The following is a 72089-nucleotide window of genomic DNA, read 5'->3' as shown; positions in this document are numbered from 1 at the left end:
CTGCCTTACCTGTCAATGTGTGACTTCCCCTTTGGGTAGAATCATAGAATCATAGAGTTTAAAGGGGCCATACAGGCCATCTAGTCCAACCCCCTGCTTAATGCAGGGTCAGCCTAGAGCAACCCTGAGAAGATCCTAGAGCATCCCTGAGGAGAAAATGGCCACTTTGGCAATTGGACTGTATGGCATTGAAGTACCTCCCCTCTCCAAATCCTGCCCTCCTAGGGTCCAACCCCAAAATCTCCAGTTATTTCCCAACCCTGAGCTGACAACCCAATGGGTCCAGCATTCTAGTCACTCCAGTACCAGCTTTTTATGAGGTACATGTGCACTCTAGAAAAGGGGTGCTGAACTCAATTGTTACAAGGGCTGGATATGACATAAATGTTATTTGACCATGCCTCGCCAGCCCAGATAAAGTGTAGGGGGGAGTGGCTGCCTCAGCTGGCTCATGGGCCAGAGATAGGGTTGCCAACCTTCAGGTACTAGCTGGAGATCTCCTGCTATTACAATGGATCTCCAGCCAATAGAGATCAGTTCACCTGGAGAAAATGGCCGCTTTGGCAATTGGACTCTATAGCATTGAAGTCCCTCCCCTCCCCAAACTCCGCTCTCCTCAGACTCCACCCCAAAAACCTCCCGTTGGTGGCAAAGAGGGACCTGGCAACCCTAGCAGGAGAAGAGCTCTCAAGGGGCTGGATCCGGCCCATGTGCCTTATGTTTGACACTCCTGCTCTAGAATATGACCCTCTGCAAGTGGGAGAGGTTCTGTAGCAAACAAGTCAATGTGCAAAGTGTTCCCTGAAGGTCAGGTGTTCAAAAACCTTCAATGCTGCATTGTTTTGAAATGGGTATTGTTGTGAAATGTATTTGGGACTAAACTGTATAAGTAAGGTAAAGGTCCCCTGTGCAAGCACCGGGTCATTCCTGACCCATGGGGTGACGTCATATCTCTACGTTTACTAGGCAGACTCTGTTTACGGGGTGGTTTGCCAGTGCCTTCCCCAGTAGGAATTATATTTACTTAAATTGGATGATAATCTGACTTTCATCTAAAACTATGATCTGAACATTTCTCAAAAGGGGGGAAAACATACCAAATGCCTGCTGCTTTCAGTAGAGGCCTTTTTTAGGCAAAAGCAAGATCACCTTGATTATTTTGCCAGAATAATCTGAGGTTTATCTCTTCCAAGACCATTATTATGCTGTCTGTTAAAAACATCAAACATTCCTTTCATTGTCAAAGTTATTTGATGTTCTCCCATGACATTCAGAAAATTGAAAGAGCTACAATGCAGGGTTATCCGCGTGCTGGAATGTTGAAAGAAGAAGGTGGTGTGTTTGGGGGAGGGAGGAGGGAGATATTTGACAGAGTCAGCACAGAAAGGAAGGAACTGCAGAAAAATTTCTCTGCTGGAAGCCGTTAATTAATGAAGCTGTGCAAACCATCTTTAATTAATATGTTTCACATTTTTAAAAAAGCAGTTTACCTTTTCCAGTGGACCATGCCCATCCCCATTTGCCTCCAGTTTTACTGTCCAGAAACCTTAACAGGCAGCAGATTTATAGTTTGTTGGGAAAGCACAATATTAATCTTCAGCAGTAAACCTTTTTTGAAAAAGAGCTCATGTGCTTGGACTGCCAAGTGCATTTAAATAGGCCTCTGGCAGTGGGAGGAAATGGTTTCTATGCATCGCCAGTGTGAGTGGTCTCTAAGTGTAGACTGTGACACAACTAAAAAAAACTCTTCTGTGTATGATGAGCACATTACACATACTGTAATGTGCTGCAATTGTCATCTTGGCATCTACTGAAAAGCCCTTCTTAAAAGAGCACTGGCAATTGGTAAAGAAAGATTTGCTGGAACTGAAAGGTGAAGAAGAAGAAAAAGAAGAAGAAGAAGAAGAGGAGGAGGAGGAGGAGGAGTTGGTTTTATATGCCGATTTTCTCGACCCCTTAAGACAGAATCAAACCGCCTTACAATCACCTTCCCTTCCCACAACAGACACCCTGTGAGGTAGGTGGGACTGAGAGAGCTGTGTGTAGCCCAAGGTCACCCAGCTGGCTTCATGTGGAGGAGTGGGGAAACCAACTCAGTTCACTAGATTAGCATCCACCGCTCATGTAAAGGAGTGGGGGATCAAACCCGGTTCTCCAGATCAGACTCCGCCGCTCCAAACCACTGCTCTTAACCACTACACCATGCTGGTTCTATATATGTGGGTGTAAAGTGCCGTCAAGTCACAGCCGACTTATGGCGACCCCTTTTTGGGGTTTTCATGGCAAGAGACTAACAGAGGTGGTTTGCCAGTGCCTTCCTCTGCGCAGCAACCCCGGTATTCCTTGGTGGTCTCCCATCCAAATACTAACCAGGGCTGACCCTGCTTAGCTTCTGAGATCTGACAAGATCAGGCTAGCCTGGGCCATCCAGGTCAGGGCGGTTCTATATATACTGCTATTATATACTGCTATATATCTTGGCTCTGTATACTGCTTCAGTACTTAAACAACTTTAATAGAGATGATTCCCCCCTCTCAGGCCTCAGAGAAGATTTCTGAAAATAAAAGCTTTTGCAGCATGGATGAGTTCTCTCCAAATCGGGACATTTTTGTCTTTACAGAAGGCACCATTGTTCTGTTCCACATTCAACAGTTTGTTAGGAAGCCAATAAATAAAACAAATTAAAAGATCATCTTGAAAGCCATTAAAACCAACACACAAATACATCATTAAAACAATTAAACCCAGAGCTTAAAAGAAATACAAAAATAGCAGAACATTAAGAAGGAAAGAGCGATTGCTGAGGAAATGCCAAACGAAACAGAAAAGTCTTCATCCACAGTTGGCAACAGGAAAGAATAGGCAATAGGGCTGTTGATTCGGTTCAGCCCGAACTGAAAATCAGCCGAATTTCCCCTGATTCGGTGGTTTTTAGTTCGGGAGGAACCGAACTCAAAACTGGCGGGCAACCGGGGGGCCGAATTCAGCGAGTTCGGGAGTTCGCGAATAAATTCGGCAAATTCGGGGCCGTCAGTAAGCAGCATAACCATCAGTAAGCAGCATTCTCCTCCCCCGGCCAATCGGTGGCCAAGCTGGGTCTTCTTCTGGCCAATCAGTCAGGATTGAGTACTGGAGGAATCAGCTGATGTGCGGCCTGGCCAGGGAGAGAGAGAGAGAGAGCGAAATCCTCGTGTGTGTGTGGGGGTGCTTGTGCACATTCGCTCCTTTCTGTGGCTGCAGGGGCGTATTTTTTGGGGTACAGACACAAAACTTTCACTGGAGCTTCAGATGAAGCTTCTTAAGATACCCCCCAAGTTTTGTAAACATTGGGTCAGGGGGTCCCGAGATATGGGCTCCCCCCTTTTTCTTTCCATGGCTGCAGGGGGCGCATTTTTGGGGGTACAGATCCAAAACTTTGAGCGGAGTTTCAGACCAGTGTTCTTAAGATACCCCCCAAGTTTTGTAAACATTGGGTCAGGGGGTCTCGAGATATGGGCTCTCCCCCTTTTCCCTCCCCCCCTTTTCCCATTTATGTGGCTGCAGGGGGCGCTTTTTGGGGGATATAGCCCCCAAACTTTTAGCATAGCTTCAGTCAATTATTCTTAAGATACTACCCAAGTTTTGTAAAGATGGGTTCAGTGGGGGCAGAAATATCGCCTCCCCCCTTTTCTCTTTCCATGGCTGCAGGGGGCGCTTTTTTGGGGTGCAGATCCCAAACTTTGAGCGGAGTTTCAGACCAGTATTCTTAAGATACCCCCCAAGTTTTGTGAACATTGGGTCAGGGGTTCCCGAGATATGGGCTTTCCCCTTTCCCCTTTTCCCTTTCCCCTTTCCCCTTTTCCCTTTCCCCTTTCCCCTTTTCCCTATTGGGATGAATGGATCAGTCGATCCTGTGCATCTTCTCCAGAGAAAACCTCCCGTGCCTAATTGGAATCATCTTGGATTACAAGTCCTCTTCAGCCCCTCTTGATGGAACAGAAGACAGCCACAGTAAGACCCCTTTGGGGGCTTTAATCTATAATTTTTCTCCTGTGTATGTGTGTGTGTGTGGGGGAAAGCAGAGTCTGTGTGTGTGTGGGGAGGGAGCAGTTTCTGTGGGTGGGGGGGAAGCCAAAGGGGGCTTTCGTCGGTTCTGCCTGGGGTGTGTGTTCCCCCTCGAGTCTCTCGCTCCCTGGTTTGAGGGGGGAGGTTTCAGTTGTGTGTTGCAAAGGTGTTGTTTAACAAGGTTGTGTTGTTTTGTAGTTGTTTTGCAGTTGCTTTGCAAATTTCTCAGCTGTTGTCGGGGCTGGGAGCTTTGTGCGTGGGCGGCAAGCTCTGCTGAGAGATGCACATTAAGGGTGGGGGACCCCTTTCAGGGCCCATATCTCAGCCCCCCCTGACCCAATCTTTACAAAACTTGGGGAGTCTTTCAATAAACGTCCTTTGAAGCTCTGCTGAAAGTTTGGGACCTCTAACCCCAAAAATGCCCCCCCCAGAGCCGCGGAAACACGCGGTTGTGTTTTTAATGGCTTTATTCGGCCGAATTTTTTTTCCGAACTTTGAATTCCCGCCGAATTGAACGGATCCGAAGTGGGGGAGTTCGGACTTCGGCATATCCTGAATCTAAACGGGCTGAATTCGGCCGAATCCGAAGTATACCGAATTTTTTAAAATTCAACAGCCCTAATAGGCAAATCTCCCCGGGGAGAGAGTTCCAGAGTTTTGGTGCCACTACTGAGAAGGCCCTTCGAACACTACGGTTGCCAATTTGCAACCTGGAGAGATAGATTTAACATCTTGATAACTGATGGAACCAGATGGAACCAGAAGAATTCCAGCATGTATGCACTGTACACTAACAACACCATGTATGAAAGACATTTCTAAAATAGGAATCAAAACTGGAATAATAATTGATCTAGGACAGGATTTTTTTAAAATGGATTACTCCTAGTCAATAATGTAGCAGAGTCTGTTGCTATAGTCTGGCATGTAAAAAACTATTCAGTAACAAACAAACAAACAAAAAAACCTCAAGTAAATGGAGACTTTACAAATATGGCTTTGGTAATTAAAATATCTCAGTTTTGCATTTCCTTGCATTTTAATCTTAAATTTAAGCTCCTATGTGTTTTAAATTGTTGTTTAATCTTTGTTCTCTCCCTTTTCTATTCCCTTAGTACCATGGGTGTGTGGGTGGCAGTGATAGAAGAAGAAGGAGGAAGAGGAGGAGGAGGTGGAGGAGGTGGTGGAGGAGATGGGTTTTATATGCTGACTTTCTCAACCATTTAAGGAAGAATCAAACCGGCTTACAATCACCTTCCCTTCCCCTCCCCACAACAGACACCCTATGAGGCAGGAGGGAAGGTGATTGTAAGCCGGTTTGATTCTTCCTTAAATGGTTGAGAAAGTCAGCATATAAAACCCAACAACAACTCCTCCTCTTTTGTTACGAGGGAAGGATATGACCTAAATGTCACTTGGTCGGGCCATGCCATGCCTCGCTAGCGCAGACTGAGGTGGAGGTGGCTGCCTCAGCTGGCTCGCGGGCCAGATAAAAACTCTCAAGGGGCCGGATCCGGCCTTCAGGCCTTATGTTTGACACCCCTGCTCTAGATCTACCCAGCTTGCTACGGACCCAGGTGCTACAGGTTGCCTGGAAGGAACCGTATCTTATCACACAGATAGTTTCCTTTTTTTTTTAAATCACACAAACTTCCTTTTATGTCACAAGTTGAAAGCATTTTTTGGGGGAGGGAACTTAGGTGGGGTAAAACAGTGCTGTAGGCGTGGCCATGCTATCAGATTCCGCAGACTGTTCTTCATGAGTGGCACCAGCACGAATTTCCAGGGAGTGCAAATTCTTTCCTTTATCATTCAAAAACAAAGCAACAGCACCTGTTCATTAGGACGATGGGGTCCTCATTCTGTCATGTGCAGAATCTGGGCCGAGTAGCACCTTATTCTAGGCACAGTCAGGCAGAAATCAAAGGCAAGGCTCTCTTTACTTGAAATTAAATATGGCGAGCAGTAAAGAGCAGCCTTGAGTCATAAATTATCTACATCACAATATCCTATGGAGTTGTAACAAAAAGTATAAAAACAGAACCAGTATACTCTCACAACTCCCTGTTGTGATGCAGGCACATAGTTACCCAGTCAGCAGGCCTTTTAATGTTTTTCGTAGTATCAAATATAGAGTAGGAGATAATATGTTTTTCAAATCAATAGCAAGCACTAACTTGAAATGATTTCGTAACTCCTTTGCTCCTTTGGCCTGGACAGTGCAGATTGTATATTTGACCATGTATTGTCTGCAGACTGAGTTGTTTACAGTCTTTGCACAAGCTTTTTGGATTTTACATCAGTAACTTGTCCTCCTTAGCCCTCACATCATGGAAACAATAAATTCAGAGATAAGATATGCAAGAGAGTAGGAATATAACGCTTCTCCAGGTTGGCCTTCTTGGTCATTTGCTGGATGCATGAGCTTAATAATTTGAGCAGCCCTCGGTCTTGGAGTCAGCAGAGTGGAACATAACTCAATGGACGGAAGAAAGATTCTTGCTACAGATGAACCCTTTCCCAGTCCTTGCTCACCCCTTTACAGCACATTATTATCACATCACTATTATGTTCTTACTGGGGATTGAACCTGGTACCATGACAGATGCTCTACCACTGAGCCACAGCTGTCCCCATGCTGGAGAGGTGAATTGTCAATGGCATGATTCAGTGTAAGGCAGCTTCTTTAGATGTTCGTATGATGCCACTTTCAGGATGCTTCCCTTTCAAGTTGGTGTCAAAGGCATGGGATAGGAGTCTGTGGCCTTTTATGCATGGCTGTTTCCCTCGCAGTCACCCCTACGATGACTTCGGGTCTTTGTTTTGATTATGCATCCTGTTTCCGACTGTCAGAGGTCGCCTCGCTCTCCCCATACGTTTCCCCGCTTTTTGCCCTTGTCCTCAAATTTGAGATAAAACAGGTCTCTAAAAATGCAGGAAAAATGCGGGGAAATGCAGGGGGAGAGCGAGGAGACCTCTGACGGTCGGAAACGACATGCATAAGCATGCTGACTGCAAAACCCCAGTTGCTTGGAATGCAGTCCATATTTGCAATTCCATTTTCCAATAACAGATGACAGAAAAATCTTGCAAAATCTTTGGCTGACAGTACAAAGCTTCCAATCAAACACCACCTCAACAAGCAACATATGTATTATTAAAACAGTAATAATTAGCTTCTGTAAATGATCAAAGGCAGACACAAATATGTTACTTTAGCAAATTTAGAAAGGCTTGCCAATTAATTTGCCTTAATCTAAGCAATTAATTGTACATTGGAACTGGACCCATGATTCATCACTGAGTACTGAGTGATGCAAAAGTATTTTCCCAAGTAAAATTAGCCAAATCCATGTTGACACCCTACTACCAGGGACAAACAGTTTGAGTACATGGTCAGGGAACAGAAAACATGGGGGGGACTGTTTTCAGCAATGTAAGTAGTTGTTTTAAATTAGTCACTCCACATGTCAAATCAATGAACTGGCAACAGATATAGGTGCCCATGAGGAATAATTATATGTGGCATGCAAGTCTGCTCACAGTGCCCACTGCTGGAGTTGGCACTGGGACTTGCCATGCAATTGGGCGGCTGCTGCTGCTAAAGAGTCTGCCAAACATTACAAGTCTCCATGTGGACTACCAGTATGCAGACATGGTTTCCAGGGATCTCCGTGTGAGGTCTGCAATAAATAAAGACCCCCGTTGTGTCCTCGGTGAAGCTAAACTGGCTGAAATCGACTTAGCTGTTTATATATAGTGTTGTCCCTTCCAGAGAACCCCAGCTCTGCTTTCTTTGTTGTTTGATTCTTTATTCCTGGAACAATGCATAGACTTCCCTTGGCAGGGCTTATTGGACTATAAACAGGAATATGAAACAAAAGAAAAGCACCGTTTTATGTAGTAATGTCTGGCCCTACTTTACTGCACTTCTACTGAGGCCAAGAATTACTGTAAAAGCATAATTATGAAGGGGTAAAAAGATACATTTCCATTATCAGGGCTTTGTCTGTAATTGACTCCATTTGTACTGGGATGGTTTCTAACCTGTCCAAAAGTTCCTTTCTCCCTTTCCCAACAAGCTTTCATAAATCAATTTAAAGCAGACAGGAGATGGTTAGCAGTGTATTGCACCTTTTTTGAATATTACAAATCAAGAGTGTCCGTAGAAATCATTTTAAGGTAGTGGGGTGAAGGCTCAGTGTGTTTGAATTCTTCCTAGGAGGCATTGGCCTGATTCTTTGGTCTTCACACTACTGTTCCTAAACCTCCTCACTCTTACAAGGGGCAACAGGGCTTAAAAAAACAAAACACCAGTATAACATTTGCTCAGCAAGAATCACAAGGCCCCAGGAACCTGGACTGTCCATGTATAATGTGTGTTTTGGAAGCTTATATTGTAGGATACATTTCAACTTATATTGTAGGATACTGGACTGGAGCTTTTACTGAAAAGTCTTCCTTCTTTCCCCTGATCTGTGTTATCAATGGGCTCTCTTACAGACTGTAAGATGTGCTGTCATATCCCTACAAATTTAAAGATTTTAGTGAGCAGAGAAACACAACCAATGACCAGCACAGCTCCTTTACAATTACTTGGATGTTTATGGGAATGGTATACATAAAGCCAAGGGCTCCCATTGTCCCGTTGTCCTCCAGATTTGGGGTACCACTAGTCACTAGTGTAACAGGGTAATGACTTTGATCATGATGAGTAGCCATGTTAGTCCATCTGTAGCAGAAGAAAAGAGCAAGAGTCCAGTAGCACCTTAAAGACTAACAAAATTTCTGGCAGCATATGAACTTTTTTGAGTCACAGCTCACTTCTTCAGATACAGCTAGAATGACTTATATCCAACGAACCACTAGTGGCATTTTACTTGCGGAACATGGTTTTCCCACTTCCCTTTTCACAAGGGGAGCAAAGGACCCGCTGCAGTCCTTGGCATCCCCAAAAGCAAGTCCTGAGTACTGTAGTAATCTCAAGAACACTATAGAATGTGTCCCCCAATTTTTGAGCTCAAGAACAGGACCACCATGTGTGATGCAAATCAGCCCTCCTATCAGCACAGTCCTCTCAGTTCCCTTCTTGGTTATGAAATGGCAGATTGGAAAATGCCGCAGGTATACCATCTTATTATTTTATTATCTGCTAATATAATAATTATCATGGGATGTCATATGATTGAAAATGTTGAGCCCAAGGTTGAAATGCCCTGTCGTGGATTTCCCAGGCTAGCCCAATCTCATCAGATTTCAGAAGCTATGCAGGGTTGGCCATGGTCAGTATTTGGAAGGGAGACCACCAAGGAATACCAGGGTCATGACATGGAGCCAGACAATGGCAAACCACCTATGAATGTCTCTTGCCTTGAAAACTCCACAGGATTGCTATAAGTCAAATTTGACTAGATAGCAAAAAAAGAAGAAGTCAAAATGTACTGCCATATATGGGCATTTATTGTGTTTTCCAGGACTTTAGACCATTTTAAACCAAACCTTTTGACACCTTGACATTCTGTATCCAAGAAAGAATACAATTTTGAAAACAATTGCATTCCATCTTCCACCAACAACTTTTCTGAATTTGTAAGTCCTTTATGTAACCTACCCTGCTGTAGAGTAGACACCAAGAAGATTTTAACTTCTAGATCCAGGAAGATTGTGATTTGATTACTACAATTTGCAGCCCCTTCAGAAGATATTACTTCATTGTTTCTTATTAAGTCTTTACATCGACCCAACCCACATTCTTCTCAGAGTTTAACATTTATTGCATTTAATGGTAGCCTAATCCTTTTACTGTGGGAGCCAGAGTTAATGTGGGTGGGGAATGATCTCATATAGTCAATAATTTTTCAGTCATCACAATATTGTGGGCATACAAGAGGTCTGGCTTTTTAAAAAACCCACAGTCATAATCCTACTGGTGTTTCATTTTCATTCATCTCTTACCTCCTTTCTTGCCTCCCTTTGTGCTCTTCCTCACTGTCACAGACGATAAGTTTCTCATGACAGGAACCTTCCATCCCCCTTTTTGCTGATGTCACTCTGCAATGCATAGGGTACCCTGGTGGCATAATAATTGTCAAATAAAAGTACTGGTAATAAGGGGTTAGTTCCAAAAGTGTCCTTGCGTCAGTGAAAAGGTCTTTAAATATGTATTTAAAATATTTATATTGGCCTTATCTCCTCATTCACTGTTACTTATTCAGGGGATGGAGTATGATTTCCATGAGTTTTCAGAAGAAGAAGAAGAAGAAGAAGAAGAAGAAGAAGAAGAAGAAGAAGAAGAAGAAGAAGAAGAAGAAGAAGGAGAAGACTTAAAGGAAAGGATGAAGCTCAGTCCAGGCAAGACTGAGGTGCTGTTGGGCAATGGATACACTGCTCGGAGCTTGTGGAGTCAGAGCACAATTAAAAGTGTTGGTTCTCTTACCTTTAAGGCCCTCAACAGCTTGGGACCACTGTGCTTGAAGGAACATGTCCTCCCATACTCTCCAGCCCACCAGTTAAGACTGGATTCTCAAGCTTGTTTTCTGTGCCTTCACCTTCAGAGGTGAAGTGGGTGGCAACTAGATACTTGCCTTTGGAATGCCCTCCCCATTGAAGGTCACCTGGCATCTACTTTATGTTCTTTTAGGTACCATGTTAAAACGCTTCTTTTAACCCAGGCTTTTAATTAGGAGTTTTATCTGTTCAGCTTTTAATGGTCTACTTCTAACTTTGTAGACAGTTTTTAAGCTGTTTTTGTCTAACAGCTCGTATTTTAAATTATTTTTTCAACATCTTTGTTATACTGCGTGAACCCATTGGTGGGAGAAAATGCTTGCTGAATTGGACCCGATGCAACTGCAGAGTGTCTGATCTAACGGGCAAACTCGCTTGATTGGTTGACTCCCCTGCTTAACAACATACCTGATTGGTCAAGTTACACAACCTACATACAATTTATGGTCAACTAGAATCATGCCAATGCAGATAATTGGGCATAAAGGAAAGATCTTTCATTCAGGTTTCACCTTTTGTCTGTATTACATCTACCTTTGGGAAACTATTTGATTCTGGTTGGCCATGCTGGCTGGAGCTCTTGTCTTGGACTTTGAAATCCTGTTGGACTTTGTTTTGCTGAATAAAATCTGGACCTTGAGCCAATGCTTGTAAATGTACTTAGCTTAGATATTTAGCTTTATTATGTTATCCTCACTGTTCACTGCTCTTTTATTGTATATTCCTGCACAATCTTATAATAAATCACTTTAATTATATTTTGTAGTATTCTTGGGTTTTGGGGCTTCAATCTGAATCCAGTACTTTAGCCCATATTGGCTACAGATACCAGAATAACTGTTTTCTGGAACTCACCTTGTAAGCGTCCTACCTTGCAGGGTTGATTTTCTTGTTCTTAGACCTGGGAGGGCTAGAGGCTTAGTTCCTTTGTCTCTGACTGACTGGGTAGTAAGGGGACTGGTGGTAGCATTACCTTGGGGTGTGAGGATTCACACTTCAGCATTTTGGTTTTGTCTTGCTCAAACTGCCCCTTAAACAGGACTTTGGCTTTAAGGTCGCTCAACACACAGTTTGCTCACAGGATCCATTCTGAAGGTGCATTATTTGTGTTTATAAATAAATTGAAGTGATAGTCTGAGGCTTTGAAAATCAGGCTGAAATTTCCCAAAGACAAACTTAAGTAGAAAACATTCAGACAGTATTCAGCATCAAAATTCACAATTTAGCTTAAATGTTTCAAGTTTTATTTTTAAGTTCATACCAAATGCATTTATACTGGTTGCTTTCCTTTGCTTTCCTTTCCTTTCAAGTGACCTCCTCTTTTTCCTTCTCATCTGGGAAAGGAGCCCAAGAATAGACCTCTTGTTACCATCTGCCAGATCTCTAGAATAATAGTGTAGACACTAATGTTTCAAATGTTGTCACTTCATGTGCTAATGTGTTTTATTTGCATGCACATGGTGGATTGCAAACCCATGAGTTGTCATTTGTATCAGCCTCATCTTCCTGACAATGTTCATTATGTATCTGATTTGGCATGCAAGGGAAAGAAGAATTGTTTGTTATATTTCAGAGGCTGGAGCATGTCACTGTCTTTATTCAATGTACATAGCATCAATCATGCAGTCATATGGCCATTGACATCAGCCATTCAGAGGAGAAATTTATGGAACTATAATTCTCTATAATGTGATTAAGCATTTGGTTTCTTTGTACTAATGGAACAAATGTTGCTTTATGATCTAAGCCTCAGATTCTAAACATAGTGATATTGTTGGTTTATTGTCCATCCATTAAAAGATGCTTAAATTAGAGCTATGGGTACTTCAGAAATGAAAATAATAGGTTGGATCCAAGTTCCGACTTGTATAGAATGGAGGGTCCCCATTTATTTTGTTTCTTTCTATACCTGCAGCCTCACCCCATGTGGTATCCCATGCAGTTCCTGGTGGTTTCTTAACCCTTTGGGGCAGCTTTTGAGGGGTTGGAGTACAGAAGACTGCAAAAGGAAGGAGGAGGAGAAGGAGAAGAAGAGTTGGTTTTTATATGCTGATTTTCTCTACCATTTAAGGAAGAATCAATCACCTTCCCTTCTCCTCCCCACAACAGACATCTTGTGAGGTAAGTGGGGCTGAGAGAGCTCTAAGAGAGCCGTGACTAGCCCAAGGTCACCCAGCTGGCTTCATGTGTAGGAGTGGGGAAACCATCCTGGTTCACCAGATTAGTACCCGCCACTCATGTGGAGGAGTGGGGAATCAAACCCAGTTCTCCAGAGTCCACCACTACAAAGCACCGCCCTTAACCACTACACCACGCTGGTAGGAGATCTCTGTTTTGTCAACTGGAATTTTGCTCATGGTTCTCTGGATTCTGACTAATATATTTAGGATATATGTGATCTGTATAGATGCCCATATGGGAAACAATGAAGGATCTACTGCAACTGGACATGCTGAGGGTTGCTATGGGGTCCACAGTATCAGAATATTGGAAGCAAAAGCACTGTACTTAGGATTGGTTCTAGAGTTGCACAAACCACCTTGTTGATGTGGCGATAAGCAGGAAGAATGCCCAGTAAGGGTGTCAATCAAGGTTTTGACTCCAGTGGAAGATTATCATAGAATAGTATTTGAATTTCTTGTGGATGAAAATGCAACTAAGCCACATTGGTCAGCAGTTATATTTGATGTCTCATGGGTCTCTTCTGCTTCCAATATCACATGAAGAATATTTACAAGTGATCCACTGAAAAAACTGAACAAATGTGCAACCTCTGTTTGTTTCACTAGGGTTTGTACAGCGGAAATTCCAGTGGGACTTTGTTTATGGTGATTTAAAGGGAGGCCAAGGCAAGCGGGTGAGGAAGAGACACTGACTGCAATGCTGCCTGAATAGATTGAGATTGCCCCTTGCTAAGAGTTAGTTACTATGGTCTTTTATGCATGGGAGTTTTACCTGGGGTTCGGGCTCTCTTGACCCACACTGTTCTGTTCCAAATCCTAAAAATGCTATGCATGTTGTTGTTTGCTCTGGAGAAAGTCCTGGGGTTTTTGGAGTACTGCAGAATCACCAGCTCAAATCCGGAAGAGTCTGAGTCTCCGCCCCTTGAAAACACTGCTTTGTAATTGGCTGTAGTGCTTACTGTGAGAAAAATGCCCCCCCCCACTCCCCTTTCCCATGCTTTGGCTTATGCATGGAAATGGGGATGATTTGACCTGGGATGATTTCAGTGAAGAATTGCGTTACAACAGGATTTGGAAGACCCGGACATTGTGTGGGCTGGGAAAACTCTAAGGGAGGGAAAACTCATGCATAACCCCAATGAAAACCTGAGTCAGACCAGCGGAGAAAGTAAGTCAAAGTGCCCATGCATAAAAGACCTAAGATAGTGCACTGTGAGGTCCCTGGTTAAAATCTTCTCTTTATCATGGCTTCAGTTGGTAGCTTTAGGAAAGACTCTCTCAAAACTCTACTCCCACCTGCAATAAGGGAAGAATAAAACTGACCTATTATTACTCAAAGGATTGCTCAGATAGTGTGCGTGAAGCATTTTGAATACATTCTAAATGGCAAGTATTATTATCAGCATCAGAGGGATGCCAAATATTATATTCTGTGAACTCTTTTATGTACTCAGATAAATGAGACGCCCCCCCCCCATATATTTAAAAACCAGACAATTGAGTACGCAGCGCTGTATTTAGCCCTCTGAATTCCACAGGGCTTATTTTAAGAAAGGTGACTTTGCACTGAAAGATGGAATCAGAATGCTTCCATGCTATAATGTAAACATTGCTTCTGTGCCATGATTAGGAGCATTTAAAACCCAGTCACATCAACAAATATGACAGCCATGTACAGAGTGTGCAGAATTGCTCTGGGATTTATATCATCATTTGGTGGCTTGATCTACAACTAACTGCTTCAGCATTCATAAAACACACATTGTGTTAGACTGGTGGACATATCCATCCAAATAAAAAGCACATTCACATCACATTAAAATGGAATAGGCATAATATTTTAGCGAAGGCTCTTAGAAGCCTTTTTGTACTTTTACATAATGACTTATTTTTTTTTTAAAAAAAAAGCTAGGAAAACCCTGATCGCATTTGATTTCCCTTGAACGTGCTTGCATTTAAATGAGTTACAGTGCCCATTTGACAAGTGTGTAAATAAAGCCCCTTGATCCCCCATGTTCACACTCCTCTTCATACTTGCATGCTGCATGGTGATGTGGGAGAAAGATAGAAACAGCTAAGGCCTGGAGAAAGAGGAGGCAATCGAATGCTACTTTAAGGAGATTTAGCAAATCCCTCCTTTTCTGATAGCCCAGTTGCATCATGGGATTGTGTATAGTGACAGAGGGATAAAAAATCTGATACCCAGTGTTGTTTCTCCCCCATCATATATTTAAGTGCACCATGGACAATTTTTTAAACTTAATTAATGAAGGAGGTACATGTTCACCAATTGTTTATTGCAGTTCGTGAATGAATGAGTTTATTTGCATGTAGCCACAGGCCATTACAAACATGTCAGCAATAACCTCTGCTTTATTTATTGCAGTTAATACAGTGAATGCAGCAGTTTTTGTAGACTCTGTGGAGTATCCAAAATCCATTCTCAGGTAAATTTGATGGTATTCAGGTTTCAGGATTTACACAATGTAGTTTTTGGATTGATGGACCTCAGCTCTCAAGATGTATGGAGAAGCTCCCTGCAGGACCGTTTGAATCCAAGTCCTCATCTTTTACTTCTGCAAATCAGTTTTATCTATAATTTTATATGCAAAAAGGGGAATTAAAAGAATATTTCCCATTAAGCTCAAGAAATAATTACACTTTTGCTGGCTGTCACCATAAGCAGCGTAAACCTCTGGGTTGCTAAACTTAAACTATTCATGATACAGTACATTTCAGAAACCGTATAATGCCAGGGAAAAATAGTAAAGCAGAAGAAAAATGGTCACAGAATAATTTTGTGGACATGTCCGTTATTCAATGTATAAATGCAAGTGAAGCAAATTCAGAATCAAGCCTAAATCATATATCTGTAAAAATGTTTGTGTTTGTGTTTAATCACGTGAACAATGCTTTGGTTCAAAGCAATGGAACAGATGGTCATTTCTATTTTAATTCCGGATCTGATCTGCTGCATGCTAGTAAATCTCTGAATTTCATTTGCTTTATGCAAATCCTTTGGCTGTTTCAGGACATATCTACCCTATACAACTATACTGAACTTAGGCCTACTTATATTTCAATTAATATCTAGATCCCGATATATAGGTATATGTGTGTGTATATATATATATGTGTGTGTATATGTACCCATTTATTAATTTCTTCCCAAAAGGCTCCACAAGTTGATGAGTTTGGGAGATATATATCTCCCAAACTCATCTAATTATGGAGGCTTTTGTGAAGAAATTAATAAATGGGTACACTTACTGTAGTAAAAAATATCACCAATGAAATATGCAGAAAGCATGTCTATTCTGATTGTTTGCCAGACACATATTGCAATCTGTAATCTAGTTAAACCTAAATACATTTTAAAGACATTAAGGTTGCAAGCCTAAGATCCCTTTTCATTTAACCGGAGTAGGATTCTGAATAGACCTACTTAGTATCGCTGTCTAAATATAATAGATTTTAATGGAAAGAATGGATTTACCAACAAATATGGCATGTCCCTGTGTAGATTTCTTCTGCCCTTTCTCCCACCGGTCACTGAGGATTATGACCTCTTATTATCCATTTGTAATTGGCTATTGGTGATATAATATGTTCTGTAATACCGATGGAGACATGTGGTATGCTGAAGACCCAAACGGGGAAAGTGATTATGGCAGAAGGGAGAGAACCTGACGAGACATCATTTGGCCAAAGTCTCATATTGTGGGTAATATGCAGTTCCATAGTTAGAAACCATCAACTCTCACTGCTAGAAGTATTGCTGCTGTTTTCCCATGGCATCTACCACACCATGTTTGGATGAGGCATGTGGCTAAGACCATATGAATATGAGAAAAGTCCAGCTGGAGTACACCAGTGGCCCATCTAGCCCAGCATCCTGGCTCACATGGTAGCTAACCGGTTACTCTGAAGGGCCAACAACAGGGCCCAGAGAATCTGGCACTGGTATCCAGCGGTTCACTGCCTCTGAATGTGGAGGTTCCCGCTAGTCACCATGCCTTGTAGCCACTGATAGACCTATCCTCCACAAATTTATCTAATCCCTTTGAAAGTTGTCTATGCCTGCGGCCATCTCTACATCATCTGACAGTGATTTTCAACCCTTTCCTAATAATCCCCCCAGCACAGAGTTTGTATTTTTCATTTTTTGACATTTTCATTGAGCTATCCACTATGAACCCAAGTTCTCTTTCCTTCTCAGTCTCAGCAAGTTCAGACTCCATTACCATGTATTTAAAGTTGGGGTGTTTCCTTTGCTCTAATATTCATCACCTTACACTTACCTACACTGACCATTTTTTTTGCCACATTGTTAATCACTCACCCAAATTTAGCTCTTTACAGTCAGACTCAGTTTTTACCATCGTGAACAATTTTGTGTCATCTGCAGACTTGACCACTACACTGCTCATCTCCAGGTCCAGATCATTTATCAACACGTTAAATAACACTGGCCCCTTTACTGAGTCATCTCCGCTTACTTCTCTCCATTGAGAGAACTGTCCATTTATACCATTTTTTGTGGTTTCTTCTCATCTTATTGTCCCTTGACCAGAAAGCATGATGATGATTGGTTGAGAAAGAACCACACAAGAAAGATCCATGTGCTCTTATTCTTGCCCTTTCAAAAGCTGCCACATGGGAGTAAGATACCTCTAAGTATGAATACAACTACATTCACTTATTGAAAATTTAGGTGGTTTATGGATTCTTACCCCCCCCCCAAAAAAAACCCTGAACCAAAGACTAATTAGTCCAGCTGTTAATTATTTCAGCTTTTAGGCAGTAAAGCAGCATTTAGGTCAGTGGGTCTGATTTCCATGACAATACTCTACAGGTCTTATTTCAAAATAGTTCCACTGACTTTGGTGGTACTATTTCAGATTACCTGGTAAAAAAAAAATAGACCTGTTCTAGACTTATATTAAACAGTATTCAGTAACTGGCCAGTCTCATTTGAAAACTACGAATGCTGCACAGTATCAGCACTTGTTACAATTTGAACCTCCTGCCCAATTCAACGTGCACTGCTATATTTCCCCATTGACATTTAAGACTAATCTATGTAGCCATTTGTATATGACAAAATTACTTACTTGGTTAAAACTGGGATGTGGCCTGATATAGCCTAAATAAAATAATGGGTAAAACTGCACTAGGCATTGCTGGTGCTGAGTCTCCATTCAGTAAAGAAAGTTATGCCAGACAGCATGCAAAAGAAAACAATAATCTCAATCAATTGTTGCTCAGTTCACTGCAGGAAACAAATTTATTATTCAGTTTATGAATCTGGAGGTTGGATCCAAACACCTTTTTCTGATAACAGAAGGCACCTTCATTAGCGGAAGGGGCATTTTGCCTCTCCCTCCTTCCCTGCAACCCATAGACCTCTCCAAAATGGTTCATTTAGGGAACATAGGTCTTTTAGCTGCTTTCAGCATGTGAATTGGGGGTCGTCATTGTTGCCCCTTCTTTGGAAAGATTCCATGTGCCATATCACAAACTGCTTGTTCACCTTAGAAATAGTTTAAGATAATTCTGACAACACCTGTCCTGTTTACTGATTCAACTGTTAGCAAGAGAGAGGGGGGGCTGTAAAAGCTTATATCTCACCTGTTCACTATATCTTCCTGTGTGACACCTGCATTTTCACTTTATGTTTAATTTTATGCATGTTTCCTTTGATGGAAATTTATTAGGCTGATTATTTGATGGAGGGGGAGAATAAATAGATAACTTGTTTATTTTTGCAAATATTCCATGGTTAACTGTAAAGGAAGGGGAAAACCAATTAACTTATGACTGCGGTTAATCTTCATATTTTATATCAAAGTACACTTTTTTAAAGGGAAAATACAAGGCTGAATCTTTCCCACTGGGCTGAGAAATCCCATAATGGGATGTTTCCCAAAGCATTAATACAAGTACTTCTGCATTTCATTGAACTCACTGTGTATGTTTTCATATCCTACCTGAAACAACCTTTGGAGTCCCTAAGCATGACTGAGGAAAAGGTGAGATGAAGCTGGGGAGGTAACACTTTCAGAGGGCCTTATTATGTAGGAACAAGGCAAGATGTGGTTAAGTGCTGGCTACATCAAACTAATTCCAGGCTCATTGTTGCTACTTCTATTTGCTTCCCACTATGAGTGCTGCCCATGTGCTATTCAGGATTAAAGACAGCTGTGCTGAAACAAATTCAGTGGAAAAGATTTACCGTAGAGGGTTTCTTTTTTCCTCAGACAGATTAGAATAAACAGAACTAACTGAATAACAGTATCTTAACAAAAATAAATCCGAATTCTTCTGCGCATATATTGTAATACTTTGTATGTAACACTTTGTGTTAGAATGCCAAATTATGCATTGTACTGATCATAACTGGTAAACAGAGCATTGTAGACACACGTTATCTCTTGGCACGCAGTAGCCAGGGTGCTTCTCTCTCCCTCTCCCTCTCTCCCTCTCTCCCTCTCTCCCCCTCTCCCTCCCCCTCCCCTCCCCCTCCCTCTCCCTCTCCCTCTCCCTCTCCCTCTCCCTCTCCTCCTTCTCCTTCTCCTTCTCCTTCTCCTTCTCCTTCTCCTTCTCCTTCTTCTTCTTCTTCTTCTTCTTCTCCTCAATGCACTCTCAAGCCCCAATCCAGTGAAGTGAGAAAACTCACTCTAAACCAATCCCCAGTCCACCAATTCAAGGTTGGCAGTAGCATTAAAAGTATCTTGTAGGTTTGAAAATAACGAGGAAAAATATAAGATTTTTAAAATGAGCACAGTGCTAAAAAGGTTCTTTGCTCATCCATCTTCACTGAAGGCCATGATAAAAAAAGAGCTTTTTTATCCAGAAAGTCGGGCAAAGATTCTGACTAGCTCTACAGTTGGACAGCAGCCAATGACAAACCTTCTTTGTGTACACACACTGTTCATGTTTGGTATATTGGACAACATTACCCAAAGGCCACCTACAGAAAGCTCGTGACTGGGTGTGTGTGTGATATTTTATGAGGCAATCTTATGAGAGGCCTTTGGGTAAGATCCAAGAGGATGCTTGACAACTGGCATTGTTTTTCAGAGTCCGCTATTCAAGATTTGGGGGGGGGGCGATGCCCAAATTGTCGTAATGCTCAACTTACCATTGAGCAGCTCCTTCGAAGAGCAGTTATGGGATTTGACTTGAGAGCCTGAGAGAATTGCTGTTGCAAACTACTGATTTCCAGGGATTTTTTTGAAAAGAACAGTGGGAATTCTCTGGGAGTAGCTTCTGAAAAGATAATTCGGAAGTATGGTGTGTGCCTCTTCAAGATGCATAACTGTATTGCAACCTAAGATATTCCAGAATGAACAGAGCTCCATTTGTTCCACATGTTTTCATCTCCCGTTGCCTGCATGGGTTGTGTAACTGTACAGAAACATGGGCTAAACTTAAAACAAATTCACAATTTGCTCTCCTTCTAAGCATCGTAAGATCAACCACAAAGCATGCACATAGATATTTTATTGCAATACAGATACAATATCCATGTGTGGATTAGAAAGGACACTTTTTTAAAAAAGTAATGTACGAAATCTGGTCCAGAGAATCCAAAGCTGTGATCCTGTGCCACTTAACTGAGATCAAATCCCTTTGAACTGAGTGGAAGTAACTTCTAAGTAAATCAGTGTAGGATTGCTCTGTGGAATCATTCTTAAGGGCCTTTGAAATCAATGGGTAGGCTAACCATCATGGAGTATAACAAATGTCCTCTGGACTGAAGCCGTGGAAGTGGTAAACAAGAAAGGTCTGGGCCCCTCATTGACAATCCCTATCAAAACATCACATCAACATTAAAAAACAATTAATGGTTTCTTAGTTTCATCTATCCATGAGCTTCGATATTGCCATATTTTAGTCTTATCTTCATTCCAGTAGTCCCACTCCACCCCTCCCCCAAGCAACGTATGCCGACTGCTGTGTGCCTGCCACCCCTGAAATTAGACACTATGGGGAGACCAAAGGCCAGCAAGCCCATTGGTCTGAGCAACCCCCACTCACCAGACTTGCAACAGATAGCATACAGATAGCATCCGAGCGCTACTCTGTCAACAGGGATCTCAAACGTTAGAACTCCCTCTTTCAGTTTACTACCATGCCTTTACTGAAATCGTGCCCTTGCCGGGCAGGTTTTCCAGCACCATGGAGAGCGAAGCAAGGAGTACTCTTGAAAGTGATGGCAACCCAGGAGCGATCGCCACCCGCTGTACGTGGCTCCTGTAAACACGTCCATTCATAAAATCGGAGGCTGTATCCCACACCTGGCTGGGGGGGGGGGAGGCAGGGCATGGGCGATTAGACCCATCTACGGAAAGCGTGCGTGCACCCTATACGATCTAGAGAACGCCCGGGATTAAATAGGGAATTGCTATGTCTTATTGGCTACCTGATGGTATTATTCTGCCGGGCTGTGACAGATGCAGCCTTGAACCGGCCATGTCATTGAAAGGGTGCTTGGCAGGGAAGAGACTTTAAAAAAAAAAATCCCAAGTGATATTAAAGAATCGCTTTTCTGCACCATTTGGCAAAGCCGTCCATTCAGAAACAGAACCGGCGCTCGTCGGGATGAAGCGAAACCGTCCAAAGGTGGCATAAGAGCCCACCCTCCCCCTCCCCCCCAAAAGCCGGCCTCGCCTTGTCGTGAATGTAGAAAAGATCGCTCCAGACAAAATATGTCGCTTCCCCATTCTTGGTGGAGAAAACAAGGCTTGGGTGGGTTCAGGTGGTCCCTTCCTTCAGCTTCAGCTACCAATACGATGCCTCCCCTCGACCCAACAGAATATCTATACACACGTCCCCTTCAATATTTCCCAGCCTCCCTTCATTCATATTGATAAGCCGACTGAATATTTGATCCAAAGATTGAAGAAAAAGGGAAGGGGGGGGGTTGGGAGGTTGTGAGGGAGAGAAGATGGTGGTTTTGTTTACCCCCACCCCATCCTTCCGAATGGCTCGTTTGGTCAATTGCATCTGTCAATTCCATCTGTCCGAAGAGCGTGAGCTTCCCCCCCCCCCGGGTCTTCAAAACATCCCCTCCCCAAATAAAAATCCTCCTCATCCGCAGATTGTGGAAAGGGTTTGAACGTGCAGCAGCCGGAGAGAGGGGAGGAAAAAAAAAAAGGATTAGGGGCGAGAGCGCTGGAAGTTCAATTGTGCTGCATATTTAAAAAAAAGAAAGAAAAAATGGGCGGATTGGTCTCTAGATGAGAGCTTGGGACCACCTTCCTTTCTAAAATAAAATCTCCCTGGCATGAAGTCACAGCCTATTTCACATCCGGTTTACCCCGGGACGTACTACTACTGTCTCGGCAAAGAGCAAAGCCCCCCCCTTTTTTTTTCTTTCGGGTGGGGGGAGAGGGGGAGAGGGAGAGAGGGGGAGAGAGGCAGAGCCGCGATCTGAATCCCAGGCGAAGCCGATCTGGGTGTTAAAAATCGAAGGGAAGCGGCGGCGGCAGCAACAGCAGAGTCCATCATGGCTGAGAGCGACTGAGTGAGCGAGGAGAGCAGGAGGCGCCCCTTTCCCCTGCCAGCCAGCCAGCCGCTTCTTAGGCGGCTCTCGCAGGCAGGGCTCGCCCAGAGCATCGAGGAGCCGGCGGCTGGAGGGTCTCTAGGTAACGGCCCCTTTCTTCCCTGCTCCAGCATCTGCCGGGGAGTCTCCTCTCCCTCTCCCTCTCCGTCTCCCTCTCTCGCCCAGGGAAGAGCCTTCGTGGATGGCAGGCTCCCATTTCGCTGGCTTCTCCCATCGCAGGTACAGGGTCGACCGAGATTGGTTCCTTCCCCCCCTCCCCAACGCCCCCCCCCACCGCATCCCCCTCCCCAGCTTGCAAACCCGCAGCCATCGATTGGCGATTGACCAGGGGGAGGGGGGAAAAACGGGGCGAAGGGATCCGGGGGGGGGGGACGATTCAGGATCGAACCCTTCGGGGCGGGGGCGAAAAGAGTGGGGGGGGGGAGGCTGGGGGGGGGAGACTTCCAGAGGGAGAGGAGAGCATGCAAAGTTGCAAAAAAAGGCAAGTCTCCCTTCTCCTCCTCGGAAGCAGGCGACGCTTTTCTCCACCTGGCTCCGGCAAGGCAGCTTGCTTTTTTCGGGGGGGGGGGGGGGTCTGGTTGGTTGGTTGGTTTGCAGCCTAGCATGGGAGAGGCGTGCGGGTCTCTCCTCTCGGGCGGGGTCTTTCACGGGGGGAGCTGTTCAAAATAGGGGGATGGGGTGGGTGGGAATAGGGTCGCGCTCCCCTTGAAGTGCCGGTTTTTTTGGGGGGGGGATTCGCTATGTGTGTGCGTGTGCGCGTTTTCTACAGGCTGCTTCCCAGCCTGTATGATGCTTTGGTGATATCTGTGTGTGTGCGTGTGTGTGTATTCGTTTATTTCGCCCCCCTCCCCAAGGGTGGAGTGAGAGCTGAGTGGTGGTGGTGGGGAGCTGGTGGCATTTGATGGCTGTTTGGCTGAGGAGCGGTGCAAAAGTTGGTCGTGTAAAAGGGTGCCTGGGCTTTGCTTTGCAACTGGAGATGCAACACTCCCTTTGCAGGGAAGCAAAGCGATGCAACTCACACCCAGGAGGATCTCTCTCTCTCCCTCTGCCTTTCCCCTACAGCCCGTAAGGAGAAACCCCTCTCTCTTTCGCTCACCATTGCTCAGTCTTTTTGCTTCCAAGGCTTCTACTCCGAACACATCTGTCCTCTTACACAGCCTCCGCTCTCCCCGGTGTTTTACAGCCTTGTCTGATAGTCTGCTTCCTTGTTTTTGTTGCCTTTTTTTTTAATGGCTTTGTTGCTGCTGAGGTTGGTTTTTAAGGTTTTCCAAACGTCTCCTTGCCAGGAGGAAAACCATGCCTATTTTCGCATTCTTGGGCAGAGCGAGGCAACTGGAGTGGATTCCAGCACTTGCCTGAGCAAGCAAAGTGGATTGTTGAGATTGCTTCCAGAAAAAACCCATCTAAGTTTGAGGCTGGGGGTGGAGAAAAGAAGAGGGGTAGACTTTCTCCCACCCTCTCTTTCCCTTTCTCTCTTTTGAATCGAAATTAAAATGGGTCTGGGCTCTCTCCCAAAAGTGTGAAAGAAAATGGAGTCTTTGTAGCAGGGGTGTCCTCACAGCAGGCTTGGGAGCGGGGCTCCGGATTTCGGGGAGGGCAATCTGCATGCAATTATCTGCACGCATGATTCGATTATGATGTCTGCTCTTGAAATTGATGGAAGCCTCAGTGTATGGTCGACAGCAATCCTGAATGAGGCTCGTAAATGATGGGATATTGGGCTGCTTCTTCTCGTGTAATGGCTTGGTGACCTAGAGGACAACCATGGAGATCTCTCCAGAAGAAAGTTCTTTTCATCAGGCCTCCTATAGAGCTTCACAACCTCTGGGGACATCCTTTCTAATGTTGACTGATGCCATCAAGGGATTGTTTCTCTCTTGTTACAGCTAAAATAATATTTACATTCTCTCCCAAAATTGTTAGAGCCATTTGAAAGGGATGGGATTGCAGAACTTCATCAGCAATTGTATTTGAGAGAATCAGGGCTCTTCAGCCACAAAAGGAGATTAGATGCAGGTTGCTTCATTGAGCAAAATGAAGAATCCAATATCTAGAAAACCAGAAGTGGAAATTAAGTATGAAAGGGATGGGGCCATTTTCTTTTTCCTGTCAACCTATGTTTTATTTTAGACTTATTGCAAGTCCATTCAATTTTCACCACAAAGAATATTGACATGTTTTTATATTTTGTTTTTAGTTTCCCTAATCTACCATGAAGATGACAACCCTTCTCTATGACCGTCTTTGGGCCTGCGCTCTCCTCATGAGCACGCTAACCGGAAGAAGGTGGGAAAAGAGCTTTTTAAAAACATACACCAATCTCAGTTTGGAATACTTTTTTTTAAAAAAATGTTACCAGAGAACCAGGCAACACATGAGATGGGCTACTACTAAAGTGTATTTGAGGGAAGTTAATCCTGCTCAAATCCCAGCTAAATAAAAATACGAGAAGATTGAAAGAAACATCTGTAGTGCAATGCTGTTCAGAAAGGCTTCAGGGAAGACTAGCCACATTAAGTCTAGATTAATGATTTAAGGGCAGCTAAGACTACATAGTCCTTTATACAGATGAAACGTTCAAGGCACAGCTTCCCTTTAGCCATTTATATATGGGTTTCTTGGTTTGTTTGTTTTCTGCCTCACTGAAATGATTGGGACTGGCCTAATACTAATGTGGCCCCTAACTTATTAGCACTGGCTTATTATAACAGAGCTTATCCTTCAAACCAATGCTGGATTTGAAAACATCAGTGATATTACCTAGGTACCTTAACCTTACCTATTAATTGAAATTGAGTCAAATTAGGCTATGAATGGGAAGAGCTAATTCACAGCTAGTGCAGGGATTTGTCATTGGCATCAAAGAATAGAGACATACAATAAACTGAATGGGACATGAGACCTCTTAAGGTGCTAAATGGATCTATATAGATTATAGTTCTATCCATAGTGTATCTAAGTAATGTATCACTGAAAATATGTTTTGAATTGCAAATTATGGGGAATGATTTTATACGTATAACTCAGGTCATCTGATTCACATCCTTTGTTCAGCAACAATTCAAACATTGCGATAGTCTGATAAGATAAATGTGTATTTGCATAGATTTGGGATGGGAACGAATAATCAAACTGATCTTCGGCATTTCTTAAAGGAAAGAACAAGAAAACGGGCAATGAAACAAAAGATGTGTACAATTTTAGGCTTGTATAGCTGATGAATGAAAAAAAAATCAGGTTTTCTAAATAAAAGGAAAAGGAAATTGTACCTTGGCTATCTTTCTCTGTGTGACCATCTTATTCATGTCATGTGATGGCATGTATGTTTCACTGGAATTGTTGATTTGGGAGTGAGAATCAAGATGCATCTGCTTGCCTTTGAAAAATTACATGAGGTGTCACGATTATAATGACCTGTAGATGGAGTTAGTGCACAATGTTTTATTATACAGTTGTTTAGTATGAAACCACAAACACAGTAACTGACATTTTCCTTCAATATGTTCAGATTACACATTGGAAAACAATCATTTCAGAAATAGAATGTTTGCCTATCCAGTTTTGGCTTATGGCTGCTTACACAGTGGGGGAAAGTCACATGTAATGAAAGTTCACCTGTTCGAAATTGGGTAGTGCTGTTTATAAATGCCACCAATGCTTGTGCTAATTTGTTAAGATAAATGACATAAGGAACTATTTGTAATTTTGCATTTTAAGTGTTTTGTTTTATAATATCAGAGCACGTTATCTCTGCTGTTGTCGTATGTTGGCCTATTCACGGAGAAAAGGGATAGGGTGTTTATCTGGTGGAGGGGGGAGTCTAAATTTATGTACAAAAACCACTGCAGTCAGAAGTAGGTAGAATCACCATTACTTGTTATTAGTACATTACGTTGGAATTTAGATACCTTTATGAATACACATGTACTTCTTGCAGGAGTGTTGGACAAACTCTAGATATCATTAAACACACATTGAGATCAATATTACTTAACACCTTCAGTGTTCATAGAATCTCCATTGCTTTCAATGGAACATAGCGGAGAATTACTGCCATGACCATTATTCTAACCCCCTTTCATACCAAATGTGAGGTGGAAGTTCAGCAGCACTTGGGTTCCCAAGAAACAGGCCAATTTCTCAAGAATGTTGTTGGCATTGAAATGCACATGGCATTGAAATGCACATGCACGGTGTGACCATTTTGAAGGCCACACTGCTCGTGGATAATGTACTCTTGGACTAAATATATTCAAAACCGGTACTTTATTCAAGAAAAGATGGATCCTGCATTTCTGTTGACTGCATCGTAGTTGAAACATTTGAAGGGGATCTTTATGTCCGAACCAAAATGGATGCATTTGTGCATGCAAACCTCCACCAATCATGGTGTGTTTTTCAAACATATGGTGTATATGGTGTGTTTTTCAAACATATAAAATGACCTTCGATTGTTACAGAAAAAATATAGTTGACCTATGGTGGAAATGCAAAGGCCTAGCTTTTGTTGAATCTTTGTGTATGTGTATGTATACACACACATACACTTGTATATATAAGGAATTTAAGTGATGCATCTATTTGTACTGAACTCTCATTGGAATTATGAAGGGAAAATAGCTGTTTCCATTTGGGGTTGTTAATTACTTATTTGTGGGGGGAGATCAGACAGAATTTTTCATCCATGAAATAGGATGTATATTTATGCTCTTAGCAACACAAACATCTAGACATTTATGAACGTTAAATTATAGTTTAACATTGTGCTGTATATTTGTTAAAATTGATGATCATTGGACAGAATAAGTGGAGCTTACAAAACATTGATCCCATTGTTAGCATTAATGAAAAAAGACACTTCACAAGCGGTTTTGGGAAAGTTATCGCTGTTAATCTTATTATACCAGATATGTAAGGAAGACTGATTCAGTAATAATGCATGTGACAAAGTGATCAAGAGGAAAGTATCTTGGGGTTCAAGGGCTAAGTTCTGCTGAGTTTACACTGGCAAATGTCCCACTTTGCAAATAGGAGCTTTCCCAGCTAAAGGGCAGAAGAAGGACTCCAAGATTTGGCTTTAAGACAACCATGATAGATGATTAGGAGAAAACAGCATGACTTGTAGTTGAGAGTGCAGAAGGGGAATCATTCTCTTAATCACAAGTGCTTGAGGTCTTTGAGAAGAGGCCAGAACTTAGCTCATGTCCATGGCTAACCCACAGAAATAGTTTGCTTCCAAAATTTATATACTAGTTAAACTGCAGTCTGGAGGAAAGGAAATTCTGCTACCTTTCAAATACACAAATCACTGGTGAACACTTTTGGCTATGATAATACAGAATAATTATCAACCTGAACCCAAGACTTGCCTCATATTGAAATCAATAATTGTACTGAACTTGCCAGGGTGTTATTCTATACTGCAGTCATCGGGTGCAGATATTTGGTATTCAGCTTGACATCTGGGGAAAAGATGAAAAATACCTAATGTAATATCAAAATGTGGTTTCTAGGTTACAAGGAAATTATTGAGGTGTACTTCCAGGGGCTTCTCTAAAGATATACAATTCTTTAGGCATATTTAGATACCCCACCAATTTCATTCATGATACATTTCTTTTCACAATAAAATAAAACATTTTAAGGTTCTATAATGAAACACATGAACCTGTACTAACAAAATACAGTGTAGAAAGCATAAATATTACAAACATGAACTATGGTGTAAAAAAAAATCAAGGAATAACTGATCATCCATTTCTATGCTTGAACATAGTTTGGTGTGAGTTTTTTTTAATGAACATGCATACTTTGAAAAGATAATATATAGGAGAAACAACCCTATAATACTATCACAATCTATTGTGATGGAAGAGGCTTTGCACTATAAGCAAGAATAAATAGACTTCAGAGTAATTATTTCGTACGTTTGCTGGTTGATTAATTATTTATAATGTTAAAAGCACTGTTTTTCCCCCAGTTATGGACAAACTTCCTTACAAGATGAAATTAAGGACAACACAACGATATTCACTCGAATTCTAGACCGACTACTTGATGGTTATGATAATCGCCTGAGACCAGGATTAGGAGGTATGCATCACTGTAATTTTTGGATTCACTGTAGAAAAAAATGGCTATGAAATTATTCTTTGGTTTATTTTTTACAAATTGCTTCACTCTGCGTTATAGGACCATAAGGCAGTGAAATGAATATGTGATTACTAAGATGTAGTAATTAACTAATCAGTTCAGCAGTATATCTTAGCCATATCTGCACTAACTGCCATGTATCTAGATGAATGTCCAAATGTTATGTCTAAATATGAAATATTCTGGACTCTGGTAATTTTGATGGAAAAATATCTAAATATGAAATATTCTGGACTCTCTGATAATTTTGATCGAAAAAAATGTACATCTTTCCTCACTAATGAAGCCCCAAACTTTCAAAAAGAATGTCATGCATTTTTACTTTTTTCTCTGTCTAAAGATTAAGCCGAGTTAAATTAATGTCTGTAGTTGGGGTGTCATTGACAGAAGTGTGAGGAATTGATATAAATACTACCCACTCTGTTTAACTGAGTTGAGGACTAGGATGCTAGGATGCTTGAGAAGAAAAATATATATACCGTCCTGAAAAACATGATAATGGTATCTTTCTACGGTTTCAAAAATATTGAACAAAATAAGAATGGCTTCAAACGTAATGATCTAAACAAATACAGGTGATTTGAATGAACTGCATTTGTGCATGTCATTCATACCTAAGGCTTCCCAGTGCTATTAATGTTTGGTACAAATTATTTTATCCGTGCAGTTCTCCAGTGTTCATTGCTACATTACTATACTTAATATTAATAGGTCAGAAAAGGCATTCTTTTTTTAAAAAAAATTGTTAAATTCTGCTTGTATACCAAGAAGAAACTCATTTACATGCAACTATATTAGAGAAATGAGGCTGCTGTGATTTATAACAGGTGCTTTTTCGATTTCTACTTCTGACTCTTTTTAAGGATGTTCTTGAATGTCTCCTAGCATTTAATGACAAATTTGGGGGGATGTTATGAGATGAAATTAGGAAGGAACAAGAGTTATGTGATGTTGATGAGCATGTCTGATGCACAGCTTTGCTCTGAAGAAGAACATGCTGTTGAGTCACAACAGACTCATGGCGACGCCATCCACAGGGTCTCCCATCCAAGTACTAATGGTGGCCAGCCCTGCTTAGCTTGAAAGTTCTGCCGAACTCGGGCTAATCTGGGCTATTCAACCCAAGGTATATCTTCCTAACAGATGTAACAAGTGGTTTTGACCTGATGAACTTCACCATCTTTGACGCAGCGCAAGATTAATTTTTAATACAAACTCAGTGAATATGAACTTCAGCTGGATTTAATATTTGTTGTCTCCTATTTCAAGTTTTGACCCTGACCTGGATGGCCCAGGTTAGCCTGATCTTGTCAGATCTCAGAAGCTAAGCAGTATCAGCCCTGGTTAGTATTTGGATGGGAGACCACCAAGGAATACCAGGGTTGCTGTTCAGAGGAAGGCACTGGCAAACCACCTCTGTTAGTCTCTTGCCATGAAAACCCCCAAAAGGGGTCACCATAAGTCAGCTGCGACTTGACGGCACTTTACACACACACATTTCAGGTTTTGAGGTTTTATAAACCTCCAAGGTCATAAGCCCCTATTTTGAGATCTGAAGAAGGTACATGTGCAAATGGGAAAGAACTGAGCAAGTAGCCAGAGCTTTGAGTTCCAGTTTGGTTAACCCATTCCCATAGCAACCCAAACAATGCCTTGCAGTTCAGAAGGTGGAATAGCCCCTATACCTGAAGAGGTCAGAAAATTGTACGGGCTAAACTGCAGTTTAATTATGACCAGAACTGTACAGATAATTAAATTCACCCCCCCCCCTCAGTTGTACGGGTTCACTCAAAGTCTTGCCCAGCTGCCAGCATTTTGGGCAGTTCCAAGCCTGACTCCAAGCCTGACATGACCACAGGTCGCACCTCTGCTTTTCCTCACCTGTGCCAAACTTGTGCAGGGTGACGTAGCCTATCAACCTCATCCATGCACACTGTCTAAAGGTTCAAATGCTGATGCACAGTACTGAAGTATTAATCCCCCAAGCTCTTTAGGGACTATTCCATCATGAGTGGGTGCCTCGCACACATTCTAAAATGCCTCTGAATGTTCATCAATCTAATTACATAATATGCACCTAACCTGCACAAATCCTTAACAACCCCTTAGGATCAGGCTTGTTGTGTAAGCCAACCTTGATAAACAAATGTGAAGTAAATAGAAAAAAAAGTTAATCATCCTTGCCAATCAGATAGAGACTGAAAACATGTCTTTTCAGACTAGGGTTGCCAGCTTTGGGTTAGGAAATACGTGGAGATTTGGGGGATGGGGTCTGAAGAGGGTGGGGTTTGGGGAAGGGAGGGACTTCAAAGGGAGATAATGCCATAGAGTCCGCCTTCCCAAGGGGCCATTTTATCCAGGTGAACTGATCTCTGTTACCTGGTTATCAGTTGTAATAGCGGGAGATCTCCAGCCACTCCCTGGAGGTTGGCAACCCTAGTTCAAACCCAAAGGGCTAAGCTCACATTATTGCCACAGGGAGGGAAGGGTGAGGACAGGCGCTCCACAGCAAAAAAAACCCTGCCAGGTAAGGTGGGATTGCTTTAAATAGCCTCCGCTTCCCATCTGCCTCATCAGCAGTGCAGCTTGAGGCAACGGTTATATCTCTCCTAACCCAATGTCTGCTGCCTACTTTTTCTGAGGGGGATGGGATGCTAAATCATTCCTGCTGCCATGTGGGCAGGGTTGCCAGGTCCCTTGTCACCACCGGCGGGAGGTTTTTGGCTCACAGCCTGAGGAGAGCGTGATTTGAGGAGGGGAGGGAGTTCAATGCCATAGAGTCCAATGGCCAAAGCAGCCATTTTCTCCAGGGGAACTTTTCTCTATCGGCTGGAGATCAGTTGTAATAGCGGAGATCTCCAGCTAGTACCTAGAGGTTGGCAACTGTATACTGAGAACAGCGTATTGCCCATCATAGTTCAATATGCACAGACCTATCCATCAGTGGTAAGACCATTTCTGCAGTCATTTGACATTTATGAAACTCCCCAGGAGTCCCAAGCAGGGAGTGGAGGCAACACATACACTCCTGGAGGGTCCAAGCCTGAGATGCAAACCTATGGCCATGATTACCTCTGTTTTTGTAGCAGTAGAAAAGAGTAGGAGTCCAGTAGCACCTTGAAGACACCTGCGAAGAAAGTATATGATTAGAATATTAGCCAACAAGGCTGAAATGCAAATTTTGTAAATTCTTACCTTCAAGAACATTCTGTTTATGTATGTCTGTATGTTGATTTGTTTAAACACAGAGAAGTGTTTCACACGACACATTTGTCAAGTTGGTTGTTGTGCCACAGTAAACTATTTTGTAACACTATCGTATGCTTTGTTTGAACTGCTCATTGTCATAAGCCTCTTTGAGCCCCTTACTGTCAGTTTTGTTCATTATTCAGTGTACAGTATTGGTGAATATTTTGCTAGTACCTGAAGGTTGGCAACCCTAGGCAGGAAAATGCTTGCTGCAGCAGAAACACCAAGCGAAATTCCACCGCTGTCTGCTGCTCTGTTTAAATGCGTACAAGGCCTTCCTTTGGTTCCCAAACCATTTGCTAAGCCTAAAGAGATGAAAGATCACTCAAGTATCAGAGGTCCTTGTGTAACAGAAAACAAAAAACTTAGACACGTGTTGCTGTTATTTTTAATAATCTGTCCTTCAAGAAGCTTTCATTTACCACAAAACAGATAAAGGTGCTCCATCTCATGTACCGTGGCATGCCTTTTATCTGTAAATTCTATCATTCCCCCCCAATAGATGGTGAATAAAGCCTTTGAGTTTTTTTTTTTTTGTTGTTTTTTGCATTTGGGGATGATTATCTTTGAACTTTAGCTTTCTGGAGTGTTGTTCATAGAACATTCTGCTGTCAGGAACTTGAGAAAATAAAGGCTTATTTTTGGACTAAGGATTTTTAATGTAACATGTAACAAAACAAGTAATTATTTTGTTCGCTCACTGTGATAATATTTCCTCTGCTTTGATGTAAACCTTGGGATTAGTTTAAGAATAAATGTTTCTTGATCCTTGATTAATACAATGGTAGGTTTCAGTCTGCCTTAATAGCAAGCATTACTGAGTATACTATAAAAGCACATCTGTGTACAACTTGGTTAAGAAGAATATATGAATTATGTTCCGTGTTGTCTTGTTTCTTGTTCTTGTCCGTTTATATTTGCTGCAATTTGCAGTACCATTAGATTTGGGTCAAGGCAGGTATCTCAGCCCTAATTTTCCACCCAAGTACTAGAGATTGGCAGGGAGTAGAACTGATCTAGGCCTACGCAATGATTAGTGTTGCCAGGCCCCTCTTCGCCACCAGCGGGAGGTTTTTTGGGCAGAGCCTGAGGAGGGTGGGGTTTGGGAAGGGGAGGGACTTCAATGCCATAGAGTCCAATTGCCAAAGCGGCCATTTTCTCCAGGTGAACTGATCTCTATTGGCTGGGGGTGAGTTGTAATAGCAGGAGATCTCCAGCTAGTACCTGGAGGTTGGCAACCCTAGCAATGATCCCCACCAGTTCATCTCAGGCAGGCTCCTGTGTGCTGGTTTCCCTTTCTCATCCCATTGTTCAGCAAGTCCCACCTCCTTCAGGAAGGGCCACCACACTCTTTGCACTGTGATGGTCACTTTCTTCTGCCCCTCCCCCCTCACATGTATATTCAGGTTCTGCATAGGCTGAACAGTTCACAATATTAGGTAGCTGGGGGAAAAACTAATTTCATTTTAGTTCATAATCGAGTATAGCCGTGTCATAATACAGTTTGGCATTCCTACTTTCAATTTTCAACATTTATACTAAGCCTATGTTTGTCTACAAAAATGGTGATAACCTTTTTGTTAATACAGAATGTTATTAGATTGGATTTTAAATCAGATCATCGAGCTTGTAACTTTTTTAAAAAAAACTGGGGGATATTTTGTGTTTGACTATGTAAAGTGATAAAAATAGCAGTCACCACTCAAGGAATTAAAACAAAAATGAAGAAACAAATCAATAAAGAGTAGCAATACATACTTACCTATGTGTAGGTTCTGTTATTGTCACTAGCTGTACATGGGGTGATCAGTAAAAGGTACAGTCTGTGAACTGCTGCAGTGCAGTTGGTGAAGGTCAGGTGAGCATTTAAAAACATCAGGCACTGCTGATCTTACCATAGATGTGTGTGTGTGTGTAAAGTGCCGTGAAGTCGCAGCCGACTTATGGCGACCCCTTATGGGGTTTTCAAGGCAAGAGACTAACAGAGGTGGTTTGCCATTGCCTTCCTCTGCATAGCAAACCCTGTTATTCCTTGGTGGTCTCCCATCCAAATACTAACCAGAGCTGACCCTGCTTAGCTTCTGAGATCTGACGAGATTGGACTAGCCTGGGCCATCCAGGTCAGGGTTACCATAGATACACAGGGTTGCCAATTTCCAGGTACTCAGTACAGGAGCGAAGTGTATACAAAGTGCAAAAAACTTTATAAGATACAAAAATGACATAACAATACAGCTATACACTCTATATACACTACTAAGCTGAAATATACAAGCTAAGACAAACAACGTGACTGTACAAGGTGACACTCTTGTATATAAAGTCTGCAATAACCAACTTGCAGTCACTTTGTATAGAAAGACAACAGATAGGAATGCCCTATTACATTTTTCATCTTGTCATCCTAAACATCTGAGACAAAATTTACTGTTTGGCCAATTTGTGAGGGTTAAACGTAACAATGCCACAAGTGAAGGCTATCAGAAATCTGCAGCTTCTCTTTCATCTGTCTTAAAGAATAGAGGATATCCTAATAATATCATAATTAATGCTAAGACCAGAGCTGACACCTTAGATAGACAAGAATTATTATACAGGAATAAACATCGACAACAATCTCAGCAACCCATAACTTTTGCTTTACAATATTCTCACTTAGCTGTGCATATTACTAACACCATTAAAAAGCATTGGCATTTATTGTCAGATATCCCGGGTTGTAGTGATCTTCCCAAAATTGGCTATAAAAAAACAGCATCTATTAAAGACAAGCTGGTACACTCAGATATTTATAGAGATGGATATGGACAGACCACAAAAGGACATTTTAAATGTCATCAATGTCTTGCTTGCAATTTTGCCCTAGAAGTCAAAGAATTCACAAGGACTGATTCTACTTTTACTTTTAAGTTACAGTCCTTCACAAATTGCAATACTAAATATTGTGTATACTGTCTTTTATGCCCCTGTGGAAAAATTTATATTGGTTCCAGTATTAGAGCCATAAAAATTCGAATATTAGAACGTAGATCTAGAATCAGGGCAGGTCTGACGTCTGCTCCGGTTGTAGAGCCCTTTCTGCAACTTAAACACAATGAAAACGATTTGCGTTTTTTTGTTATCTGGTGGCTTAATCCTAGAAAATTCAACAGATGTGATAATGAGAGATTATTGAGGCAAAAGGAATCTTATTTCATTCATATCCTGAACACTATTATGCCTCATGGCTTAAACTTAGAGAACGACTATTCCTGCTTTCTGTAAATTGGATGATGTACCTTTAAGAGCCGGTCTCTCTGCTGCAGCCGTGGAGGGACAGGTGCACTGATTCAATCCTTAGTCACTCACACCAGTTGATTATTTAGTGAATATTTCCCTATACTATTGAGATTGCTACACTATAATCCTTACCCCAAGTGGGAAGTGATGTCTCTTACCCTTCGTGGGAAATAATAATGATTTGGCATTTTTTGAAATCTTACCTGTTATGGGAGAATATTTGAATGAATGAATGTACAAGAGGACATTGTAAGTATAACTTTTTATTGGACTGTTTTGACAATTTCATATGTAAACAATTGTTTAGTATACGTTTTATATGAATCTTAGGAAGGACTGATGAAGATCTGTTCATTGTGAACTCGAAACAATCGTCTCCTCATTGGGAACCTCGTTGAAAATCCTTTGGATCCCACTTCTCCTACAATTGAGAGAGACTCTATGAACATTAGCTGTGTCATTTTGACACTTTTTCCCACCTTGTACAGTCACGTTGTTTGTCTTAGCTTGTATGTTTCAGCTTAGTAGTGTATATAGTGTGTATAGCTGTATTATTATGTCATTTTGGTAGCTTATAAAGTTTTTTGCACTTTGTATACACTTCGCTCCTGTACTGAGTTCCTCATCCTCCCGATATTAGTACAGTGGTGTCTATTTCTCCCCCAACCTCCAGGTACTAGCAGGAGATCTCCTGCTATTAGAACTCATATCCAGCCTATAGAGATCAGTTTACCTGAACAAAATGGCTGCTTTGGCAATTGGATTCTATGCCAGTGAAGTCCCTCCCCTCCCCAAACCCCATCCCCCTCAGGCTCCGCTCCAAAAATGTCCCGCCGGTGGCGAAGACCGACCTATAGATACAGGAGGCTGAACATTAATTAACACTTCACCTTTAACTGTGCTTCTACTATGGGGAAGAAGACACCATGAAGCTAATCACAGTTCACAAAATATAAAGGGCAATAAGAAGGGATGATTTCAAGTGGCGGATCCTTGCTTGCTTTACCAGTGCGGGTAAGAGTGAAAAAATGTTTTTTTCTTTGTTAAACGTGTAAAACTGATAGAGCCTGCTTCCAAATGGGGGTTGAAAAAAAGCACCCCCGGCATGGCAGCAGAAGGAAGCATCCTGGGAACGACAGGCATTACATTGACACCCCTCTGTTCCCATGACACTTGTTACTGATGCTGCTCCACTGAGGCCACAGCAATTGTAGGGGTTCCTCATGTCTTGGAAACCCCTCCTTTCTGTTCATTTTTTGCTTTCCCTATGAGCCGCACTGTGCTATACAGCAGAGTTTAGCAGGGGGAAAAGGATAAAAAAAACACTTTCAAGGGTTAAAATGGTGGGCAGATGCTACGTGGCAGCTCATTGCTGTACGCCATTTTAAAAGCAGAGCTAAGCTCGCCCCTCAACTCCTCCTTGGGGCAATGGAAGGGATGTCTCTTCCCTCACAGCCATCCTGCAGGTTCCCCTTTGAGCCAGAATGTCCATCCACTTAAAAGGGAAAGCCCCAGAAATTGCATGATTAGAATGAGTGTGATGTCATGTGGATATCCCTTTAAGGTAAGACATGAGGCAGCGGCATCATTACCAAGCACCCCTCAATCCTGACTCAATTTATACCAGACCCAGACTGATAGTTTGGACTCTGGTCAAAAACTTGATATCTTTGTGTGACTGGGTGAGGAGTGGGGAAGCATCTCGGAGTCCCAAAATCTGGCAAAAATTTCTAAGGTTTGCAGAGCTCTCTGAATCTCAATCAATTACAGTTCTTAAAATCTGACTATGTTCCAAAACCTTATCCTGGAATGCATTCTTGTCCGCTGTCTAGCTATGCCGTGTCACAAGATTGTGTTATGACGATTTCTTCCCCCCTTTTCCTGGCCAGCTTCTGGATTTTTTTGTGTATGTGTATTTGTATAAATGATAAAAGAGAATCTCTGTTGTGTAGCTTTGTATTTTATAAATGTCTAAATTGGGGGGACATTCCATCCACTTGTGGAAATGATGACAAGTTAGTGGAGTTCTGACCCCTAATTGTATTCAGATTCTGTTTTCCATTTTCATATCTGTCAGGCTCGAAGCTATACAGTTTTGTTTAAGCAGAATTCAGCAGCTGGGGAAGGTCACTATCTGGTGATTAGGTATAAGAATTATATATCAGGCAATCAACTATTTTGTAGCAGCTGGGGAAGGTCACTATCTGGTGACTAGATATAAGAATTATATATTAGGCAATCAACTATTTTGTAGCAGTTCTTTCTTTTAAGTACATCTGTAGATTGAAATCGACTCCCTAACAGCTCCCATGAACAGAAAATGTAAAGAAATCATAGGTTTATATAAGCACTGGGGAGAAAGAACAAAGATTAGATTCTTTGGTCAGACCGACTAGCTATTGTACAGCTATTTTATTATTTTTATATTGAAGACAGTTAAGTGTATTGGAAATCAGATTAATAGCATAACAAGAATCATTTCACTTAAATTAATTGAGAAGCATATTTCCACCTGGACTTCTAGGTTAACGTTGGATGTTCCCTGCAATCATACATTAGATGGACTGGAGCATTTTTATTGTTGAGTCTAATAGCCAAGTTATAGTGATATCGTCTGGATATCTCTTTGGCAAAACCAATAAATTACTTTTCGCTGTTTCATGTCTTGGAGATTTTTTGTAGTAATCAAAACGTAGTTGGCAGTTATTTTTTTAATATATATATATATGTGTGTGTAAATTGCTGAACAGTACATATGCCGTCTCTGTTGACTCACTGGTAGTGGTGAATCTCTACTTGACATTTTAACTGCAAGGTGACTATATAATACAAGGTTGAACAGGTATGACACTCCCATACGTAATATGTTTATGTACAGCATATATTTTATTAAGTTATATCTATCCTATTGGGACTTCTTGGAAAGAGCATAAATAACTACATTCCATTTCCTATAAATATAGATCACAAGCAATCAATATTTGTTGGCATTTCTTGATAATCCACAACACTAACATAGATAATTTAATGGCAGAATATGGAACTAAAACTAGAAAATGAGGCAGGAAAAGCAAGTGGAAAGTCTCAAAATATCCCCCCATTGCTTGCTTGATTTTTTTTAAAAATGCTGTAATTACAGATATCAACTGGTTCTTTTTATGTGGATGGAGCCACCATGAAGAAGGCCCTCACCTGCCTCTTACTGTAATGAGGAACCATCAGACTTCACTGATTTCTGCAGAGTCTTAATCAGCACATTAAATGATGAAAACGAGATTTGTAAATGCAGTGGCAACTAGTGTATAAAGGATTACAAAAAAGATTGAAAAAGTCCAAAACCATTGGTGTCCATGCCTGGAATGTAGAGTTCTCCTACGTTCCTTTTATTCCTGCAGCCCTTCCAATACCCAGTTCAGAGCCCATAAGACAGAGAGTGACAAATGATCCATGGGTCCAATCACACACAAATACATTCAGCACACCTCAAAGGATTCATACCCATCTCCTGCAATTTTACTGCAGGGTCTTTTCCTGCACCACAAAGACACCATCTTACCCATACACTAGCATTGATAAAGTGATTAGGAGCTTGTGCAGCAAAGATGATAATGAAGCAGGGCCCCTCTCTATCTGGGCTGTGGGTTCAACTATATACCCTCTAAATTCCACGTCTTCTGCCCATCTTTTGTGATTGAACGGCATCACCTGGTGGCTGGGCCTTCCCTTGTTTCTAGGGTTACCATCATGAAACAGGCAACGTTCTTTGTTTAACATTACATTTAGAACATCACTTACAAGGAGCCCAAGATCCCCTCACATCCTCTCTCCATCTCCGAGGTCTCTCAGATTGCTAGAGAACATCAATTGTGAGAGAATTCTTGAAACACAGCTCTCTATCAGGCAATTCATCCCCAGCCCACTGGTAAACATCCTGTATTCTAATTTAGCACACTAAAAAATGCTGAGTAAGGGTGGGTAAAACAAGGATGGGTACAGTTCTATTCTGTGAGCAGGCGTTAAATCAAAAGAGAGCCAGAGTTGCCTGTAATATATTCCTACATGTGGGCATTCATTCTTCAAGCTGGCTGCCAAAACAATCTATTATTGTAGGTTGCCATAATATTTGTCTGCATAATCAGGAGTATGAAAAAAATGGATAATTGCCAAAGCCTATAGCAAGGATTAGTGCTCATCCAATATTTTCTTATCTATATAGGCATCCGCAACAATGAAAGGATAAGTATGACATTATTTTCCCCACTATAAAATGTATGGAGGAAAGTGTTGGCTTCAAGCGATCTGATGTCCCTGAATCACATGTCCTCTGGTATGGTGTGGTGGATAGCATAGGTTAGACCAAAGAGGGCTTTAAACCCAACACAACCCTATGGCCTTTTGGGTGAGCTTCTCCAAAGAGAAGTGGGAATAGAATGTGATGAATAAAATTTGATAACAGGCAGTCACATTTTTGGTAGTGCAGGATTCACTGCGTTATAGAGACTCAGTTATACAGGAATATTGCCGTTTGCTGTTGTAGTCCAAAGAACAAAACCCAGTCCAGATCATAGATAGGAACCATCAATATGACACACAGATGCATAATAAAAGTTATTGTTCACTGGAACTGACACCCGAACTCTGTGAGTCAGTTGCTGTGTCCTATGTAAGAATGATTCATTATTTTTGGAGCATCCAACAAAGCATGTCTGAATCATCTAATTGCCATAGTGGTAAACAAGAGTTTTGGCTTTAAACACAGCCAAATCCGTGAAAGGGCGCATTCCCTTCTCTATCTACAGGTGCATTTTATCAAAAACAACCACCACCACCACCCTAACAACCCCCAAACCAGTGAAAGTTGGTTATTCATATATGGTTGAAAAAGGGAGCCTTAGTAACACAAGTGGTGGCTTTCAAATGAGATAATTTGTGATGGGGCAATGCTGAGATAAAAGCTCTAGTATAAGTGTGTAGGTCATAGATCTATATGTTGTCATTGCTTTAGGGCATTTTGTACCTTCACAGATGTTACAAAACAGCAGGAAGGAAACATTCTTTTTTTAAAAAATAGCCCATTTTGTCAAATCATTGTAGCAGGTAAAGGCAACTTGCTCCAGTTCTGTTAGAGTAGTAGGAGCTAAACTGAATTCAATTGAATTCAAACAGAATCTATTTACTATAGAATACCTTGAAATGATGTGCCAGCAAAGACCTGCTCAGGGAAGGTGCAGAACAAATGCTGTGCCACTATTACAGTACAACTTGGTATGTAACCCAGATCTGGTTTATGCATTCATTGGCTTAGTACTTCAGTTTGCATAGTGCGTGTGTGGCAGATAGGGCTGTGCATATCGATTAACCCGAACCAAAAATAAACCCAAAAAAGGCTTTTTGGCTTCTTTTGGGTTTAATTTAACTCAAATATTAAAACTGGGAATAAAGCTGAAGCTAGATAGCTGATAGCCGAATCATCCAAATAGGTATTAGCCTTTTTTCGGCTTCAGCTTTCCCCAGGCTTTTCCCTATGGGAATTTTTAAATGTGCTCTGGAGGAGGCATTTTTGGAGGTAGAGTTCCCAAATTTTCTGGGTAGCTTCAAGGGACTCTCCTAGCATGAACCCCAAGGTTTGGTGAAGATTGGGTCAGGGGTCCAATTTTATGGAGTCCTGAAGGAGTTACCCCCTCCTCCATAGAAAAGCATGGTAAAGTTTATAATGCTTTTCTGAGGAGGAGGGGGTCGACCCCTTCGGGAAATCATAACATTAGACTCCCTGACCCAAACTTTACCAAACTTTGGGGTTCATGCAAGGAGAGTCCCTTACAGCTACACTGTGAATTTGGTGACTCTACCTTGAAAAATCCCCCCCCCCCCAGGAGAATTTTAAAAGTACTTACTTTTCACAGTCTATAATGGCTGCTTCTTCACCAAAGACTCGTGGGAAAACTCAGTCTCTCATGAATGCTTGCAATGGGCCTGCACAAAGCTCTGGGTAGCCAAATTTACAGAATATTTTGTTTTTGCACAACCCTAGCGGCAGAACATGCTCTGTGAAACAGGGACTTCACATGGAATCCCAAATGTGTGATGGCCTGATTTGTGAGCTCCCCTCCCCTCACACACACACAAAATGGATGGTGATGAAGGTTGCACATATAGTGTACATGGGCCCAATGACATTATGTTCCTGGTAGGGACCAATGAAGGTGTGAACTCGGCTCACGGATCAAACAATCAGGGTCATCATGCTAAAATCATGGATGGGGACAGTGCCAGTACAATGTGAATAGCCATGTCTATGATTCCCAAATGTAATAAAATTTTATTATGAATAGCACAGGGTTGGAGGAAAAGAGAGAAGGGGTGGATGGAATGACTAAAGGCTTGCTTCCCCTCTTCAAAGATTCCAGTATATTGATCCTCCATAAAAATATCATTCTCTCTTGATTTGGGAACAGTTTCAGTTGTATGTTCTGACTATGGAAATTTTTACCACATCTTCAGAATGGCTAGGTTCTAAAAGATTATAAAACATATTTTTGGGTGGGGGGCATTTCTGGGTTTAGAAACAATATGTACCATGTTTCATGAAATGATGAAACCTCAGGGATCAGTTTGTTCCCATAATTAAAAAAATCACAAAATAGTAATATGGATATTTTGGGTGCTGGTTTGGATCCTGACAGTGCATTGTGTACAAATATTAAAAATGTTTCTAGAGGTAGCAAATTGGCACAGAAGCAGGAATCAGATCAAACTCTTAAGAGTTCTTTCTTGACCTAGACTGCTTTTTCAGTTGAAATTATCCCTCTCCAAAGCAGTTTTTCCTTGGGAGGGATAATGACCTGGTGATATAAATTTAGCTAGGTTTACACATAACATATAGTTATGCTTTCAACCACTAAGCAAAATTTCAGTTTACACTGCAATCTCATGCAGATTTCAATAGGCTAACACTGGAGTAACTCTGCATGGAGGCATTCATGGCCATTGTTGTTATGGATTGAATTGCCCCAATCCAGATTCAAATAAAACTGGAGGCTAGATTCGCTGGGGTGGGCAACAGCCAGCCAATAGGGGGAGAAGCAGGAAGAGGTTATTTATGTGCTGCATCACTTGCATATTCAGCTTTTGCTGCCTGCTGCAAATGTGGCTCAGTAAGGAACCCAAAGATGGCTTTTTAAAATGTAAGTGTTATGTTAAGGTATATTGGAGGGGTAGGATGCTAGAATAACTAGTATAAGAAGGGAATTGCAGGTAAAAACATATATAGGACTTGTAAAAGCCTTCTTAGACATGCTTCATAGAAGAGAAAGATGACCCATTTCTAGTCATCCAATTGCAAACCTTGTGCAGATTTATGCAGATCTATGTCAGTACACTAAAGCAATCATGCAGGTTTATCCTGTGTATATGATATGTGTGTGTGCTGTCTAGTCGCAGCCGATTTATGGTGATCCCACAGGGTTTTGAAGGCAAGAAACATTCAGAGGTGGTTTATCATTGTCTTCCACTGCATGGGCAAAAAGAGTTCTGTGACTGGTCCAAGATCACTTAGTAGGCTTCATCTGGTGGCGTGAGGAATCAAACCTGGTTCTTCAGTTTAGAGTCCCACTGCTCTTAACCACTATATGACACTGGCTCCCAGGATATAATATAACTATATCTAATTATCAGTCTGGCCAGATCTGAGGATACTTAAATCTGGAGACTGGAACCAGGAACGAACCAGACAGATCTTTCTACAAACCTGAAAAATACCCCAGATTTGCAGAAAAATCTGAAATCTAAAAAACACTGCGGGGTAAACACCACCAAAATAATAGAATCAAGGCCTGCAGCTTTAGGAAATGGATGCCCTCAGTGGCTGTAGCTAGGTAACTACAGAATATTGTCAATCGCCAAGCCTTGGTTTCTGTCAGTAAAAGACAGAGAGTGGTCCCTTTCCAGGGCTGTTATGACCATTGAGGGAGGACTTATTGTGGCCAGGGCCAGCAGCAACAACTGGGCATCTTGTAACATGTGATTTGGTTGGGAGAAAAGGAAGCAGGGAAAGATGAGGCTGCCAGGAGGAGGGGGAAAGAATTAGATTGGGGAAGCGAATACAGGGGAAAGAAAGGAGCCCTTCTAAAGTCATTGTGGGTTCCTCGACATTCAACTGAAACTGGTCCAGCAGCCAGCACCATACAACTGGGCCATAATTTTCCTAGGCAGAGGCTGCCAGGGAGAGGGAAGGGAGGAAAGCTGAAAAAAGGGAGCAGATAAAGGTACGTTAGCTGGAGGGAAAGAAAGAAAGAAAGAAAGAAAGAAAGAAAGAAAGAAAGAAAGAAAGAAAGAAAGAAAGAAAGAAAGAAAGAAAGAGAAAAGAGAAAAGAAAAAAGAAAAAAGAAAAAAGAAAAAAAAAGGAAGCAGGAAAAAGGTTGGGGCTATGGAGGCTTTCAGTGAAGGGAAAGAGGAAAAAGTGGAAGAGGGGAAAATGAGATGCCCTCTGCAAGTCCTTGTGGGTCCCCTGCTTGTTTTTTACTTATTCTGAGGTGTCACGTGTGCCACTTTCTAATGGACTTGCAACAAGTGGTGTTTGGGCTGTAGAAACTCTATGGATTATTAATCAACATTTTTTGTTAGCATTATTTATACTCCACCTTTCTCACTGAGATTCAAGGTAGGTTACACAATGTAAATCAAAACAATCTAATAAGCAATGTAATAGGACCAGGACTAGCAGAAATTTGAAGCAGAGCTGCTATCTAAACAAAGCATAAGTATTAAACATTACATGTTAAACAGTGCAGAACATGGCATTACATTATAGTATTAACAAAGTGAACTTTCCTGGGCCAGTCTGTTATGATGTAGCCCTATTTCTTTTATAAAAATGCCCTCCTGAACAATTCTGTTTTACACAGTTTGTGAAATGCCACAAGCGTTTCAGCCTTCCTGACTGCCTCAGGTAGACCATTCCACAGGGTGGGGGCCACTACAGAGAAGACATATGTACAGGCAGTTGTTGATCTTACCTATCTGTGTGGTAGCACTGGCAGAAGGCCCTGCTCAGATGAGCAAAGTTGTTGTGGCAGGACAGTGGTAGAGAGGTGGTCAAAGGGCTTCGTATGCAATAGCCAATCAGTTGAATTGAGATCAGTGACTGTTGAACAGCCAGTGTAGTGACTGAAGAATGGATGCATGTGCCTAGCTGTTGATAATAATTGAGCTGCAGCAGTTTGCACCAACTGGAGTCTCTGCATTGCTTTTGTGGGGAGACCTATGCAGAGTGCATTACAGATGTCTAGTCTTGAGGTTACTGTGGCATGGATCCAGGTAGCCAGTTCAGCTGAGTCAAGGTAGGAGGCCATTTCCCAGACTAAACTAAGTTGGGAAAAAGCTTTTTTTTGTAGTACCAGCATTAAATTTGTTTTCCAGCAGTAGTATTGGATCCAGTATAGCAGTAGTATTGGATCCAGTATAACCTCTAGGCTCTTAACTGAGTTAGCAAGGGCCAGCTGAACCCCATCCAAAGTTGGAAGTACAATGTCATTCAAGACCTCAGGCTTCCCAACCAGCATTACCTCTGTTTTGTCTGGGTTGAGTTTAGATTTGTTCACTTTCAGCTATTTAAACCCAGCAGATAGGCAGTGGCTCAATACCGCTACCGCATCACCAGGGGATCTGGACAGAGATATAGAACCGGGAGAGAGATATAGTGATATATGCTGGTGACAAATTCCACAGCTAGAGATGAATTCTCTTAAAGGCTTCACATAGAGGGGTAAGATTGCACCCTGTGGAACACCACATGTTAACCTATATTACTTCAATTATGCAAAATGGCCTTTTAAAAATACTGGCTCTTTGTTGATCTCTTGTTCTGAACTTTTACATAGCTGGACTCTTCATTTGTAAAAGGTTGCAGAGTGCAGACCCCTGAAAGTATGTGGCCCGCAGTGTTCCCAGTGGTGCACTGATGGCCTGAAGGAAGGAGGAGCATGTCCATCCCAACCAGACAGTAGCATTGCCTGGGTACATGCTTTTACAAAGGGGAACTGTGGGACGAGCTTTATTGGGGTGTATTCATGCTTCTCATCCCTGTTATTTCAGCCTGAAGATCCTCATTTGGATTCCCTTGTGCAAATTAAACCCACGATTCTTTATTTTAGTGTCATTTTCTGTTTCCTCCGAAAGAATTTTCCCAATAAAAATGTTTTTCAATATTTATCCATATTGATGACATAGACTGTATGTATTAATATTATATAACTGGCATGTAAAATCCCCAAGCTTGCATGCACAGCACAAATGAATCTGTGTTGCTGACAATTAAAAGTGTCGGAGCAGGACATCCAAATACTGGGATGACCCCAAAACTGGAAGTTTTGAGCCGACATGCAGGTATTACTCACAGGCGCTTGGTGCCTGTAGACGACATGGTGAAAATGTGTGATGGGCTTTTTGAAGGATTAGAACAACATGAATTTATAACAGAACAAGAAATCATGTCTGTTTATAAAATCAAAGAGAGAATTCTAAGACAAAAAACGCTGGCAGAATGATTCTGGAGGAAACGTTTTAAAAAGCCATGCAGCAGAATGCCTCCTCATCCCTAGAGGACCCGCTTCCTGGTCCCTCAACTGCTTCTGATGTTTCTTCTCACCTAAAAATAAATAAATACAGTGTACACAGTATCATAGGTAGAGACTGAAAGCCTGCCATTGTTAGTTAGTTTGTTGTTGCTCTTGTTTAACAGCTGATACAGGTATTCTGGTGAGATAGTTAACACTTTTGCTTTCTGATGGTTCAATGTACACAAAATTATTAAAAATATTGTTTAAAATTACATTCAGGTGATGTGTATAAAGTCTATATAAAACATATCTAAAACATAAATGAATTTCATGTGTCGACTTGGGTCCCATCCCCAAGAGATCTCATTATGCATATGCAAATATTCCAAAATATGGAATGATCTGAAATACGGAACACTTCTGGTCCCAAGGAGTCAGGATAAGGGATACTCAACCTGTACCTGAAAAAGCAGCTTTCCCAGTATGTACCCATAGGCAACTTATGTTCCTCTCAGTAATTTCTTATAGCAGTCTTTTCAAATAGGGAGGCACATCCGACATCCCAGAGCATTTTCTGTATTTGCTCCAACACTCAGGAATAGTCACCCGTTGAAATTTCAGACTTCCTCCTCATTGCTTGTTTTTAGGAGATGTTGCAAAGTGACTCTATATGAGAGTGTTGGAGAAGCCTTAAATCTTCAGTATTAGTCTGGTTGCTGTGACAGTTTACTGTCCATTTGTTTTCGATGGGTTTTATATATTTTCTCTTTGATATATGATATATTGCATGTTGGGTCTTGTGTGGGAAAGGCAGTCCGTGCATCCTTTAATAAGTAACTAAATACTTACAATAAAGAATTGAAACTGTTGACTCCAATAGAAATGGATATAAAAAGAAACAAAACAAGGAACTTTCCCTTATTTCTCAAACGTATACCCAACAGCAGCATTTTTGCTTTCAAAAAGTTCTCATGCCAGTTGACTAGACTATATTTCAAATCTGAAGAAGTATTTGAAGGTACTGCATGGGGGTTCTTCTGAGAAGGAAACTCTGAGAAGAATTTGGATGAATATGCCCACACATGATCATCGAATCATTGAGTTGGAAGGGACCACCAGGGTCATCTAGTCCAACCCTCTGCACAATGCAAGAAATTCACAACTACCTCTCCCACATACCCCTAGTTACCCCTACTCCATGCCTAGAAGATGGCCAAGATGCCCTATAGATGTCAGATAGGGCTTTGCAGACTTTGTCCTAAATGATTAGGATTATGTTGCTGATGAGCAAGCTGAGAACTTCACCATGAACATGCTCACCAGGAGAACATATCTTGATCGTATACTCCCTCAACTACATGCAAGTCAAACTCCTGATGTTCTCAGGTGACATTCTTTGTGACCACAGTGCCATGCTGAATAGCTTTACATCTGCACAATATCCACTTGGTCAATACAGTACTAAATCATTTCATTTACTGGAACAGTGGCTGCATCCCCAGGGGTCTAGGTCACTCAGTCACATTGACCAACTATTGTAAATTGCATAATTGCTTGCCATTTCTCCTGACTTCGGGCCTGCACGAACAGATACATGATTGACAGTAGACAGAATTAAATGCCTCTTTTTTGTACCTATGCAGTCATATCTAGAACTAACTGAAGATTAGCTGGGTTCATGGACAGATACTGAAGCCACATAAAGACTCTAAATAGTATGTCTCAACCTCACCGCCCCAAATCTCCAAGTTATTTACTTTCATTTTAGTCTGTGCTCTTTAAAAAAAACAGAGGTGAGGGCAGTGGCAGATAGGTGGCAGGATATGGCAGAGGCAATGAGACAATCTTATCCTGTGAACAAACAGCAGTGATCTTATCATGAAAAAAGAAACGTCTGAACAAGCTTGCCAAATGCTCCCTGCTTGTGATCGGCAAGCAGCTCATGAGCTGAACAAGTGGGTGTCTGAGCATAGTTAGTTGTGGACTAATTTTAGCACACCTAATCAAAGTCAATACTTTCTTTGTATTGATAACTGCTTCTAGAAGGTGATCTAATGAAAAAATGTTGATAAGCACTCACTGCCTAATTTCCTGCTTCATCAGAGCGTGTAACTGCAGTGAAGACTGACATCTTTGTTACCAGCTTTGGGCCTGTTTCAGACCACGATATGGTAAGTGACATCCTATCTTTATTTTGTTTTAATGTCTTAGCTTTCAAGAAGGGCATGGAAACCTGCAATAACCGATTTTGTTCAACCTGCTTTCTACAATGATACCACCAGCTTGTGCAATTCTAACCATTGCCTTTGTACACAAGAGCACTTAAACGCTCATCTGGAATGTCATTCCCTGTTAGGCCTACAATCTGTTTGGAAAGTTTTTCATCATGAGCTCACTTTGTACCAATATTTCTAAACTTGGCCAAGCACCATGGTAACTGGGAAAAAACTTTTCCTGTGATGAGGAAGTCATTGTTCAAGGATAAGGATGATGTGAAGCTTCTAATAAATTACAGACATCCAGAAAGTATTAAATAACCTTCTGCCTAATCATTACAAAACGTCTTAAGACCTATCTGCTCTCAGGCATGTATTTTCTCTTGCTGCCTAGTAGGGTTGCCATGCCAGGTCCCTCTTTGCCCCCAGTGGGAGGTTTTTGGGGCGGAGTCTCAGGAGGGCAGGGTTTGGGGAGGGGAGGGACTTCAATGCCATAGAGTCAAATGGCCAAAACAGCCATTTTCTCCAGGTGAACTAATCTCTATCGGCTGGAGATCAGTTGTAATAGCAGGAGATCTCCAGCTAATACCTGGAGGTTGGCAATCCTACTGCCCAGAGGCTGTTGAACTGCCTCCTAGAAAGTGTGAAGCAAACATCACTGAGGCCTTCTGGCAAGGCTGTGAGGCAGAACTATTTTAAAGAGCTTATGGGGCAGCTTGAATAGGGACTGAATTATTTGTTTTAACTATATGTTTTATTTACTTGTTTGAGTGATGTGTTTTAATGATTTTAATAAATGATTATGTGTTTATTTATTTAGTTTTATTCATATATCTCACTCTCCCTGGCAAAGCCGGGCTCAGAGCAGCTTGCAAGAAAATGGGAACAAATTAGATTCCACAAATACATTAAAATTCATTAAAACTCATTTGTGTAAAATAAACTAAAAAACAGCCCCACATATCTATAATCAGTATCAATATATAATGCATAAAAATTGTGCTCCATGGTGGAATAAATGGGAACCAGGGTCCAATGAAAAGCAAATCAGAGAGCAAGGTGCCCCCTGTCTAATAATCAAGCTAATAAGGGTGTTTAAGGTGTGTGTGGAGGGAAACAGGGAGGCCAGCACTGATTGACAAAAACCATAGCTGTCCTCAACCATAGACTTGGTGGAATAGCTCCATCCTACAGGCCCTATGGAATTCCTTCAGGTCCCTCAGTAGGATTGCCAACCTCCAGGTATTAGCTGGAGATCTCCTGCTATTACAAGTGATCTCCAGCCGATAGACATCAGATCACCTGGAGAAAATGGCCGCTTTGGCAATTGGAATCTATGACATTGAAGTCCCTCCCCTCCCCAAACCCCGCCCTCCTTAGGCTCCACTCCAAAAACCTCCCACCGGTGGTGAAGAGGACCCTGGCAACCCTATCCCTCAGGGCTCTGATCTCATTTAGAAGGCTATTCCACCAAACAGGGGCCAGGGCAGAAAAAGCCCTGGCCCTGGTCAAGGACAGCTGGACACTCTTTGGCTGGGGACCACCAGCAAATTGTTACTTGAAGAATGTAATGTTCTCTGGGGTGGGGTATTATATTTATTGTTATATGTGTGTGTGTTTGTGTGTGCGATCAGTCACTGGATTTATCCACTTCAAAATCAAAAAGAATAAATGATCATTCTTTTAAAGCTCAGAATTAGTCTTGAATCTTCTGCCTCTCCATTGCTAGATAAATTGTTTCAAAACTCCTCATTGTCTAAATTTAGGAATATACAATAGATGTATTTTTCCGGCAAAGCTGGAGGGACGAAAGGCTGAAGTTCAAAGGACCCATGACAGTCCTCCGGCTGAATAATTTAATGGCCAGCAAAATATGGACACCAGATACTTTTTTTCACAATGGAAAGAAATCAGTGGCTCACAACATGACCATGCCGAATAAACTCCTGCGGATTACAGAAGATGGGACGTTGCTCTACACAATGAGGTGAGAATCACATCGGATCTTCTCATTTATGAAGAACTACTGCAGAAATTATAATGTGCACGAGGAATTTAATTCCATATCTCACTCCTTTTAAAAAATACCTACGTCAGAATTTCAGATTCTATAATGATGTGAATATCATCCCAGGGGCAAACTGATTATAAATATTGTCGAAGGCTTTCACGGTCAGAGTTCATTGGTTCTTGTAGGTTATCCGGGCAGTGTAACCATGGTCTTGGTATTTTCTTTCCTGATGTTTCGCCAGCAGCTGTGGCAGGCATCTTCAGAGGAGTAACACTGAAGGATAGCGTCTCTCAGTGTCAAGTGTGTAGGAAGAGTAATATATAGTCAGAAGGGGGTTGGGTTTGAACTGAGTCATTGTCCTGCAAAGTATTAAAGGTAATGTGCAAATCATTGTCCTGTAAGTATCAAGATAATGTGCTAATGAGGGTGTGGTATGTTAATGTGGAACCATTATATCCTGAAGTGATCTGAAGTGATCTGTTACACATTCCTTTTTTTAATCTATTCATTTTGTACAACACTGTTCAGGCATAGAATACTGCAGTGTTCATACCCATCCGAGCTTTGCCACTGTAATAGGTGAACACAAAATATTATGGGTTTTGAAAATCTTCTCAAGATGATATCTAAAGTTTAAACAATGAGCAACAAAACAAAAATCATATTAAGCAAAAGTATGTCTGATTTGGCTCATGCAAGTTATCATTTAATATGCTGCATTCACCAAAGTGCAATAGAATACAGGTCTTTATGCTATAATTGGCTGTAAAACCACTTTCTTCTTATTAGGGGAGGGGCTGTGGCTCAGTGGTAGAGCATCTGCTTTGCATGCAGAAAGTCCCAGGTTCAATCCCTCGCATCTCCAGTTAAAGGGACTAGGCACATAGGTGACATGAAAGACCCCTGCCTGAGACCCTGGAGAGCCGCTGCCAGTCTGAGTAGACAATACTGACTTGGCTGGACCAAGGGTCTGATTCAGTATAAGGCAGCTTCATGTGTTCATGTGTTTGTACTAAATTGTTATATTTCCTGTGACCTCCCTCCCTCCCTTGTAGACTCACAGTGAGGGCAGAATGTCCGATGCACTTAGAAGACTTTCCCATGGATGCACACGCTTGCCCTTTGAAATTTGGAAGCTGTAAGTTGTCTTTTACAATTATTCCCCCACCTTCTGAAAGGCCATTTAACTGTCAGAAGAGAGTGTCTATGAGCTTGGGATTGTATATGTGTACAGGTTTTCCAGCCTTTGTAGCTTTATTTTCTAAAGGAAGATTTTCTACATGAATGAATGTAATCCAATATCTGGCAGAGGTACAAGCCAAAAAGGGAAATGGCGACAGTCCAGAGATGCAGAGCACAGTATTATTTAGCACACCATATAGAGACTTATCATTTTGGCTTGACTGCAGCTACATTTTATAAGGGAAAGGGTAGCTTCAGCAATACATACAAAGAATCTGTAAACTGGTTCTAGTGACAATGAACGATTGCCAATCCTGGCCCATTTTTTAAAAAACCAAACCCAGCTATTTTCTGTTAAGCATAACTGGTTTTAGGCCTATTTGGAGATGGACGAGATGTCAAAACATCAAATTAGAGTAGTCCTTTGGTAATTTTCAACATTGGAAATGTGTGCTAATCTGCCAGGAAAGCATTCCACGCAAACTCCTGCTCCTTTTGGTTGGGCTTGTGCAGAAAGATTGCCTGGTCGGTTGTCCTCAAAATGGACACTGGAAAGGTGATTGAGAAAGAGCCTGAGCAACCCCTAAAAAGACAGCTGCAAGGCCCATGAGATATCCTGGAGTGTTCCTGAAAGGAGGAGAATGCATATTGTTTTTAAATCATGCTCTCTTTCAGTCAGGAGCTCCTGTTCATGATGGCATTGCTCCAGGTCTGAAAGATGTTCTGGAGCTGCGTTCCTATACATGCCGTAAATCCTAATGCCAGAATTTGTGCCGGTGAAGAGTCTCTTATTGATGTAGGGTTGCCAGGTCACCACTGGCCACTGATGGGGGATGGGGAGGGGGGAGGGTTGCCACTGCCAGATCCAGGTTGGGAAACCCCTAGTGATGTGGGGATGGAGCCTGGGGAGGACAGAGACCTCAGTGGGTACAACGCCATGGAGTCCACCCTCCAAAGCATCAATTTTCTCAAGGAGGAACTGATCTCTGTGGTTTGGAGATGAGCTGTAATCCTGGGGGATCCCCAGGTCTCACCTGGAAGCTGGCCTCTCTAGGTTGATGTACTTTGGCAACGTGATGATACTGCCTTGTCACAGACTACCTTGAAAGCACTTGAGCATAGTACAAAGGAATGGGACTTGTGGAATGGGAGAAACTCTCAAGAGATGTTTTTGCTTCCTAATGATTTTTTAAAAAATAAATTAAAAAATAAAAGCAGTGGCTGGAATGGACATGACAGTCTGATTTTAAAAGGGGCCGAGCAAGTGCATGATATCAGAATTTAAAGGGATAATTATTTTTTTAAAGCGACACTCTCCTTCTGGAAATGACATATTGTTCTTTTCAATTAGATGCTTATACAAAATCAGAAGTGCTGTATGAGTGGACACGGGAACCAGCTCGGTCCGTTGTAGTCGCAGAAGATGGATCTCGGTTGAACCAATATGATCTCATGGGACAAACTGTGGATTCTGGAATTGTGCAATCCAGTACAGGTAGGTGATAAAACAGTGTTTGATCTGGAGAAGGTATGGCTTGTCTTTCCCTACTTAACCAGACAGTGAAAGGTAATATAGTTACAGAGTGTAATATATGCAATATAGCTAAGCTATCTCCAGCACCGGCATCTGAGAAAGGAGATGGAATAGTATATTATCAACAACTGTAATGGTAGTATAGCAACTGAGAAAAATTTATTGTTATGCATTTAAAAAAATATATACATCAGTAAAAAGTACTTAGAATCACATGCAAATCATAAAATAAGGAAAGCTGCTATTCTGTGAAAAATCAAAACTATTCAATTTGTCAAAACAATACTCACAAAATTGCAAGCGGAGAAGCGCAATAGCCAAGGCTCAACTGAGGCTGAGTTTGTGACCCGGGCTGGGAGCACTGAGGGGAGGAGGCTGGTCCTGGCAGTGTGAACCCTGTGGGGGTGAGGGTCCCTCAGCCTGGCTGGCAGCAGGCTGCCTGGGAGGGCTGTGGGAGCCCTGGTGGGCCTGCACATGCTTATATTGCATGGGCAACTCCATCCCTTCCCTACTTAGCTGGGTTGCAGCCAGGCCCTTCCCCTCACTTGGCTCCGGCTCTGGCGGGTTGGGCATGGGCTGGATCCATTAGTGGAGGGAGGCTGTGCCTGTGAGCCTGCCTCCCCCATTTTGGGAACCCTTAGGGATCTTGGGGGGTGGAGTCATTCAGTGGCATGCCCAGGCAGGGACTGTTGACTGGCTTTCACTACCAGGTGGCAAGGGAACCACGCAGAGGCTGGTGCCCACATGGGATCCTGAGGGTTGGCCACTCCATGGTTTCCCCCCCAGCAAGCGGGATGGGGGGTGGGTTTATTGGGCAGCAGGCAGGTTGCCCAATGCTGGATCTGTCCCCATGCTGCACCAATGCTCTTGTGGTTGTCTTCATTAAAGCTGTGGCCTACTTTTCCCCAACTGGTTGTGTGTGGCATGTTATTTCCTCCCTTGCCCCGCTCCCTCCTTGCCCCGGGGCTGCAATTATAACCTTCCCAAACCATCAAACTCCTAATACAATCATAAAACAAATCTAATAGCACATTTACTGTTATATGCTCATTGGAAGGTTTTCACACATCCAAATAACCATACTAAAGCAGGCTTCATCCGATTCTCTAGAGAGGAAGTTCCACAATAAGGGAATATCCGCAGATATCTTCCATGCCTTCAAGAGTCAAACAAGGCCCTGGAGCACCCCAAAATTGTATAGCAAGTCTTTCATAGGCTGCAGTGCCTTCTCTGTTTCTCTCATGCTTTCTGCATCACCTTTCTTATTTAAATCTATTCATACTTCATCAAGCCAAACACCTCAAAAAATCCTGAACTTTGGGGGTGGGGAACATTTTGAAGCTACCTTTATCTCATGTAGAGAAACAAGCAGAAGATAAATGCCTTAAATAAAAAATAAATACTATATTGTCACTGGAGTGTGGCAGGCTCAGCTCAACTGGGCTTATAAAAGAAGGGAATTCTGGGAGTTTGCCCTGAAGATGACTGTTGTATAACCTGTCTGGAATCTTTTGAAAAGTGTAGGTCATCTAAGAGTAGGATTGCCAGGTTCCTACTCCTGATTGGCGGGAGCTTTTAGGGGGCGGGGCTGGGGCGGTTGCATGTGCTCATGGGTGTATGCACGTGATGATGTCACTTCCGGTTTTACTTCCAGAAGTGCCACATCGCCGCAGCCAAATTACAACTCAACCCCCCAAATTTTTGGGCCACTGCTCTGGAGCAGCTGGGTGTATTGGCGGGCAATTGCCCTCCTGGCAACCCTACCCAAGAGAAAAACTGAGCTCACTGCCTGTTTCTAAAAAAGGCTGAGGCCTTAAAAGCAAAACACGACGAGAGCTGAGCATCAATAAGAACTCTCTCACTGCTGCTTGGAATGAATGTTCAATGAACCACACCAAATCACTGTGTTATGGGATGTAGCCACATTACGTTCTGTAATATGTAGTTGAGTCTGTGCACCAGTCACTCTAATGTAGAGTTGGATAAGTGTGGCAGGCTGCTTATTTTCAGAAAATTCCAAGAAAATCTGTCTTTCTGGCCAAAACATGGCCAAGAGGGATCTAATGGAGAGAACATCATTAACATTCCAGTCACTATTCACAGCATTTTGTCAATGCTGTCAGAAATAAGGCAGCTCAGGCCGAAAAAACAATAAGGAATTCCAATTTGCCAAGATATCAAAACAAAATTAACGTAATGTCTTAAAAGACATTAATCATTGTTATTTATGATTAGTGCCAAGTTCTGCACAAGATATTTGTATAGATTACTTAAAAAGAAGAAACACTTATTTTAAGGAAAGAAACAATAAAAAAGAATGAAAACAAATCTGCACATGTACAACTGGGACTAGTTCCTTTGAAGAGGCTAGTGGAATTCTCCCCTGGAGGAGACACTGTAGCGAAATCATTTATAGGAACATACAGAAAATGGAACAAAGACATTCAGAAAGCTAATCAAAAAGCATCTGTCTGTCTGTCTATCTATCATCTATCTAAAAGGGGCAGTAATTCATTGAAAAAGCATGTGCTTTATACATATAAAAGCCCATGTTCAGTGCTTGAGACTTTTAAATAAAAGATAACAAGAAGCAGGGCTGGGGAAAGCTTGCTTGCTTGAATGTCTAAAGAATATGTTGGGGAAAGCAGAGAGAGTATATTAAACCATAAAAGCAAAACCTCAGTTTTTAAATGAAACAAAATCTGCTTTTCAAATTAAAAAATATTGAAAACAGGGATATTTTACTTTCCCATTCATTTTGATTTGATGCTGTTGAATAACTCCCCCCCCCATTTTTGCAATTCATCAAACCAGAATGAACTTGATGAAAACGGGGGTGATGTGGTGTTCCTGTTTGGAGTCTCTCTTCACCACTTTCTCTAACTTCCTTGAGCTCCAAAATAAATAGATAAATAGAAAAATAAAAATAACCAGGCTAGGGCAGTTGCGTGTGCTCATGGGCTGATCTTATTCAGAGTAGCCATTATGATTAGTTTTGTTGAGTATGTAGCACCTCCATACTATCAGTTGTTATAATCTGCAATAACTAAACATGAATCGGAATCTTCTTATGCAATGTTTCACATTAAATATGTATAATTATTTCCAAATTACGTATTTCCAGTGGATGTTTTTGAAACATTTTATTCCATCTTTTTTTCCATCTGACATTTCATCGTTATCTTCCCCCCCCCCAGGAGAATATGTTGTGATGACTACCTATTTCCACTTGAAGAGAAAGATTGGATACTTTGTCATTCAGACATACCTGCCATGCATTATGACTGTGATTTTATCACAGGTTTCTTTTTGGCTCAACAGAGAATCTGTTCCAGCAAGGACTGTGTTTGGTAAGTGCCCTATCTTAACCAAATTATTGATCATTCAAATTATTGGTCATTCAAAAGTAGACATTGAATTATATAACACTATAGCAGTTTCTTCATTGACTAGAGGTAGGAAGCTTATCTCAAAGCCAGAGCTCTGGCAGCTCTAACTTGCAGGAGTCTGTGACATCACAACAGGTCAATCAGGAAGCGTTCACAAAAACTATTTGCTTGAATGCTATATTTACTTCAGATTCAGTCTGTTTTCTGGGATTCCTATGATATTTTGATGAACTGGCAAGCATAGGCTTGTGGGGGGTGGGGGGTGGGCAGGGTCTCTTTTTTGCACTTTAAGTTTTATACATAATGTACAATTCCAGTCATAGGGTGTACACAAAACAGGGTGAATGCAAAAGTTCAAAAGATGATATTGTAAAGAATCACAGACATATAGCAGAAACCAACAACCCCCCGTGTTTCATATCCACAATAAGTCATCTTTCTTAAAACAAATTGGCTGATATTGCTTTGATCCGTTCACAACAGATCCAAGTCTGCAAGCGGTTTGAATTGGTTATACTCCCTCTGAAATCTGTGATAAAGATTCCAAGTACTATTGTCATAAGCATTCAGCACTTCACATAAAACTAGGGATCTTGGAGCCAAAGGATCATGAACAGAGCTCAATTTGTACAATGCCTCTTTCCAGCCTGCTCCTTCCTGCTGAAGTCCAGTGCACTCTCTGAAATGTTCTTGTTTAGGAAACTGCTAGGAACAGTGTGAAGATGCAGCATGGCAGAAGGGAATAGGAAACAGAAGATGAGAATAGGAACCCAACTCTCCTCGCCCCCCGCAACAGCAACCCCTCTCCTCCCTTGTGTGAACAAGTGCCTGCAAGTGAAAGAAACCTGTGATTTTCAACCTATTTAGCTCATGTACTTCACATCGACGGAATCTTTTGTAGGTCCCCAGGACTCCATGCAAACGAATCATTGTCTTTCTCCTATTCATGGTCTGCTCTTGGCAAATCTATGCAGTAGCTCATGTAAAGCTCAGCTCAGTTGCATCAAGCTAGGAGAATGAACCAGCCAAATGGAAGAGGGTGGGTCTGGCAATCATACTTGGACCCTTACAGAGAATCTTATGAACTGTCGCCTCAGCATGGCTGCTCAGTAGAGGATGGACACAAAACCAACTCGTTTCATTGGCCTCTTAAGAAGTCATATAATTTCCCCCAAATCCTTGGCATTTTATTCCAGCTTTTTGTTCTCTTTGTTTTACAAATTTTTAGTTTTACAACCCAAACCTGAGAGCTGCTGTGGTGGTGGTGGTAGCCAGCTGCCAATGTAATAGAGGGGCATTTTGCTTTCCCATTGCATGGGTGCTCATCGATTATGTTGCAGTTTTTGATGGCATGACTTTGTGCTGGTTGTAGGAGGCCTTCCCAGGCTGGGGTGGCTTAGGGAACTAGCTCCAGGCATGCCTCTGGGCCTGTCCCTTTCTCTGCTAGTGCAGAGGGTTGCTGTGATAGTGCTGCTGTGATAGGGATTTGTGGAGTTGCCATGCTAACAGCGAGCATGGCATAGCAGCAATAGAGCACTATGTCAGCATACGTCCAAGATATGCTACCGTAGCGGCTGGACAGCTCCCTGAGTGCTTTCGTCCTCCCCAGGATTGCTTTGGTAGCAACTCTGTAAAAAGGAGGGGGACCCTCCGAACATATTATTTGAATGTAATCCTATAGAATCAGACCGGGAGTAAGCTAAATGTGGGCACTTAGATTGCAATCCTGCACATGGTTAGAAAGCTTAAATCCCACTGAATTCAATAGGATCAACCAGCCTGATTGTACAAGTCTGCAAGCCAATTTTCCTACATAAATTGTATACATAAAGTGATACTGCAGATCAGGGCTGACTGATAATTGAGTGCTCAGATTATTCCACCACCCATCCCCACTTTGAAAATAAATAATACACAATATAGATCTTCCCATCAATCGCTGGTCTCCTATCCCCACTTTTCTTTGTAGACCATAGTTGTTCGGGGTGCTAGCTGGTTATTTCTGCTGTAGTTTACATTACAAAGTGTGCCAAAATGAGTTTCTACAGGGCTAAATTTTACTTAGGAATGTTTTAATTATGTAGTGATGTTTTTAAATATCTTGTGTGCCACCCTGAGCTGTGCTTTGCTGGGGAGAGTAGGATATAAATTTGGTAGATCGATAGATAGATAGATAGATAGATAGATAGATAGATAGATAGAGAGAGAGAGAGAGAGAGAGAGACAGAGAGAGACAGAGAGAGAGAGAGAGACAGACAGACAGACAGACAGACAGACAGACATTTCTGATTTATGTGTGTTTGGGCTGACTCTTGATACAGTGGAAATATACTGTAGCTGAGATTTAGTACATGAAATCGCTGCAGTTGTCAAGGTAACTGGTGAATATGTGATTTAACGCAACGGTAAGCAATGTAACACAGATGCAGACCTCTTAATCTCAGTAAAAGCTCCATGGCTAGTTAAAAGAAAATTGTTCCGCGGCAGGTGTGGAACTGCCGTACTCCGAATGCAACGTCTATTACCATAGTGGCATTTTTTTCTGATCAACATTCGTAACTAGCCTTCAAGCCTGGAGAGAGCAGTTCGAAAATCTTGCTGCAAGGATGTGCAGTGGGATTCAGGAAAGAAAGGAAGAGGAATGAAATTGAAAAGTGCCATACATTTATTTTTCAAATATCATCATGGTTAAGCCAACACATTCACCTCTGGGAAAGCTTTGGCAAATGGCATTTTAATTTATATGGTAAGATGACTGGATTCTAGTTGGATTGGGCCAAGACACTTCCGTGCCCAAAACAGGAAATCCAAGCAGTGTTCTCCCTGTGGGTAACAAAAAATTGTAATAACCCCATAAACACTGAGAATATTAATTGTTCAATGGTGCCAGCTCAGGTGGGCTATTTCACTCTGCCTAATGCTAACAGCCTTCATTTCAATGGCTTTTCCATTCCCGTTTCCTCCAATTGGAAACAGTTTCAGGTCTTGTAATCAATGCGTATTGATGATGGAAAATATTTTATAGAAATATCATAAAGGGATGTTTGTCTAGGATCTTAGTGTGTAAATGAATGTCAGAGTAGCTGCTCAACACATGTTCAGAGGAGAAAAAAGTGTTTTCCACCAATGGCCAATATCGGAAGTGTCTGTCACTACATGCCCAGGAAGTCTTTGCTGTTGTGATTCTCAAGCAGCAATTCCCCTGCAACTAAACTGCTTTTGAAAGAGAGGAGACTTTTAGAAGCATATTAAAATATTACATGGGGATCTTCTGTTCAAAGTAAAAATAAAACTACCTTGAATCCTATGGGATTCCTTTGGATCCTGGGTGATTAGTTTTTGAAAATCCTACTTTCTAATAAGAAACAATACATTTGGAAAATGAACCTGGAAAAGCCACTCATCTTATTTCTAATTGCAGTAGCCTACAGAATAAGTGAGATTGCTCGTGTACATTAAAAGGAGATCTAATGACTTCTGAAATGTTCTTGCTTTTCAGGAGTGACAACCGTGCTAACAATGACTACCTTGAGCATCAGTGCGCGGAATTCTCTTCCCAAGGTGGCCTATGCCACAGCGATGGATTGGTTTATAGCTGTGTGCTATGCATTTGTCTTCTCTGCATTGATTGAATTTGCAACAGTAAACTACTTCACAAAGAGAGGTTATGCGTGGGATGGCAAGAGTGTTGTTCCAGAAAAGGTAACCTTTTCTGTATTAATATAAATTTTTAGCATGTGGCATGGGCAACATGAGCTACAATCCTGTTCAACAAAAGCACCTGGATTTTTACACTAATCCTAAACCTTACTCAGAAATAAGGCAGGCAACATTCAAATGGCTTTCCTAAATCGGAGCTTAGTTGGGTTGTTTATTTACTTACTTCATTTTTAGACTACCTTTCTCACAAGGACTCAAGCTGAATTGCAGAGCAGGACTAAGTGATGAGGACTGTCATCCTAAGAACATTTCCCCGGAAGTAAGCCCTATCGATCAAAATGGGACTTACTTCTGAGTACTCCAGTTTCGGATTACTCCCAAAGTACTACATTTGTCTCTTTGGGAGTTTTGCTCACTTCAAAATGGTTTTTTGTGAGAGCTCAGATATTAGCAGCTCACACATTAGACATTAACAAGTTATTTCACTGTTAATTGATTGGTTTATCAATACATGGAAAATAATGTTGAAATCTGTGCTGAAATTTGGGACGTGTTTCAGCTCTTTAGGAAGCCCCGTGGCGCAGAGTGGTAAGCTGCAGTACTGCAGTCAGAAGCTCTGCTCACGACCTGAGTTCGATCCCGACGGAAGTTGGTTTCAGGTAGCCGGCTCAAGTTTGACTCAGCCTTCCATCCTTCTGAGGTTGGTAAAATGAGTACCCAGCTTGCTGGGGGTAAAGGAAAGATGACTGGAAAAGGCATTGGCAAACCACCCCGTAAACAAAGTCTGCCTAGAAAACGTCGGGATGTAACATCACCCCATGGGTCAGGAATGACCCGGTGCTTGCACAGGGAACCTTTACCTTTACCTTTTTTTCAGCTCTTTATTAGAAGGCAGCTGAAAGTGAATTCGTACATGCATTTGAAGCGTCCATCGACTGCAGCATCAAGTCATGAATTGTATTTGTGAAATCTCTATCAGCAATCAGACATCTTAGATATATTGTCGAAGGCTTTCATGGTCAGAGTTCATTGGTTCTTGTAGGTTATCCGGGCTGTGTAACCGTGGTCTTGGTATTTTCTTTCCTGACGTTTTGCCAGCAGCTGTGGCAGGCATCAGTGTCAAGTGTGTAGGAAGAGTAATATATAGTCAGAAAGGGGTTGGGTTTGAACTGAATCATTGTCCTTACAGGACAATGATTTGCACATTACCTTTGATACTTTTTGCAGGACAATGATTCAGCTCAACCCAACCCCTTTCTGACTATATATTACTCTTCCTACACACTTGACACTGAGAGACACTGAGAGACACTGTCCTTCAGTGTTACTCCTCTGAAGATGCCTGCCACAGCTGCTGGCGAAACGTCAGGAAAGAAAATACCAAGACCACGGTTACACAGCCCGGATAACCTACAAGAACCAATCTTAGATATAGTTTACTTTTTGGAAAGCCAATGTGACGTAGTGGTTAAAGATCAGACAAGGACCTGGGAGAAACGGTTTCAAATCCCCACTCTGCCACGGAGGGTTGCAGGGTGATCTTGGGCCAGTCCCACGCTCTCAGCCTAACGTACCTCGCAGGGGTATTGCCAGAAAAGCATAAGCCACTTTGGGTACATACTGGGAAGAAAGGCGGGGTACAAAAGAAGTGAATAAATATGACATTCTGTACTCCAAAAGAGAAGATTTTCCAATGAAAGGCACGGGACAGAAGAACATTACATGACAAGCAGTCAAATTATGAGACGTGGACATATGGTCCAGACTCCTGAGTTTAGTGTTTTGGAAGGAGAGAGATGAAATGTGTGTGGGACAGAAGGAGAGGAGAAAGGTCCCCGTCAAAGTTAAGCACTTACATAGGCAGACCTGAAAAAGATCTGGCAGATTCCAGAACTCACACGAGAAGAGCCCAACTGCATCAGACCAACGATCCGTCTAGTTCAACATCCTGTTTCCCAAAGTGACACACCCACAAGCAAGGCAATAGTGGTTTACATCCCGGCAACTCATGGCAAATAGCCACTGACAAACTACATGAATGTTTCCAGACTCCTCTTAAAGCCATTAGAGACCATCTCTACATCTTGTGGCAGTCAATTACATGTGTACTATGTTTTATGTAAAGAAGCACTTTCTTTTGTTTGTCCTGAATTTATTCATCATCAGTTTCACTTTGTGAGCTCCAGTATTATAAATGAGACAGAAAGGGCGAAAACACATGGTCGCTTTAGCCTCCTTTATTCCCTGTTTCAGCCAGGATTCAGCCAGAATCAAACGCATGCATTTTCATCAAATGTGCGTTCGATCCTGGCTGAATCCTGGCTGAAACAGGGAATAAAGGAGGCTAAAGCGACCATGCATTTTTGCCCAAAGAGTTTTGTTCATTCACTTTCTCCATGCCATGCATAAATAAGTCCCAGTCTGCAAAATAATTAAGAGAAAAACATGTTAAAAATCCAAAATGCATTTCAACTATGTCCCCCTTCCCCTTGTGTTTGATGGCAACCTCGATGTATTCCGAGGTCAATGCTATCTTTGAGCCTGCTGGCAAAGAGAAAAAAAAAAAAAAGATTCCTTACATGCTATTTTTGACAAGGCTCAGAACATCCTGATCATCAGCAGGTATAAGATCTTATTGGTCTGCCACTACTTGAACTGGAGAATCCCAGATTTGTCTGGCATGGCACCTAGAAGAAGAAGAAGAGTTGGTTTTTATATGCCGATTTTCTCTGCCACTTAAGGGAGAATCAAACCAGCTTACAATCACCTTCCCTTCCCCTCCCCACAACAGATACCCTGTGAGGTAGGTGGGGCTGAGAGAGAATGACTTGCCCAAGGTCACCTAGCTGGCTTCGTGTGTAGGAGTGGGGAAACAAATCCAGTTCACCAGACTAGCCTGCGCTGCTCATGTGGAGGAGTGGGGAATCAAACCCGGTTCTCCAGATCAGACTCCACCGCTTCAAACCACCGCTCTTAACCACTACACCACACTGGCTCTCAGGTGGTGAGCTTTACTTGTATGCCTGACCGCAACCAGCCAGTGTTTGTCCATAAGCACATAGGAAGCCATTGCAGATCCCAGAGTACTGTTGTAACACTCCTACCACTTTAGATCAGGTTTCTGTGGAATAGCTACTTATTGAGCTGGAGTAATTTCTGATGGCCAGTATGGCAAGCTGACAAAGACTATGGATAGACTTTATCCTCTACAGTTTTAAAGGAGCAGTGTTAGGAAGAAATAAATAAGTTAGAACGAAAACAAATCTCACAATGGGGTAACTACTGTTGATAGTGGACAGCTAGTAAAAGAACTCCTGCCCTTGAACGATTTTTCGATCACACTCTGCAGATGGATTAACTGTGCTTATCCCACACAATTGGTGGAAATGGCCTGCTGTTGTTCTGCTCAAAAGCTTCTGAATGATTTCTTTTCTCCAGTCCACCATTCGTTTTCATGCCTGTAAACAATTACAAAGTGGTCATTATTTATCTGGGATTGATATGAGGAGAGGAACAAAAATATAAAACTCCAGAAACCACAAGACAGCCTAAGAAAACAAATAATGGAAAGCCTTAACAGGCATTTAGAGTGTAATTTTGCAATTCCGCAAGGGAAGTTTCCACAACTGTGCAGAAGCCTCCAAAAATGTGTCCCCTCTAGCTGTATATCTCCAACAAACCTGTATATCTCCAACAGAAGCAGTGATTGTAACTTAGTAGCACTTGTGACTAAGATAGTTATAGGGTGAAAATGCATGGCCGCTTTAGCCTCCTTTATTCCCTGTTTCAGCCAGGATTCAGCCAGGATCGAACGCATGCGTTTCACTGAACATGCGTTCAATCCTGGCTGAATCCTGGCTGAAACAGGGAATAAAGGAGGCTAAAGCAACCATGCGTTTTCGCCCATAGATCCGTAAGTGTTCTGTTTCTACATACCAAAATTATTGCTACACAGACTACTCATGCAGGATGTTGTCATATGTCTGTGATGTCTTTCCTACCCACAAACATATTCAGTGGCTGAATAGACTTTACTGTGTCACTTGGCAGACACAAAGCCAATTGCAATAGTATCAGTCAGCCAGGCCCTCTCAAAGTTTGTTTAGTTATTTGGCTTTTCGCCTACCCTCTTGGAAACACAATTAATCATTCAGTACCAAAAAAAAGCAAACATTACTTAATTTAACATTGTTTAAAGAGCTTTCAGTACATTACATCATCTCTGAATCCATTTTGTGCCTTTTGTCCGGATTGCTCCCAGGGCGGGTGTCCCTATTACCTCATCCTTGTTACTCTAATGAATTAGGTTCCACGGGCAAGAGGGTACCCACCCACTCCTGCTGGACCTTCTAGATTGCAGCTCACCCCATCCCAAAGAGCTGAGGCAACCTACAATTTAACACATATTTTGTGTCATTAACAGTATTTGGGCCCTGACCTGGATGGCCCAGGCTAGCCTGATCTCATCAGATCTCAGAAGCTAAGCAGGGTCAGCCCTGGTTAGTATTTGGAAGGGAGACCACCAAGGAATACCGAGTTGCTGTGCAGAGGAAGGCACTGGCAAACCACCTCTGTTAGTCTCTTGCCATGAAACCCCCCCCCCAAAAGAAGTCGCCATAAGTCGGCTGCGACTTGACGGCACTTTTGCACACACACACAACAGTATTTGGTACAACAAAAGTCCACATCCCTCTGTCAGCTTAGCACTGACTCTCCCCTTCCCTGCTAAAGCTTGCCCAGTGGTTCTTGGGTCTGGGGAAAATGAGGATCACTAATCTATGATGAGCAGGTCTTCTAACAGATGCTCACAGAGGTTGTATGTGCAAGGTATGCCCTAATATTGAGCAGAAACACCCATCCAGAGCTTCCTCTGGACACTAGACCATCCATGGAATCTGTGGTATCCCTGGTATCTCTGGTGTGCACAAACACATCCAGGCTTGTACTAGAGTTTCTACTCCAAAAATAATCTTCAGTTTGAGGGATGGCTTGCCAGAGTTTCTCATGTAGCTGTTCAGATCTTAGTTTTATGTACAAAGCAGAGCTTTTAATTTTTTTAAGGGAAGTTATGTATACATTAGTGTGCCCACTGCTCTTCAAGGTAGAGCTCTGAGAGATATTCCATTCACCATAAAAATCAATCATTTAAAAGTAAAGTAATCTATTTTGTAGATTAAGCATGTATTCTTAAGGGGGGGGTGCAAAGCTCCTTAGGAGCCAGTGTGACCCCATGCCAGCGTAAGGCCCCGTTAACCCAGGATAAGGAGCACTTACGCCATCCCAGGGGCAAACATGCTGGTGTCAAGGAGCCATGGAGCTGCACCAGCCCCTGCCACCAACGCAGCCATGCCGACAGGAAATTCCCAGAAGGGAAAGTCCGTGCTGGCTTGGGGGAGGCGTTCCTGAGCCATGGGGACCGTGGGAAGATATATGACAGTCGTGAGATGTAGAAAAGAGCAAGCGTTCAGTAGCACCTTAAAGATCAACAAAATTTCTGGCAGGGTATGAGATTTTGTGAGCCACAGCTCACTTAATGAGATGGGAAGTCATGAGATGGGAAGAGGAGGAGCCAGAATTATGAGTTCACTGTTTACTAGCCGGTGGAGTAACAACTTCTTCCACATCCCACTGCCGTTTACGAGCTCCCGTGACAACAGATAACAAGTGACAACATAAACCTGGTTAACCAAATGAGAAAGCAAAGAAATCTAAGAGTCATAAGCAGCGATTCCACTTCCAAACTTGTCTGGCAGAAGAAAAACTTAAAATGAAGTAAAACATTTATCTTAAAACCACATTACATGCAGGAGCAACATGCTGGTGTGTCTGCTCAGGATGCCATCAATAGATCTCTGTCTATGAGTTCACTGGTCTCAAGTCCAGGATTATAGGAAGCTGAGCAAAAAAGCTAGAGACAGGAAATACAAGCCAAACACCTGAAGGAGAGCTATCTACCCCTGAGCTATCTACCCCTGAGCAACCTTACCTCACTGTCCTGATGTTTTTCTCAGCATGGCTACAAAGATGAACAGGAAGAATGACATCCTTGTTCCCTAAGCAGCAAGTTCTTCCAACAGGATGAAAAAAGGCAGCTCTATATGGGCTCACAACCCAGTAGGTGGGTCTCCACATAATGGTTTCAACCCACTGGCTGAAGGCTGAAGTAGAACATAATTTTTTAAAAAATATTTTCCTGGCTTCTATTTGGCATTCAGTGGCTAATTTCTTGCTGGAATGCCAGTGGTTGATGGACCAAAACTAACATCTAATAGCAGATATTCCAGGGAGTGGCCATAGTCATACTTTTCATAACTGATGTCCAATATTCACCTCCCAGTATATCAGTTAAAAGGACATCAGGTAGCACTGCTGGGGAAGATCTTTGCCTGAGTCACTGGGCTAGCTGCTTCTAGTCAAGGTAGAAAATTTTGAGCTATATGGCCTGACTCATGTGGAAAGAATGGTGTAGTGTATAACAGCGGTGGTTTGGAGTAGTGGACTCTGATCTGGAGAACTGGGTTTGATTCCCCACTCCTCCACATGAGTGGTGGAGGCTAATCTGGTGAACTGGATTTGTTTCCCAACTCCTACACATGAAGCCAGCTGGGTGACCTTGGGCTACTCACACTCTCTCAGCCCACCTACCTCACAGGGTGTCTGTTGTGGGGAGGGGGTGAGATGGGAAGGTGATTGTGAGCCAGTTTGATTCTTCCTTAAGTGGTAGAGAAAGTTGGCATATAACAACCAACTCCTCCTCCTCCTCTTCTTCCAATTTCTTTATTGGAAGGAAAATCCCAAATATTTATGTTAGAATCAAACTAAATGTGATGTCACTATGGATCTCCTGAATTTTATAAAAAGTAAATGGTCACAGGTTGAGGAGAAATCAGCATGTGGCTGCAGTGCCTTGCCGTTGTCCAAGTACAAATCACTCCACCCTACCAAAAAGCTTTTTCCCCATGAAGGACAGTGTACAAATGCTTATGTGTTCACCCTGCAAGACAAAGAGCAGGGTTTGATTTAAACTGTGGAACTTACTGCCCCAAGATGTGGTGATGGCTGAAACCTGGAAGGCTTTAAGAGGGGAGTGGACATGTTCATGGAGGATAGGGTTCTCCATGGTTGCCCCTCCTCCTCCATAGAGAAGCACTGTAAACTTCTCTATGGAGGAGGGATGAGCCCTCCTGGACCTCATAAAATTGGACCCCCTGTCCCAAACTTTACCAAACTTTGGGGCTCATGAAGGGGTTAACCCCCTCCTCCATGGAGAAGCATTGTAAAGTTTATTTTTGGGTTTATTTTTGGTTCGGGTTTATCAATATACACAACTCTATTATATGTACAATCACGCATGGGCATATGTAAAGGCGTGACTAGGGTCTGAAACATAGGAACTAACAAATCCAAAAACACTGGCCTTGTGAAAATAGCACATTTGTTTATGTAAATAAGTGGCCTTGAGCATGAGCATCTCATGTCCCTTTCAGCACATCCTTAATAGACATAGAAAAAAGCACGAGTCCAGTAGCACCTTAAAGACTAACAAAATTTCTGGCAAGGTATGAGCTTTTGTGAGCCACAACTCACTTCTTCAGAAGTAGGGAGCTGTGGCTCATGAAAGTTCATACCCTGCCAGAAATTTTGTTAAGTCTTTAAGGTGCTACTGGACTCTTGTTCTTTTCTACTGCTAGTGACAGATTAACATGGCCATTGGCTACCCATCGTGATCTATCTTAATGTTTCAGTTAAGTATTATCATTGCAGTATTTATTAAAAAAAATAACATACTCTGGAAAAAAGTGTTCCAATAAAATCTCTGTGTTCTTTTATTTCTAGCCAAAGAAAGTAAAGGATCCTCTCATTATGAAAAATAATTCATTTACAGCACCAGCGACAGCCACAAGCTTCACCCCTAATATTGCAAGGGACCCTGGACTGGCAACCATTGCTAAAAGTGCAACAATAGAGCCTAAAGATGTCAAAGCAGAAACAAAACCTCCAGAACCCAAGAAAACGTTTAACAGTGTCAGCAAAATTGATCGACTATCAAGAATAGCATTCCCGTTGCTTTTTGGAATTTTTAATTTAGTGTACTGGGCTACTTATTTAAATAGAGAGCCTCGGCTTCAAGATGAAACCCCTCCTCACTAACCCTGCTAACCATATTGTTCGTTCCGTCTCTTTTGCACTGGGGATTGTTTCTTTTTTTGGTTTCAAACACACAGCAATTCCCATTTACTTCATTGCCTCTGTCTTAAAGAAATGGAGATTTCCTTATTTTATAAAGTAAAAGTATATAATATATATAAATATAAATATTATATATATAGATAGATAAAATAGAAAAGATATTAAAATTGTACTCTAGGGCTGTAACAATGTGATGTAGACACCAGATTCTGAACCGCAACTCTGAACGAGAGGTAAATGTAAGAAATCTAAACCACATGTAGATAGCTTATTGCTGAATGTCCCCATAAGAGATGCTGTACATGTCAGAAGAGAAATATTTTTATGCAAAATGATAGAAGGTAAAACAGTCTTTATATATGTTCATGTTGCACATACAGTATTGTACTTTCCATTTTTGGAGTGCTGCTTATTTTAAATTCTTTTATAAGATATACATCTTTCCAAAGTGGTGGATTCCAGAAGATACAAATATTTTTCCTAGCTTTCTTTTTACCTAAATTCCCAACCACCAGTTTTAAAATATATAATGTTATTTACATATGAGGAAAACTACTTACTAATGGTACAGGTGATCACAGAATAGCACATTAGATTAATGATAATGAATGCTTTAATATGCTCTCTCAATAAAATCTTATTTTAAGAATCAGATTGTCAAATGACTTGGTAACAATTGCATAATTAAATGCAGAGCTCAAGTTCCTTTAAAAATGTTAGGTAAAGCAACATTTGGATGATTTGGAAAGGATTCTTGTTTGTTTTTATTTTAAGAAGGAAGAAAACCTACAATGTCTTGCAAGCTCTAGCTATGTTGAATGTATTATTTTATAAAATGGTACATTAAAAGCTTTAGACTGAAACATATGGTTCGCTGAGTGACAAAAATACTATTATTTCAATATTTGTAAATATTCAGCATGAGATTGTACATTTTAAAAACTTTTTTTATGTTCTTAAACTATTGTGTAGGGTTCACCTCTTTATGCTCTGACTATGTTGTTATACTTTAAAAAAAAGAAACATATATAGAGCTTGCATTTAAAAAAGTCAGTGACACTTGAAAGAAAATGAAATGGCAAAAAAAAGATAAAGAGGAGAGCTTGGAATTTATTCCATTTGTAAAGTGGCTATGTGTACAGTAGTTTGCAGTTTGAAACTGTCATCCAGTGTCTACCATTAGGCTTATGACTGGAGTGCTCAGGTAATGCGCGAATACTAAAAAATGGAATTATATTTGGTAGGAAAATGGTAAAATTATTTAAGACAAAAAATCATCTGTATATTATTGCTATATTTGCTGATACATAACTGTTAACAATAAGTGATGTAATATATGTAGCATTACATACAGAAAAACCACACACAAAAGAATGTACAGGAAAATAAATTATATTGAGTAAACTTATTACATTTCATTTTTACTGTAGCAATATATTTGTAGGAACACTATGTAAGGGCTTTAAATACAAGATGTCCGTTTTGCAAGTTATTAGTAATCCCTACGAAGCTGTTCTGGCCAGTTTCATTTCTTCCGAGAAGTTATTTAAAACAACAACAATCCAGTTTCAGAGATGGATATTTCCAAATTGTTGGAGAGATGGATAGATTTTGGGGAACATTAATACAGTGGTTCAGAATCCATTACACATGGTAGTGAATACGTTAAAAAGAAAACCCAATGTGACATGGACTTTCAATTGAAATAGCTAATAAGATAGTCCGTTTGATATCTATATATGTTACAGGCAATGTTTTATATACTCTTTCTCAGTAAATCAAGAGGTTGCTGCTCACTTAGTATCTACAAACTGAATTCGTTAACTTTTTTCTTTAGAAAAGAAGACTTTTTTTTAACAAACGCTTCATTGTCTACCATCTAGTCCTGTCTAAACTTGATGAGCTAATCTGATTGGAGCTTATTAAAGAGGATGTGTAATCTTCTGGTATTATGTGTAGATATATGTATAGAAAAAAATAAAATACGACTCTTTAACTTCGGTATTTGTTTATCTTGTTATTTTTGGCGTTTTAATCTAGTGTGTTCATTAAGGGCATTTTACCTTCCTAATTATCCATTTTGCTCCCTTTTGGTCTGCATTTTGCACATTAGATGTGAATATTACTTACCTAGTCTGCTTTTTTGCTATGCAATGACTGCATTATGTCATCTCTTAGTTTGTTAGTCTATGTGAATAGTATACTGTATAAACCTGATTGCACAGTTTATCAAAGACAAGGTATTCTCTATGTAGCTTTTTTACAGTGCTTTGCTAAACCATGTAATAATAGTAAGTCTTCCTTGAAATTAATGATACACTCTTATAGAGGACAGTTTCTGTTTACTCCTGGGATAATTTAAAAAAAAGATGACATTGAATGTTTATTGCACCTCCGTGCAGTGATGTGGCAATAAAACCTAAATCTATAACAGAGGTTGTTTATGGCAGACGCATGTAATGCTTTACAGAGTTTAGCAAAAGCTCATTATTTTATGTCAAACTGTAATTCTATTATACTAATAAAGTTAAAAAATGACAAATAACAGAAGTGAATGTTTTACTTGGTTTACTTTATTTTTAAGCATGGCTCATTTTAAGGTCTCCTTGATAAACAACAAGTCAGACTGAAGCCCTTTTTGCTGTGTTCTAGGACAGGAGGAATTTGATTTTCTGCAGAATATTTAAGATGCGAGAAACTAGTACTGGCTGTATGATTTTACATATTGTTTTGTTTAAAAAAGCATTTATTTTATTTCCTTTCGTTTATAACCCCAATGGAAATATGAATTGTTCTTTGAGAAAACTGATTAAAACTTCCCCAGAGGTGCTTAATCCAACTGCAGAAAGCAATACAAACTATTCACAAGTTATAATGAGGAGGCGAGGGAGTATGTTCAGTGTAATTGGCCGGACATTTATACATATATAGTATAACTTATGAAGTATGTATATACCCCACATTTACCAGGGATCCCAGTTGTATGGGATATATATTTGTGCATATATTTGTACCTTAGTAGGCTATTCTCAAGTCAATGAATTTATGACTAGGGGCAGTGCAAGGAGATGTACTCCTGCTAAGTGCGTAGTTTCCATATTGTAACTTGTGAAGAGTAGTATTGTTTTAATTACTGGCTTTAACCATTATAAGGTTTAACAATAGCAAATGCTAATGTGGCAGTGCTAATGTGGAGGCTTATTGTAGTTCTGGAAACTGTTCAGGATAATAGTTTGTTGATATATCTGATCAAAGAGGTTCACAATTTAGATGATTGTCATCGAGTCTCCAAGACTTTTCTGATACATATCCTTATTCATTCAAGTTGTTCTTGGCTGATCTGAAAGTTTTGAATGGAATATAAAGGAAGATATGGTATTTATGGTTTTAGTATTAAGGTGTTTACGACTTCAATTTACATTCTGTAATATATCCACATATAACCTCCATAAAAACACATAGCAAAGCAGTGAATTCCTGTGATAAGAAAGGAAATTGGTATGGGATTTGTTCAGCTCATAAGGATTAAATATTACCATTTTGCATGTTAAAGCCACCATTTTAAAGAAGCTCGCTTAATATATCACAGAGTGATGTCTGTTGGAGTCCTTGAATTTTGAAGAAATCTGACAAGACTTTTGTGCAAATCCATCAGTGGTTTCCCATGACAACCTTCCATGTTAACAAGCATCTCTTCTTGGAGGACTTCCTAATTTGCTTCCAGATTGTCAGCTACCACAGTCCTAATAAAACAGCTAGATACGAGTCCAGTAGCACCTTAGTGACCAACAAGATTTTTGAAGTATAAGCTTTCAAGAGTCAAAGCTCCTTTTATCAGATACATCTTGAAAGCATAGACCTCCAAAATCTTGTTGGTTTCTAAGGTTTCTTAAGTAATACACGAACAGTCCATTTCCTCGTTGAGACTATAAGTTGTCAAAGTATTCAATGTATAAATCCAGAAAGTCTGTCTTTTATTTAGAAGTGAATACAGCTGCAGATCTGACATATGTAGACTCGATGACCCAGAATCTAAGCTGTTTGTCAGAATGGTTCAAGGCCATGAAGTTCTTCACAAGAAAAGCCTGCATTCTTTGCAGTCTGATACAGCTTCTTTACTCACATGCACATGTTTTGACTGATCTTGTGGTCATTCCTATGTACATTAAGCCACAATTGCATTGTATCGCTTAAATTGCACCCTTGGAATTACAGTTTACAAATAATCTTATGAAGGAGCTCTTGGTTTGAGATTAATCACAAAATTCCTTGGTTTTAAAATATAGACAGCAAACAGAACAATTTCAGCAAGGAAAATTACCAGTGCGGATTAACCTGCCGCTCATCACGATTTTCTCTAATGT

At 41.4% G+C, this 72089-nt stretch overlaps 1 protein-coding gene across 1 annotated transcript; it reads left to right on the top strand.

Moving 5' to 3' along the window:
• Nucleotides 1–24501: 24501 nt before the first annotated feature.
• GABRA1 (gamma-aminobutyric acid type A receptor subunit alpha1) lies at nucleotides 24502–68268 on the top strand. Its single transcript, XM_056851762.1, has 9 exons — nucleotides 24502–24592; nucleotides 28287–28399; nucleotides 47647–47714; nucleotides 49526–49746; nucleotides 50826–50908; nucleotides 52304–52447; nucleotides 55684–55836; nucleotides 59375–59577; nucleotides 67372–68268. The coding sequence occupies exons 1-9, from the start codon at nucleotides 24519–24521 to the stop codon at nucleotides 67684–67686; spliced, it is 1374 nt and encodes a 457-aa protein (XP_056707740.1). The 5' UTR covers nucleotides 24502–24518; the 3' UTR covers nucleotides 67687–68268.
• The last annotated feature ends 3821 nt before the right edge of the window (nucleotides 68269–72089 follow it).

Source organism: Euleptes europaea, chromosome 1, assembly GCF_029931775.1.
Source record: "Euleptes europaea isolate rEulEur1 chromosome 1, rEulEur1.hap1, whole genome shotgun sequence".
NCBI classification, from domain to species: Eukaryota; Metazoa; Chordata; class Lepidosauria; order Squamata; family Sphaerodactylidae; genus Euleptes; species Euleptes europaea.
The sequence above is the reverse complement of the archived record's forward strand: the minus strand, read 5'-3'. Positions and strand labels throughout refer to the sequence as shown.

Coding starts and splice junctions, on each gene's coding strand:
- GABRA1 (XM_056851762.1), top strand. CDS start 24,519: ATGAAGATGACAACCCTTCTCTATGACCGTCTTTGGGCCTGCGCTCTC. Junction 24,593..28,286: donor AGCACGCTAACCGGAAGAAG/GTGGGAAAAGAG, acceptor TTTTTCCCCCAG/TTATGGACAAACTTCCTTAC. Junction 50,909..52,303: donor CCCTTTGAAATTTGGAAGCT/GTAAGTTGTCTT, acceptor CTTTTCAATTAG/ATGCTTATACAAAATCAGAA.